We start from the raw sequence: 72,089 nt of genomic DNA on the forward strand, positions 1-72,089 counted from the left end.
TCAGGACTTCCCAAAGGTCTTTATAGCCAATGAGGTACTTCTGAAGTGTAGTCACTGTGTAATGTGGGGAAACACTGCAGCCAATTTGCGCACAGCAAGATCCCACAAACAGCAATGTGATAACGATTAGATAGTCTGTTTTAGTGATGTTGCTTGAGGGATAAAAATTGGCCAGGACGCCAGGGAGAATTCCCCTGCTGTTCTTTGAATTGTGCTGTGGGATCTTTTACATCCACCTGAGAAAGCACCTCGGTTTGAAACTGAACTGTACAGACCAGGAATGTCCCAGCATTAGCTAATCTAAGCTCAGGTGGCAGTAAGGGACCTTTAATTCACGTCAGTGCCTCTGGGCAAGGGAGGTGGGTGGGGTTGGGTGGGCGGGAGGGGGGCGGCAGAATATCAGCCAGGGCTCCTCCTCGTGATTGCTGACCACTGAACCATGCTAGAAATCGGGTGAGTATGGATGTCCGGTGAGGAGACGCTGGGGGCTCAGCTGTGATGCCCCACTGTGGTCGACCAGCCCACCAACTCTCTCCACCTCGGCTCGTGCATGAGGAATGGGCTCTCAGGTGTGGCACTGTACCATTGCTGGGTGTTGGCAGGACATTTGTACCAGCGGTGATTTGTAACTCATCACAAATCAATACAATTCTATGATCGAGCACTGCCACTGCCACTGCCAAGTGGGCACAGGCAATATGGACCAAGTGGGCACAGGCACGATGGGCCGAATGGCAGCCTTCTTTACTGGGATTTCTGTGATTCCAGGAATTGCCTGGGATATTTGTACAAGTAGAGGTTTTATTTGGAGGGACACTGAATACAATATCAAAGAGGCAGTGATGAGTTTGTACAAGTCAGTGGCTATTAGGATGATACCAGGACATAGTTATGATAAGAGACTTTGACAAACTAGCACTACATTCACAGGTGCAAAGAAGGATAAGGGAGGATCGAATAGAATTGCTTCAAGTGATAAGGTTATTTTAGAAGGTAAATAAGGAAAGATAATTTCCACTGGGTGGTGAATTGGTAACAAGGGGAGTAGACTCAGGATTAATACTAAAACCATAGATGGGGGAGTGAGAAGAATTGTTTTCATACAAAGTTTATGGAACATCGAATATGGATCATATCACCACAAGGGGCTATTGAAGTTGATTCAGTCACAATGGGAGTGAAATTGCTCTTTGGCAGCAGCCCGTTTTAAACCGTTTGAATTTATTTTCTATTGAAGTCATTGGGGTGTAAAACAGGCTGCCGATTCGCTATCGCCCCTTTTGCACTACTGCCCAAGACCAATTTTGCCCCCAACATTTAAAAGGGAGTTGGGTAAACATTTGGGGGGTTAAATCGGTTAACCCCCGAGAAAGGGCTCTGGGATCGCGGTGCGCGATTAGCCCCGCGCCCGGTCATTGAGACGCAGGCAGCACGTAACATTCGTTTTCAGCGATTGCTGCGTGCAGCCAGTGCTACCTGCGTTGTTGATTAGCTGCTCACCAGCAGGTGGCCCCAATATCAGCAGTGGCTTGCGCTACTTAAAGGCAGCCTGCAACTCTTAAAGGGGAGGTTAATGGAAGGACCTGCACATAGTGAGACACCGGGCACAAGTGCGCAGGAGCCAGGGCGGGGGGGAACGGATACCACAGGTGCCAGCTCGCCGGAGGGCGAGGTCTCACACTAGTTCTGCTGCCGAGGGGTCAGATGAGGACTTTGATGGGCCAGGCTACAGACGAAGGCTGATGGGTGTACACAACCAAATGCTTGATGCGCTGGAAAGCCTGCCAGAAAGCCTGCACACAATGTCAAGGAGCATGGAGGAGTCCAACTCCAACTTGGCATAGAGCTGTGTGCCGAGCTTGGAGCCCATTCTTTCCCACATGGAATGGGTGGTCACCTCTATCAGCACACCTGTGGAACCCACCATGATACAGCGTCTGATGACCGATGTCACAGCTTCCATTGCAGCACAAACATCTGCCATCCAAGGTTTGACTGCTACCTTGGAAGCTCAGACTGCTGCTATCGTGGCTCTGGGTTCCACTGTGGAACGGGGCTTCCAGGGCATCACAGCAGTCCAGCAATCTGTTCTCCAACAGATCACCAGGATTGCTGAGACACCGCCCCGGGAGAGTGGCAGTGGCACCATGGAAGATGAACCTGCTGTCCTCTCTCAGGATGACAGCATTCCTGCTCCCAACCCTGCCACTCCGCCAGTGCCCTTGCTATTGCCTGTCAGTCGGCCAGGCCAGACTGCTGCAGCCCAGGCCGAGATGGTGCAGTCTGAAGCCGGGCCTTCTAGGCCCAGCGCTGCTCCAGGTCATCCTCCAAGGCCATCTGCACTCTCCTCAATTGCAGGTCAGCAGCCTCCCACCACCTATGCTCCAGCCACTGGGGATGCACTTCGTAGGAGCACTAGGATAGGTAAAGGCACACGAACAACAGGCACTAAGGGAATGGACAAGGGTGAATAATCTCATTTTGTTTGAATTATGACATGTATTAATTTGTAAATTTGGATTTGAAATTGCATTTGGTGTTAGTTTAGATTTCTGCAATGGGCTGAAGGAGGAAGCAATATGTGATCATAAGAAGGATGATTTGATGGTCATGTGGGAGCGAAAAGGTAAGGAGTGTGGGACTGTTGGTGAATGGGAGGTGTCATTGAGGTTACTGGTATCGCTCATTAATCAGATGATCACACAGAGACCTGGTAGACAGGGCCTGTCTACCTTGTTGCCTCCCTGCCTCTTCCTCCACTTCCTGCTGCACTTCCTCCTCCTCCTCCACTTCCTACTCTGTCTCTTCCTCCTCCTCCTCCTCTTCCTCCTCCTCCTCCAGTTCCTACTCTGTCTCCTCCTCCTCCTCCCTCTTCTAGCAGCCTGTCCCGCTCTGTGTGACCTCTCTGCATGCTCCCAGCCATGTTCAAGTCCCAAAGGAAGCCTTAGCAGGCCACCCAAATCTAGCAGCAACTTTGGTCAGCACACTATTTTAACAGTGCTGCGCGACCAGCCAGACCACTCTCTATATAATATTGCAACTTTCTCCAAGTATAGGAAACTTCCACAAACGCCCACAATTGTACCAGCAGCCAGAATAACTAATCCAGCAACTGACCTGTAACTCCTGCATGCTCCCTTTAAATAGCGCTGGTGGGGGGGTTCTTCATGCCCTTTAATTCTGTTCAGCTGAGAGAGGTTAGGACAGTGCATTGGCTGGAGCGGGGCGTTCGGAAATGGCTGCTTCAAATCAGCGCTGCACACTGATTAACGTCATAATCTCCCTACAAGAGAGAGTCTAACCACCTCCCCCTCCAGAGGTGAGGTGAGAGTGACTGCCCTTGACATCAAGGCAGCATTTGACCGAGTGTGGCACCAAGGAGCCCTAGTAAAATTGAAGTCAATGGGAATCAGGGGGAAATCTCTCCAGTGGCTGGAGTCATACCTAGCACAAAGGAAGATGGTAGTGGTTGTTGGAGGCCAATCATCTCAGCCCCAGGACATTGCTGCAGGAGTTCCTCAGGGCAGTGTCCTAGGCCCAACCATCTTCAGCTACTTCATCAATGACCTTCCCTCCATCATAAGGTCAGAAATGGGGATGTTCGCTGATGATTGTACAGTGTTCAGTTTCATTTGCAACCCCTCAGATAATGAAACAGTGCCTGCATGCAGCAAGACCTGGACAACATCCAGGCTTGGGCTGATAAGCGGCAAGTAACATTCGCGCCAGACAAGTGCCAGGCAATGACCATCTCCAACAAGAGAGAGTCTAACCACCTCCCCTTGGCATTACCATCGCCAAATTCCCCACCATCAACATCCTTGGGGTCACCATTGACCAGAAACTTAACTGGACCAGCCATATAAATACTGTGGCTACAAGAGCAGGTCAGAGGCTGGGTATTCTGTGGCGAGTGACTCACCTCCTGACTCCCCAAAGCCTTTTCACCATATACAAGGCACAAGTCAGGAGTGTGATGGAATATTCTCCACTTGCCTGGATGAGTGCAGCTCCAACAACACTCAAGAAGCTCAACACCATCCAGGACAAAGCAGCTCACTTGATTGGCACCCCATCCACTACCCTAAATATTCACCACCGGCGCACTGTGGCTGCAGTGTGTACCATCCACAGGATGCACTGCAGCAACTCGCCAAGGCTTCTTTGACTGCACCTCCCACACCCGCGACCTCTATCACCTAGAAGGACAAGAGCAGCAGGCACATGGGAACAACACCACCTGCACGTTCGCCTCCAAGTCACACACCATCCCGACTTGGAAATATATCGCCGTTCCTTCATCGTCGCTGGGTCAAAATCCTGGAACTCCCTTCCTAACAGCACTGTGGGAGAACATTCACCACACGGACTGCAGCGGTTCAAGAAGGCAGCTCACCACCACCTTTTCGAGGGCAATTAGGGATGGGCAATAAATGCTGGCCTCACCAGCGACGCCCACATCCCATGAAGGTATTAAAAAAAAGTGCTGCCGGTGTTCGTTAGATGCGCGTGCGCAAACGCCTTTACCAAGATCGCGTCCTGCGCACATCACTCCAGAAGTGTACACACGCACCTCGGACACCATTTTCAGGCCTTGGGAGTCCGTGTAGTGCCTACACAATGGGTGCTACATGGTCCAATATAGCCCCCTTGAAGATTGAAAGGTATTAAAAGCTATATGGAAACGGGATGAGAAAAGATCGCTGCAATGTGGAGCTGGAACCAGCATAGATTCAATGGGCCGAATGGCCTCCTCCTAAGCTGAAATATCACGTAGAATTACATAGAATTTACAGCACAGAAACAGGCCATTTGACCTAACTGGTCTATGTTGGTGTTTATGCTCCACACGAGCCTCCTCTCACCCCTCTTCACGTGACCCAATCAGAATCTCCTTCTATTCCTTTCTCCCTCATGTGTTTATCTAGCCTCCCCTTAAATGTATCTACGCTATTCGCCTCAACTACTCCATGTGATGGTGAGTTCCACATTCTCACCACTCTCTGGGTAAAAGAGTTTCTCCTGAATTCCCTATTGGATTTATTAGTGACTAATATCTGCGAGTCTATGAAATTGACGGCTTGGACATATTTCCTCTCACCCCTTCACCCATGGAAGCCCAACAAAGGTCAAGGCATTCAGGGGTGAGAGGGCAGACACTTGCAAGAGAGAGGCACTGAATGATCGCTGAAGGAGATTGAATGTGTCAGAGAGTTGAGGCTCTGGTGTTATATCCCTACCTGGGTCTCACTTTCGTCGCCAGAGAGGTTCCACATCACCAGTGGGGCCTTGGGGACTTACCCTTAACATATATCTGACCGTCACACTCAGTGAATTGTGTTGGTTTTGTTAAATTGATTGTTTTTTCTCCCTCTGCATTGAATGGCAGAAGTGAAAAATGATTCGTCACATTATGCGATGGGTTAAAAATATTACTGGTGGAAACATTTTATGCTGGACACCGTATAAGAAGCATTGTAAGAACAGGGTCCATGAGTATAGATTTTTTTGTGGATGAAACTTGTGGGAGGAAAGTAATTCGATGTCAAGTTAGCTTCGTCTAAGTGTCCTGACAGGTTGTGGGAGATTTGCTCACAGTCTACTATTCAATGTCGTTACCTGTGGGGCTTTGAAAGGAGTAATAAACCACTCTCCCTGCACTCCCAGGCTTCAGCTGTTAGATAACCTAAATTAGAAGTCATTCAGGAGGCTGGCAGGGCTGGCAGGCTAGAATTGAAAGTGGAAGGGTCAGTCCGAATGTGTTGGTTATCTGCGGGAACTCAGCTCCTGTTGGAAGATCTCATCACACTGTTTACATTATATCAGTGATGAGCACGAGATATTATTTCATGTTTTCTAAGTACCTTATTGACTTCTGATTAGGTCCGGGAATGCCTCGATTTTAAAATTCTCATCCTTGTTTTCAAATCCCTCCATGGCCTCACCCCTCCCTATCTCTGTAACCTCCTCCAGCCCTACAACCCTCCGAGATCTCTGTGCTCCACTATTGTTGGTCGTGCCTTCAGCTGCCTCGGCTCAAAGCACCAGAATTCCCTCCCTAAATCTCCTACCTCCCTCTCCTAGAATCATAGAATCATAGAATCATAGAAGTTACAACATGGAAACAGGCCCTTCGGCCCAACATGTCCATGTCGCCCAGTTTATACCACTAAGCTAGTCCCAATTGCCTGCACTTGGCCCATATCCCTCGATACCCATCTTCCCCATGTAACTGTCCAAATGCTTTTTAAAAGACAAAATTGTACCCGCCTCTACTACTGCCTCTGGCAGCTCGTTCCAGACACTCACCACCCTTTGAGTGAAAAAATTGCCCCTCTGGATCCTTTTGTATCTCTCCCCTCTCACCTTAAATCTATGCCCCCTCGTTATAGACTCCCCTACCTCCTCCTTCAAGACGTCCCATAAAACCTACCTCTTTCACCAAGCTTTTGGTCACCTGTCCTAATATCTCCTTATGTGGCTCGGTGTCAATTTTTGTTTGATAGTCGCTCCTGTGAAGCGCCTTGGGAAATTTTACTACATTAATGCTATAAATGCAAGTTGTTGTTGTAAATATCCACTTTTTTTTTTAGTAATTGAAAAGTTAAACCAAGGTGTGTGTACAATTGCCGAAACTAGTGATTTACTGGTGAATCCTGCAACTTGTGAAAGTTCCGTCAAGTTTATATTTCAGATGGGAAATTTAACCACGTGGAAAACCCTGTTGAAATGTCCAGAATGAACTGTGAGCATTTAAAAGGCTCCCGCAAATCACGGGACTCACATGTTCATCTCCTCACAGGGTGGAGGATTATGAGGCTTTGGAAAGGGTGCAGTGCAGGGCCACTAGATTGATTCCCAGTTTAAAACACCTTCGTTACCCAGATTGGCTCAAATACCTGGGGCTCTACACTTTAGGGAAACGTAGACTCAGGGTGATTTGATCAAGGTTTATAAAATAATGAAGGGACTAGATTGTATTTATGCAGACCAATTGTTAGAACTGGATAGGTTAGGGAGGATCAGGGGTCACTCTTACAAGTTATGTAAGGGCAGGACTGCTGATGTCAGGAGGTGGTTCTTTCCCCAGAGAATAGTGGGTCTCTGGAACAGGCTGCCAGCGCATGCGATGGACGACAATTCACTGAATTCCTTCAAGCGAGAGCTGGACCTGTTTCTGGCCGGGCGGAGATCACCTGGTACAAGAGGTAGGTACTGTAATGTAAATCTGGGTCGATGTGATCTCCTGGACTAGTTTTGATCGCCCAGAGGGGTCGGAGAGGAATCTTCCAGATTTTTTTCAGCTAATTTGCCTGGGTTTTTAATCCAGTTTTACAATGCAGAAGGCCCACTACCACCTTCTCGAGGGGCAGCTAGAGAGCTTGTCAGTGACGTCCACATCCCAGGAATGAATATAAAAAAAAAGAAATCCAGATGAGAAGGTGTCTGAAAAGAAGCAGCCTTCAAAGGGTGCAAGAACGCTGTAGGTACGTTTATTCATTCTTGAGTAATTAAATAGATGAGCTCCAAATTACAGGGATATGTCACCATCACTGCCACTTTTACAGATCAAACAGTTGCAAAGTGTTATCATTATCTGTGACATCCTTTTATTTTAAGCTGGCTGTTTCTGATGAGTTTTTTTTTGGAATAGTTTGGCAGCACTGGTTTGCAAGGGCTGTCGGGTCTCATATTGTGGCAGATTACAATTGATTTGTATGCCGCGGGGATCAGTTGGAAAAGGCTTTACTGCCCAGGAGGTCCTTGGCTGTATTCCCTGTCTGTGTTGAGTTGGCTGCTGCTCGCTAGGGGTGGTGACAGGAGTCCCACAATTGGCGTCAGAGACCTTGGGTGGGTTTGGGAATGGGGGGAGAACTCCTCCCAATCGAGGTTCACCAACCTCAATTGCGATGCCTGCTGTGGTCAAATAGCCTGCCAACGCTCACTGTCTAGACACAAGCAATGGTCACTTGGATGAGGTACCAGAGGGTGACTATTAAAGAGTCAATACTATCAGGGGGAAGAGGAGGAAATTAAAAGAAACAAGTGACTAACTTGCCCAGTACAAGTTATAGAGTCGCAGGTTAATGACTCTTTCTCTGCTGATGGTAATCCAACTGCATCACAGTGTCAGGCTCCTCCAAGAAGGCTCCACTGATGATGTCACCAGGGGATGGTGCCCTCAATTTGCTTATTGTAGTGAAATCCTAACCGCCTTTATAAAGGACCCTAGTAATAACAGAGGAAATTGTTCCCAAAGGAGTCTCTGTATAATCAAAGATATTCTGAAATTGAGAGATAAAAAGTGAATATTACTGGTAATTGCAGTTCAGAAATGAGCTTTTAAAAATGAAGACACATCCAGCATCTTAACAAATCTCTCAAATGTCTACATGTACAATGAATTACTTCACTGTACAGTGACTGGAGTTATGTAGGCAAACACAGCAGCCATTTTGTGCACAGAAAGATGCAACAAACATCAACGACCAATTGATCTGTTTTTGGCGCTATGGGCTAAAGGGACCAATGTTGTCCCTCTCTTCAAGAGCCTTTCTCCCTTTCAAGGTAGCCTGGATTTTGTGACTGCATCTTTTGAATGGGCTCCCAGATTTTCAGACTTATCCTTTAACTCTATCCATCCCTTGGGAGACTTTACTCACCGATCAAAATGGCCAATTTGAGGTTCTACCATGGTAGAGATTAACAGGTTTCCCGATGGTGAGAATCATTATTCAAAAATGGGTTCACATGAGAAGGAGTGTGAAATATTTGATGGGATAAACCTAGTGAGAGAGGAAGTATTAAGGGGTTTAGCATCTTTGAAAGTCGATAAATCACCAGGCCTGGATGAAATGTATCCCAGGCTGTTAAAAGAAGCAAGGGAGGAAATAGCGGAGACTCTGACCATCATTTTCCAAACCTCCCTGGCTACAGGCGTGGTGCTGGAGGATTGAAGGACTGGAGGACTGCTGACGTTGTATCGTTGTTTAAAAAGGGAGCGAGGGATAGACCGAGTAATTATAAGCCAATCAGTCTAACCTCGGTGGTGGGCAAATTATTGGAATCGATTCCGAGGAACAGCACCAATCGTCATTTACAAAGGCACGGGTTAATCAAGGACAGTCAGCATGGATTTGTTAAGGGAAGGTCGTGACTGACTAACTTGATTGAATTTTTTGAGTAGGTAACAAGGAAGGTTGACGAGGGTAACGCATTTGATGTAGTGTGCATGGATTTTGCAAGGCTTTTGACAAGGTCCCAAATGGCAGACTGGTCAAAAAAGTAAAAGCCCATGGGATCGAAGGGAAAGTGGCAAGTTGGATCCAAAATTGGCTTGGTGGCGGGAAGCATAGAGTAATGGTTGATAGGTGTTTTTGTGACTGGAAGGCTGTTTCCAGTGGGGTCCTGCAAGGCTCAGTACCAGGTCCCTTGCTTTTTGTGGTTTATATTAATGATTTGACATCAAGGCAGCATTTGACCAAGTGTGGCACCAAGGAGCCATAGTAAAATTGAAGTCAATGGGAATCGGGGAAAATTCTCCAGTGGCTGGAGTCATACCTAGCACAAAGGAAGATGGCAGTGGTTGTTGGAGGCCAATCATCTCAGCCCCAGGACATTGCTGCAGGAGTTCCTCAGGGCAGTGTCCTAGGCCCAACCATCTTCAGCTGCTTCATCAATGACCTTCCCTCCATCATAAGGTCAGAAATGGGAATGTTCGCTGATGATTGCACACTGTTCAGTTGCATTCGCATCCCCTCAGATAATGAAGCTGTCCGAGCCCGCATGCAGCAAGACCTGGACAACATCCAGGCTTGGGCTAATAAGTGGCAACTAACATTTGCGCCAGACAAGTGCCAGGCAATGACCATCTCCAACAAGAGAGAGTCTAACCACCTCCCCTTGACATTCAACGGCATTACCATCGCCAAATCCCCCACCATCAACATTCTGGGGGTCACCATTGACCAGAAACCTAACTGGACCAGCCACATAAATACTGTGACTAAAAGAGTGGGTCAGAGGCTGGGTATTCTGCGGCGAGTGACTCACCTCCTGACTCCCCAAAGCATTTCCACGATCTACAAGGCACAAGTCAGGAGTCAGGAGTGTGATGGAATACTCTCCACTTGTGTGGATGAGTGAAGCTCCAACAACACTCAAGAAGCTCGACACCATCCAGGACAAAGCAGCCCGCTTGACTGGCACCCAATCCACCACCCTAAACATTCACTCCCTTCACCACCAGCGCACTGTGGCTGCAGTGTGTACCATCCACAGGATGCACTGCAGCAACTCACCAAGGCTTCTTCGACAGCACCTCCCAAACCCATGACCTCTACCACCTAGAAGGACAAGGGCAGCAGGCACATGGGAACAACACCACCTGCACGTTCCACTCTCATGGCATCAGGTCAAACATGGGCAAGGAAACCTCCTGCTGATTACCACCTACAGCTCTCCCTCAGCTGATGAATCAGTCCTCCTCCATGTTGAACACCACTTGGAGGAAGCACTGAGGGTAGCAAGGGCACAGAATGTACTCTGGGTGGGGGTCTTCAATGTCCATCACCAAGAGTGGCTCGGTAGCACCACCACTGACCGAGCTGGCCGAGTCCTAAAGGACATAGCTGCTAGACTGGGCCTGCGGCAGGTGGTGAGCGAACCAACACGAGGGAAAAACTTACTTGACCTCGTCCTCACCAATCTACCTGTCGCAAATGCATCTGTCCATAACAGTATTGGTAGGAGTGACCACCGCACAGTCCTCGTGGAGACGAAGTCCCATCTTCGCACTGAGGACACCATCCAACGTGTTGTGTGGCACTACCACCGTGCTAAATGGGATAGATTCAGAACAGATCTGGTGGACAACAAAACTGGGCATCCATGAGGCACTGTAGGCCATCAGCAGGAGCAGAATTGTATTCTAGCACAATCTGTAACCTCATGGCCTGGCATATTCCTCACTCTACCATTACCAACAAGCCAGGGGATCAACCCTGGTTCAATGAGGAGTGTAGAAGAGCATGCCAGGAGCAGCACCAGGCGTACCTAAAAATGAGGTGCCAACCTGGTGAAGCTACAACTCAGGACTACATGCATGCTAAACAGCGGAAGCAACATGCTATAGACAGAGCTAAGCGATTCCACAACCAATGGATCAGATCAAAGCTCTGCAGTCCTGCCACATCCAGTCATGAATGGTGGTGGACAATTAAACAACTAATGGGAGGAGGAGGCTCTGCAAACATCCCCATCCTCAATGATGGCGGAGTCCAGCACGTGAGTGCAAAAGACAAGGCTGAAGCGTTTGCAACTATCTTCAGCCAGAAGTGCCGAGTGGATGATCCATCTCGGCCTCCTCCCGATATCCCCACCATCACAGAAGCCAGTCTTCAGCCAATTCGATTCACTCCACGTGATATCAAGAAACAGCTGAGTGCACTGGATCCAGCAAAGGCTATGGGCCCCGATAACATCCCGGCTGTAGTGCTGAAGACTTTTGCTCCAGAACTAGCTGCGCCTCCAGCCAAGCTGTTTCAGTACAACTCGCCAAGGCTTCTTCGACAGCACCTCCCAAACCCACGACCTCTACCACCTAGACGGACAAGAGCAGCAAGTACATGGGAACAACACCACCTGCACGTTCCCCTCCAAGTCACACACCATCCCGACTTGGAAATATATCGCCGTTCCTTCATCATTGCTGGGTCAAAATCCTGGAACTCCCTTCCTAACAGCAATGTGGGAGAACCTTCACCACACGGACTGCAGCGGTTCAAGAAGTCGGCTCACCACCACCTTCTCAAGGGCAATTAGGGATGGGTAATAAATGCCGGCCTCGCCAACAACGCCCACATCCCATGAACAAATTTTTTAAAATGTCACACACCATCCCGACTTGGAAATATATCGCCGTTCCTTCATCGCCGCTGGTCAAAATCCTGGAACTCTCTACCTAACAGCACTGTGGGAGAACCTTCACCACACGGACTGCAGCAGTTTAAGAAGGCGGCTCACCACCACCAAGGGCTGTCCTCGCCAGCGACACCCACATCCCATTAATGAATTTTAAAAAAATTGTGACTGTGGGGGGCTTGATCAAAAAGTTTGCAGTTGAAACAAAAATTGGCCATATGGTTGATGGTGCTGAGGAAAGCTGTAGACTGCAGGAAGTTATCAATGGACTGGTCAGGTGGGCAGAAAAGTGGCAAATGGAATTCAATCCAGAGAAGTGTGAGGTAATGCATTTGGGAAGAGCAAACAAGGCAAGGGAGTACACAATAAATGGGAGGATACTGAGAGGTGCAGAGGAACAAAGGGACCTTGGAGTGCATGTCGACAGATCCCTGAAGATAGCAGGGCAGGTAGATAAGGTGGTTAAAAAGGCATACAGGGTACTTTCCTTTATTAGCTGAGGCACAGAATATAAAAGCAGGGAGGTTATGGTAGAACTGTATAAAGCATTGGTTGGGCCACAGCTAGAGTACTGTGTACAGTTCTGGTCACCACATTACAGGAAAGATGTGATTGCACTAGAGAGGGTACAGAGGAGATTTACAAGGATGTTGCCAGGGCTGGAGAATTTTAGCTATGAGTAAAGATTGGATAGGCTGGGGTTGTTTGCTTTGAAACAAAGAAGGCGGAGGGGAGATTTAATTGAGGTGTATAAAATTGGGACGGGACCAGATAGAGTGAATAGGGAGGACCTATTTCCCTTAGCAGAGAGGTCAGTGACCTGGGGGCATAGATTTAAAGTAATTGGTAGAAGGATAGACTGCAGCTGAGGAGAAATTTTTTCACCCGGAGGGTGGTGAGGATTTGGAACTCACTGCCTGAAAGGGTGGTAGAGGCAGAAACCCTAAACTCATTTAAAAAGTACTTGGATGAGCACTTGAAGTGCCGTAACCTACAGGGCTACAGACCAAATGCTGGAAAGTGCAATTAAGCTGGATAGCTCTTTTTCGGCCGGCATGGACACGATGGGCCGAATGGCCTCCTTCTGTGCCGTAACTTTCTATGATTCTATGACTTCCCTGATCTTTTTTCAAGAGTAAGCTCTTACAGAGAGAATTCTCCTCAAAAGAAGCCCTGAGGGAAAGATTCCATTTTTAAAAAAAAGTGTCTCATTATGAGATAAAAAAATAGACAGAAAATGCATAGCAAAGAAGGAAAGGCAGATTAATGTTTTAGGGAGAGATTCTTTGAACTGTTAGAGTTCTTGCTTTTTTCCCTTGTTCAGATGGTGATAGACTTGCCTCCTAGTTCCAGCATTTTCTCTTTATACTTCTGATTTCTATCAGATGTGGCATTCCTTTTAATCTCTACGAACAATTTTGTAATAATGAGAATCCACCTCTTTATGCTTCGGTGCCGCTCTGCATATAATGACGTATGACCTCTGGCACATTGCTCTAAGAAATACAGACAATTAGCGGATTACAGAATCTGGTAAATTAACACCAGTCTTTACAGGAACAATTTTTTTTTGAAAGTTGCAAGCACTCCAAAGTGAAGATGAATTATTGTTTCTTAATTGATTTCATTTCCCGTTCTTTGTATTTGCATCATCCATTCATTACCCCAGACAATGAAACTCCAGCAGCAATTTGTCAAACCCTGACCATTCGGGAGATTGGGGCTCGAGGACTGGAGTCAAATCCCGCTGACAAATTAAAACGAAGGTCATAGATTTAATATTTTCCTGGTTGTGGAAATTTCCATCAGCAGCAATAAGAGAAAAGCCATAGATTGGTAAACGTAGATGAACGTACAGGTCACTGAGTTGAAGTGAATTAAAGGTAGGTGGACTGAATGGTGGGATACCTCCAACATAAGCCTTATGATTCTGGAGCCTCAGTTCAAATTCAATCCAGACTACTTGGAATGAAAGTTTCCCCTTTCTGCTGGTTCTAAAGGTCCTCGTGTGAAATTAGATTGGGTCGCCTCGGTCCAGTTTCCAGTGGGCATGAGATCCCAGCACCAAACGGCTCTTAATTTGCCATCTCACCCTGAGGGTTGCCTGGGGTGGGGAATAGAGAAGAGAAAAAAATGGCGCTGGTGCAATAGTGTGTGCTTCTCTGAGGCTGGAGATACAGCAGAATGTTGGGACAGAGTAGACGGAGATTTACTCTGTATCCAACCACGTCATACTAACCTGGGAGAGCTCGATGCTGACACTGGATGCCCAATGTGGAAAGTCTTCCAATCCCCAGTACTAACATCACTCACGCAAAATCAAGTCAGCCCAGTGAGAATTTCATTAGCGTGTGGACTCACGCATTTCCCCGCTAGACTGGTACAAGAGCAAGCAACCGCCAACACCACACTGACTGGCCCAGCTCTGTTAGCTGGACGAAGGTGTATTCTGAAAGGATTTGCAAAATTTCACATGCCCCCCCCCCTCCACCCCGAAGATTTATTGGAGTTATTAAAGAAACCCTGGTGTGACTGTGTTTTAAAAAATCCAGGGTCTTTCTAAATGGCTGCGGTCAGACACATGGCCAAGGGCCGGCAGATTTGAAATTGGATTCTCTGACAGCTTGTCAGGCTCTGTGTTTCAGACAGGTTTCTTTGAACAATGCAGTTGCATTCAAGCCCTGAGGCAAGCCATCAACGTTGCCGGCCTACACAATCAAAATTCGAGCAGGAATAATCCCAGGACTGAAGGTAGCCCATTAAGGAACATTCGGAACAATGGAAAGCAGTTCTGGAACAGATCAGTACAGGTACCGGCCATTAATGTAAATGGGCCAAGATCGGGACCGCTTTTGTCTTACGTTTTCAGCCCAAATCGGACAATGGAGCAAACTGATGAGGCGTGAAATTAACTGGGGCGTCCCAGAACCTCTCCCTCTTTCTCTTCGCCTTGGCCCAGTGTCCTGCTTGCCTGCGAGCAACCAAGAAGGAAGGCCGTCCAGTCAACCACGTGTCGACGGCAGCAGCAGGACACAGGGGCCAGGCCTTTTCATCTGTTTCACGGTGAGCATTATCTTTATTTTCTGGCCGCCACAAGACAACCTAGCTAGGTGTTAGGGTGGGAGTTAAAGGGGATTGCTAAAATTGTGATTTTAGAATTTCCCCTCGATGTGTCCGTTTCTTCCACCCCGTTAAGTGTAAGACTGTATTGCATCCGTAGCGATTCCTTTTATCTTCTGTATAATACTGTTTGCCTTGTAGTTTTAGTTTTCTTATTAATAAACATTGGTTTTCCTTGCACCAATCCACTGGTCTGTCCGTCTGTCCTTATTACCACTCGATAAGTCCTGAGCTCAGAATCAGGAAGGGGAAAGCGATTCGAAACCGCACAGCGGGCAGGGCAGCTCAGGAAAACATAACTGGCTGACCTACGATAAGCCCCGGAAACAAAACCCCTTACAAATCATCCACACAGACATCTTCAAATGTGTCTGAAACATCTCTGGGACATGTACCAGATAGGGTGGGACATGTGCAGGCTCCATCTAGATCTCTGGGAGTTCAAGTGATCTGGAAATCCTTCTTAGGGACTTCATATCCCACCTTCAGCACACACCCAGAGTACTTCTCAATAAGGGAAGAGCAGACAAATATACAAAGGAGAAGTTAACAGCCTCTCTCTCAAATTTCCAAAATCAATGATGCAACACTGCTCCACGCAGGCAGGGCCCTTCATATCACCCCTATGTCCCAGCCCCTCCAAAGCCCACGGACCATCACCAAATTATCTTCACTCACTACCCCCACCCTAAATAGTGTCCTGCCCCCAAAGTGCACAGGTATGTTGATAGCTCCAATGTACCAATAAATCCACAACACTGTAATTCACTTCACCAACATATTTGTACGGATCTCTTCTGAACAGAAAGACATAAAATTGAAAGTTCCGAGCACTCCCGGTGGCTCAGAGAGTGGCCTGGCCAACATTCCTTTCTCAGCCAACCAAAGGCAACTGGCACGGATGCATTTAGGGGGAAGCTAGATAAACACATGAGGGAGAAAGGAATAGAAGGATATGCTGATAGAGTGAGATGAAGTAGGGAGGGAGGAGGCTCGTGTGGAGCATAAACACCGGCATGGACCTGTTGGGCCGAATGGCCTGTTTCTGTGCTGTACTTTCTATGTAATTCTATGAAAAAGTAGATTATTTGGTCACTCATTTATTTTCTGTTTGTGGGATCTTGCTGTGTACAAAATGGCTGCTTTGTTTGCCTACAAAATAACAGTGACTGCACTTCAAAAAGTAATTCATTAATTGTAAAGCTCTTTGGGACAACCCTGAGGATAGGATAAAGCACAGGTTCATTCGTCCTTAATCGAACCATATAGGCCTTGACATGCTTGACATGAAGAAAATAAAGAAGAATCAAGGGTGAGAAAGGCCATTTAGCCCAAGCGCATCCCTCTAGTTCTCTAACTCACCCAGCCTTGGGTTGCCAACTCTGGTTCTGCAATATTCCTGGAGGTTTCATCACATGACCTGCTGCCTGCAACCGTCCCACCCCCACTCTTCCGTCATTGGTTGCCCGACATGTCCATCCGCAGGGTGCACTGTCATCCCCACGGCCAATCGGAAAGTGAATAGAACTCTTCATCACCCAATTGGATGATTCTTGACTGTCAGTCAAACAGACTTTTTTTCCCCATATCTGATGTTTTTACAACCAATAACGAAAGTGTTCAAAGCGATTTTTAAAGACACAATTTTCTATTGCCCCTTAAGATTTTTTCTCCCGAGTTGCTCGCAGCAGTGTGGAGATTAATCTTTAATTCCTGGACACTCCAGGGCAATCCTGGAGGGTTGGCAACTCTAACCCAGCCCAGTATCCAACTCCACAAATGCCTTTGGCTCCTTGTCTTATTATTCCAATCATCTGTGACCCTTTCAATAAAGATTTTATCCTTAATACCTGTTTTAAATTCCCTTTTCACTGTTTTAAATTTATCTCCTCCTGTCCTACTGCTTTGACTTATTTTGAAGTAATATTCTGAGCCCATCTCATCTATTCTATTTGATAGTTTATATACCTCAATGATCTATCCCTTCCCCCTTGACCTTTTTCCTATCCAGAGTGTAAAAAGAAGAATAAAATAACTTGCATTTATATAGCGCCTTTCACGACCTCAGGACATCCCAAAGCACTTTACAGCCAATTAAGTACTTTTGAGGTGTAGTCAGTGTTGTAATGTACGAAACACAGCAGCCAATTTGTACACAGCAAGCTAACAATGAGCAGATAATTGGTTTTAGATGTTGAATGAGGGATAAATGTTGGCCTGGACACTGGGGAGAACTCCCCTCCTCTTCTTCGAAATAGCATCGTGGGATTTATTCTGGCCACCTAAGAGGTATAACACCTCATCCGAAAGATGCTGCCTCCAGCAGTGCAGCCCTCCCTCAGTAGTACACTGGAGTGTCAGCCTGGAATTTTGTGCTCAAGTCTCTGGAGTGGGACTATGAACACACACCCTTCTGACTCAGGGGCAAAACATACTACCACTGAGCCACAGTTAGGGAGTAAACTTCCAAAATCTTTTCTCTCAACAATTGCGGACAAGATTGGGTTGAGCTGTGATATGGCCCATGGTTGAATAACCTGCTGACATTACTGATGCACGCACAGGAATGATGGCTTCTGGAATGAGGTGCCTAATGTACCCCAGGAAAGATTAAATGGCTTCAGGAAATGAGAGAAAAACAGTTCTTAATTCTAAGGGCTTTAATTACAAGTAAATTGCTAGCCAAAGAAACAGTAATCAGCAGGTACTTAACGCAAATTTGGTTTGTCTTTTGCAATTAGTAAATAGCTATATATTTATGTAAATTCATGTTATTTTGAGATCATTCCCCGATGGTTAATCATGTGTGGGTTGAAGTTTCTTTGTTCACAAGTTGCTGCAAAAATTCAAATTGGCAATAAAAGTTACACAGACGTCTGTTATACTAAACATTCACGTGCGTGTCTTCTGTTTATGGCTGAATTGATGTTTATTTTAGGAGCAGGGACAGGTCAATTACCCCAATTCCTTTCCGAAAGATCTCAATCTCACCCCATTACCGTTTCCCTCCCCTCTCCCCAGACACTCCACCTAATTGCCTTGAATTCATTTATACTGTGTACAGTTCAATGATCTTCCCTGCTAACTCATTCTGCAACTCCTTTTTTGCTTCTAACTGCCTTAAGTTTTAAGAGAGAATCTCAGTAGTGGCATGATAGCTCAGTGCATGAATGCACCATAGGGTGTGCAGGTCAGGAAGGTTCTGGATTTGAACTGAGTTGGCTGATGTCAGCAGGGCAGCAGCGAGGGTATGACAATTTGCTTCAGCGTCCCTGAGCTAAGGCATGGAAGATGCTGCTCCTGGCCCCGATCCAGTGACCCTTCAACAAAGTGTGTATAAATGTTGTATGTGGAGACGATTAGAGCTGATAACAGTGCCCCCTCCCACCACCCCCATTCCCCATGTTACCTCCCTAAGGTAAATCTGAATTGACGAGGTACCACATAAGGCACTTATGGCAAAGAAAATGGCACATGAAATTATGGGGGACGTGGCCATTTGATTAGATAGATAAACCTGAATCAGAAGGTTGTTGTTTCAAGTCCCACTCCGGAGACTCAAACATATAATTTGGGCTGGCACTTCAGTGTAGTACTAAGGGAGTGCTGCACTGTCAGAGGTACCGTTTTTTCGGATGTGACGTTAAACCCAGGCCCCGTCTGCCCTCGCAGATGAATGTAAAAGATCCCATGGTACTATTTCAAAGACGAGCTGGTATGTCCTGGCCAATATTAATCCCTCAACCAACATCACTAAAAAAACAGATGAACTGGTCATTATCATATTGCTGTTTGTGGGAGCTTGCTGTACGCAAATTGGCTGCTGCGTTTCCTACATTACAACGGTGACTGCAATTCAAACATATGTCCTGAGATCATGAAAGATGCTGCATAAATGTAAGCCTTTCCTTTTTTTTAATATATATCCCTGAAGAAGACATGGTTTCTATGTGACCTGACATCAGAACGAACAGTCGAAGAGTTTCCCACCTGAAGCCTCAGTAGGGAATGAGCAGATGGATCCATCAGCCATTAAATTATCTGTAATGTGCTCTTACTCTCCATCAGAGACAGCCCACCAAGTATTGTACAGAAATGCTTGTGCAACTAGGAACATACAAATTAGTCCTGTCGAGATAAAATCAATCAGGTTTGGCAGGCACTTTAAATAAAATGCTGCTTCAGGCAATTTTCCTCAACAGTGGGTTCCTCATCTTCTGTCCAATTATTTTTTTGTGTGTGTTTTATTGCCTCTTATTTTAGTGTCAAACTTCAAAGAGCTCAGAAGTACGTTGGCCCCTTGCGGACATCCCTTTGTCACTCCCGCACATTCTAGGGAAATGCGTTCGCAGTGCGGTTCCAATGCCTTGTAATTGACTTACTGTGCTGGACGATATCAAAAGGCTTTTTATTCATGTTTTTTTGTCAGACAGAAGACAGTGAAAAAAGAGATGATGTCCAAGAAATTATTTGAGTGTTTGATGCCTGTCGGTAAATCCATCATGCATCCATGGAATGTTTCTCCAACCTAGATTTTTTTTTCCATTTGGAAATTCAGACGAAGGGCCAAGGCCCAGAGCGTAAGACTGAAGGGAGTTGAAAAGAACCCATGATAAATTAAGTAGCGGTTAGATGATAGCACAGCACCTCCCAAACCCGCGACCTCCACCACCTAGAAGGACAAGGGCAGCGGGTGCACGGGAACACCATCACCACCTAGAAGGACAAGGGCAGCAGGTGCACGGGAACACCATCACCACCAAGCTCCCCTCCAACTTGCACACCATCCCGACTTGGACATATATCGGCCGTTCCTTCATCGTCGCTGGGTCAAAATCCTGGAACTCCCGACCTTAACAGCACTGTGGGAGCACCTTCACCATACGGACTGCAGCGGTTCAAGAAGATGGCCCACCACCACCTTCTCAAGGGGCAACTAGGGGTGGGCAATAAATGCCGGCCTTGCCAGCGATACCCACATCCCGAGAATGAATGAAAAAAAACCATAAAAGACCGAGTTGAAAGCTTGAAGATTTGCATGAGAAAGAGAAAAGTGAGAGAGCTAAATGATACAGCGATGTTCAAGATTCTGGGAACGAACCAAAGGTAAGTTTGGATGAAGGTGTCTCTTTAGCCCATTTGATCTCATCTTTCTATTACAGCGTTTAGCTGATGATAGTCCTGGCCTGAAGCATTCTCCTTGCAAACCCTTCCAGCTGTTAATTACACTTTGTGTGAAAAAATGCACCCTGATATCTAGGCTAAAAATGCTCTTCACAATCCTGACGCTGTGCCTTCCTATCCTGATGTGGCTGAGAATATGTTTGATTTTTCTTACCCATAAAATATTTTGTGAAGTGTCAACCTAGATTTTGTGCTCAGGGCCTGTAGTGGGACTTCACCCATTGACCTTTAGACTCAGAGGTGAGAGTATTACCAATCGAGGCAAATTGGCACTTAAGTCGTTCATGAAAGAGCCATTATGTAGTTTTATTTACCAAGAAAAGATGACAGAGCTCAATCGACAGGAAAAACATAAGTGAAAAACAATGAGGGTTTATCCTATCGAAATTCCTACAGATAATTGGGACGAAAGTTGTTAATGGAGCTACCACTACATTCCAATTGGCCATTTTTCTCTACAGATGGATTCACCGTGACAAGTGTGTGAAAAGCTCAGGTAAACTTATCAGTCTGTCTCTCTCTCTCTGACAGTTGTCTGATTCTATGTGAAATTAATTCGTCCAGTTTCAACCTACTTCCAACTGACTGTGAGTCCAGGAGCCCAAAAGCGTCTACACGAAATTAGCACAAAATAAGTCAGCAGATTGGCTGTTGTAGGAAATGCAAATGTCACACTGCTGTGGCAAAGGATGTCCTCTTGAACTTGAGGTGAACACACACATTGCTGAGGCACAGGAGAAGCAGTACCTGGTGAAGCTATACCTTATCTGAATGTATTTGAAGCTCATTTTACCTCTCTGGTTCATTAAATTATATGGGGAAATTCTTGGCCGAATTCTAAACAAAATATTCATCATAATAACCTTGCTAACTCAATCACTTTTCCCCTCAGCCCTCCACAATGGCTGGTTTAGTACATATGTAATTGCTTAGGATGAACTGTAGGTAACTCTGTACTGGGAGTCAATTGATTCAGCCCAGCAATTCACCTTGCTACATTTATATAGCGCCTTTAACATAGTAAAACGTCCCAAGGTGCTTCACAGGAGCATTATCAAACAAAACTTGACACCGAGCTGCATAAGGTGATATTAGGACAGATGACCAAAGGCTTGGTCAAAGATGTAGGTTTTAAGCAACATCTTAAAGGAGGAGAGAGAGGTTTACGGAGGGAATTCCGGAGCTTAGGGCCTAGGCAGCTGAAGGCACGGCCGCCAATGATGGGGTGATTAAAATCAGGGATGCCCAAGAGGTCAGGACTGCATTGATTGATAAATGAAGTGGAAAGTTTCACTATATATCCTGTATTATTTTCTATTGATGGGGCGAATCTCACAAGTGTGGGGAACAATTGTGTTTCCTCATTCAGAAGGCCCGCTAAAAATGTTGTTGTCAAGATCAACTGAGCACAACATAGAACGGGTTTATACATTGACTTGGCTTCTTGGCTCTGTAATTAACAGGAAATGTGCCTGCAGAGTGTAGATCAGAACTGTAAGTATAAAAACCTTTTTGTACCTTGAGTGCACACCAGGCCAAGTATGTTTAATTCGGTGTCTGCTGTGGCTCAGTGGTAGCATTCTTGCCTCTGATTCAGAAGGTTGTGGGTTTAAGTCCCCCCTCCCAAGACCTGAGCACATAATCCAGGTTGACATTCCAGTGCGGTACTAAGGGAGTGCTGCACTGTCGGAGGTGCCATCTGTCAGATGAAATGTTAAACTGAGGCCCCGTCTGCCCCTCCAGGGGGATGTAAAAGGTCCCATGGCACTATTTTAAGACCAGCATTGGAATTCTATTCTGGCTAATATTTATCCCTCAAGCAACACCTAAAATATATGATCTGGATATTTATTTCATTGCTGTTTGTGGGATCTTGCTGTGCACAAGTTGGCTGCCACATTTCCTACATTACAACAATGACTACACTTCTAAAGTACTTCATTGACTGTAAAGGACTTTGGGACATCCTGAAGTCATGAAAGGTGCTATATAAATGCAAGCCTTGCTTTATATCTGCACATTTTATTATGCGGAAAACATTCTGCAGATCTGTTTTGATGGGAAAAAATAAGTAATTGCCAAGCTCTGTGACTTTAATGATCTTTCAATTTGTCTGCTGCTTTGATTTAGAGTTAGCTGGTCTTTAAGTAATGGAGCCATTGATTATTTTGTGATAGATCAATAAACATTGGCCTTGGGTAGCTGTTTTAGTGGAATTTTGCAGTCCATGAAGTTGATGTACAAATACTGATAAAATGGTTGAATGGTATGATTTACTGAGAGACCCTCAATTTGAGGAACAATATTTTCAGATTCACAAGGGCACAGGTTGATGGGCAATGAAAGGCAAATTTAGGACAGATATTGATATTTCTTTACGTATGGGGTAATCAACAGCCGAAAGTAATTTCCTGGAAGGTGGTTAAAATCAGGACACTTAATCATTTAGGAAATAGCCAGCACAGGCACGATGGGTCAAAAGGCCTCCTTCTGTGCTGTAAGATTCTATGCTCTCATGGGTGGACAGTAGGATCTGGAAGAGGGCCCTCTTTATCTGAATGTACCTTATGACTAGGACTTCTTCAGTCAGCAATTGTGGTCACCTTGAATGACTCAGTGAGTATCAATCTTGCCTCATATAGTTGTGAGTTCATAAGAACATAAGAAATAGGAGCAGGAGTAGGCCAATCGGCCCTTCGAGCCTGCTCCGCCATTTAATAAGATCATGGCTGATCTGATCCTAACTGATCTGATCTGATTCAAGTCACACTCCACAGACTTGAGTACAAAATCTTGGCTGACACTCCCAGTATGGTACCGAGGGAGTGCTGCACTGTCAGAGGTGCCGTCTTTCAGATGAGATGCTGAACCGAGGCCCTGTCTGCCCTCTCAGGTGGATGTAAAAGATCCTATGGCAATATTTTGAGGAAGAGCAGGGGAGTTCTCTCTGGTGTCCTGGCCAATATGTAACACTCCATCAACATCACAGAAAAAAACAATTTTTCTGGTCATTATCACATTGCTGTTTGTGGGATCTTGCTGTGTGCAAATTGGCTGCTGTGTTTCCTACATTACAACAGTGACCACACTTCAAAAAGTACTTCATTGGCTGTAAAGCGTTTTGGGACGTCCTGAGGTCATGAAAGGTGCTATAGAAATGCAAGTTCTTTCTATTTTTTTCTTTTAGTGTACTGCAATATCTCAGCCATGTCATCCAGGCATATTCCCAGAGGGTTGGGATAACAGTTAATATGTGACCACCCTGAAGGTCCCGACCCTTGGATCCTGGTTATGTGGGAGCAGGCCATGGAGCGGATGCCGGTAAGGGATGGTGAGTGGTCGGATAGAGGGAAAAGAGAAGTGACTGTAAAAAAAACATTTGGATTTATAAAGTGATCAAATCACACCGCAGATATCTGAATCCCTTTTCAATGTCTGTATGGCGAGAGACCATCTCTGTTTACAAGGCTGACAGAAGTGTGTGCAGTACACAGAGCTGCCTCAGGGCTTTCATGTCCTATTAAATAGAGGTGACAATATATGTTCACCCGCAAAAAGCCAACACCAGAATGTTATTAAATAGCCGTCATTGTATTTTTTTCTCTCTCTTAATTCCAAGGCGCACACACCTCTCATCTCTGATTCTTAACAGCTGCAGGAGAATGTTTTCTTTCTGTAGCTTGCTGGTGGAGATGATTTACATCTCATTATTGTGCACGGTGTAATTAGCATCACGTTTAATCTCTCAAGAACCCCTCACACTGCTGCCTCGGAGTCAATCACATCAAGGATAAACAGTCTTGCTGATCTCACCCAATACAGCAGCCCGTGCCAAAGCCTCGTTGGAGAATAACAAAAACAATGAATAACCATTAACTTTCTCGATGCAGCCAGTAAATACACAAACGTGAAAAGAAATCCACCACTTACCATGGGGGGGGCAGGATACTTGCAAGATATTTGCTTCATCCAAAAAGCTGACTTGTTTCCATCACCTGTACATAAATAAACACTTGTAACTCCTCGTTGCCTGAAACAGTGTAGATAATGGGTCTGCAATCATCGTCCACACTTGTCTGCCTCTCCAACTATCGAACAGCAGTGAAAGGCAAGCAGCCTGGGCAGGCCCTTTAATTATTCATTATTGAATGTAAGTGAAAAATGTCTGTAACATTACCTAGACTGTAAGGTACAAGCCGAGTTCCACTGCCAATCATCTCTCGCTCTTTCTCACTTACAGTCTTTCTCGCTGGCTCTCTATTTCATTCCCTCCTTTCCCTCGCTCTCTGACTTTTAGTGCCTCTTTTTGAGCCCGCATGAAGTACAAATTACAAATGTCCACATCATATATAAATCGAGTCTGTGTGCAATTATACCCTTAGGATGCAAAGGTAAATGTGTGAAGAGGAAAGTAATCCATAAAATATATTCAATTGATCTGTTTTTGGATTCCGCAGGTAGCTCAGATGGTAAACACACTGCACAATGTGGCACTGACTCATACTGAACAGGCCCAGGCCACTATACTATTGGCATCTTCAGCTGGGTTGAAGTTAGGAAGATGACAATAGTATAGTGTCACCTGTGGCTCAGTGGGTAGCCTTGTCACCTCTGAGTCATGAGGGTTGTAGGTTTGAGCCCTGCTCCCAAACCTAGTTCTAGGTTGACACTTCAATACAGTACTGAGAGAATTCAGCATTGCTGAAAGTGCTGCTTTTATTGTAAAGTAGTTCTCCAGCCAACCTGGTCAATCTTCTTTCCTCAACCATCAAAAGAAAATAGATTGGCCTCTCATTTGCTGTTTATGGGATCTTAAGGTGCCTTGTTTGTCTATATAACTTGCATATATATATATATATATATATATATGTATATACAGCGCCTTTAACATAGTAAACATCCTAAGCCATTTCACAGGAGTGTTATCAAACAAAATTTGACACTGAGCCATGTAAGAAGATATTAGGTCAGGTGATCAAAAGCTTGGGCAAGGAAGTAGGTTTTAAGGAGCATCTTAAAGGAGGAGAGAGAGGACGAGAGGTTTAGGGAGGGAATTCCAGAGCTCAGGGCCTAGGCAGCTGAAGGCACGGCCGCCAACGGTGGGGCAAAGGAAATCGGGGATGCACAAGAGGCCAGAATTGGGAGGAGCGCAGAGATCTGGGAGGGTTGTAGGGCTGGAGGAGGTGACAGAGATAGGGAGGGGGCGAGGCCATGGAGGGATTTGAGCGCAAGGATGAGAATTTTAAAACTGAGGCGTTGCCAGACCGGGAGCCAATGTAGGTCAGCGAGCGCAGGGGCGATGGGTGACTGGGGACTTGGTGCGACTTAGGTTCCTCAATTAAAAAATTGGACGAGGAACAAGATATTTTACCGTGAGGCTTTTCATGAAGCCCAAGCATTTTTCTTAGCCGCTGTTCAGCGGTCGTGGAAAAAAAAATCTTTTGCAGCCGAAGCTAATTTTATTTCCTAGGAGATGCAAATGAGCTGATTAAAACCATATGCTTTCTAACGGCATTGCAATCTGTTCAAAAATAAATAAATATGGTCCAAGGCTAAACAGAACAGTAAAGAGTGGCACTCCATGTCTTCATGTACGTCTTCTCAATATTGTTCAGGTTTTCTCATTAACACCCTGTTACGGAAGGAAATGTTTCGTTCCAATGTGACACCTGGTATTTCGGGATTGCAGATAGCGATTTGCTCATGAGACTGCTGTCGTGCAAAAGCCATTTGTTGACTGCGTCTAACGGAATGGCCTGGTTGATATGAGTTGTGAGAAGCGTTGAGATACAAATAGCAGCAACTCTGAGAAGGACCAGACTCTACAGCAGTGCTGTCCATGGCGCTCCTGCCTGGCCTCCTGCCTCGCACCCTCCGTAAACTTCAGCTCATCCAAAACTCTGCTTGCCCGTACCCTAACTCGCACCAAGGCCCATTCACTCATCATCCCTGTGCTGGCTGCCAGTCCAGCAATGCCTCGATTTTAAAATTCTCATCCTTGTTTCCCAATCCCTCCATAGCCTCGCCCCTTCCCTATCTCAATAACCTCCTCCAGCTCTCCGAGATCTCCACGTTCCTCCAATTCTGGCCTCTTGCGCATCCCCGATTTTCATCGCTCCACCATTGGCGGCCGCGCCTTCAGCTGCCTGGGCCCTAAGCTCTGGAATTCCCTCCCTAAACCTCTCTGCCTCTCCACCTCTCCCTCCTCCTTTTAAGACGCTCCTTAAAACTTACCTCTTTAACCAAGCTTTTGGTCACCTGTCCTAATATCTCCTTATGTGGCTTGGTGTCAAATTTTATTTGATAACGCTCCTGTGAAGCTCCTTGGGACGTTTTACTACGTTAAAGTCGCTATATAAATGCAAGTTGTTGGCTGAGGAGGATGGTGGAGTGGAGTACAGAGGCTACACATGACAGCACTGCAGTTTTTGTGCTGTATATTGGGTGTAGATCTTGACTTTGTACGAGCGTGTAAAACAGGCGATTGTGAGTTAGCAGCCCATTTTACATCCCTCCCAATTTTTATTTATATTGGCTTGAAGGCTGAGCCGCCAATGGTGGGGCGAAGGGAGTGGAGGATGCGTAGGAGGCTGGAATTGGAGGAACACAGAGTTCTCAATGATAAAGATTCCATATTTCCTCGTGGTTCTCGTTCCCCACCTGACTGACAACTCGCGTCATGCTGGTCTGTGCCTCTAGATGACTTATTTTTAATATGTTGTGCCATACTACACTGCAATGCAAGTCCATTGTCCCCACCCAGCCTGACTATGCTACCCCTACATAAAATAAGAAATCCATGTCATACATGAGAAAAAAAACATTAGGATTTCTGAAACAAACTCAGATCAGACAGTGAAACTACATTACAACAGTGACTAAACTCTAAAAGTACTTCATTGGCTGTAAAGCACTTTTTGACGCCCTGGTGTCGTGGAAGGTGCTATAGAAATGCAAGTTTTTTTCTTTATGTACTCCCTGTGTATTTCCCCCTACGTCCAATTGCTACGGCTTTAAATCTCCGATATCAACACAATAGAGTTACATGGAATTACATCGAATTTTACAGCACAGAAACCTGCCCAACAGGTCTATACCGGTGTTTATATTCCACACGAGCCTCCTCCCTCTCTCCCTCCCTACTTCATCTAGCCCTATCAGCATCTCCTTCTATTCCTTTCTCCCTCCTGTGTTTTATCTTGCTTCCCCTTAAATGCATCTATGCTATTCGCCTCAACGATTCCATGTGGTAGCGAGTTCCACATTCTCACCACTTGAGAGTGGTAAATTTCCTCTGTGCGTAATTTCAATAAAGCTGTTAGGCAATTTAAAATATACATGAGAAGGGTTTTATTACTTGAAAAGGTTGTGCAGGCGAACGTCTAAGATGATGTGCTATACGTTCAAGGCTGTATGTTCACTACTCCTGTAGCGGCAGTTTGAAGTGGTTTCACTCTGTACCAACACTAAAGTTTGTGTAAATCTGGAGTCAGGACTTGACTCCGGAGCAAAGTGGATCGAGACCTCCATAGAGGAGTGAGTGTCACTGTGCTCTACTGAGGCCAGGCCAGTCCTTTGTTCCCTTCCCTGCAGGACACTGGTGAAAGAGTTGGGTTATTGCTACAATCCAGCAGCTTTCATGGCCGTCTTCCTGCAGCCAGCTCACAAATTACCACATTTCTTGAATTCAATTTGCTATGGTGAGATTTAGGAACATAGGAATAGGAGGAGGCCATTCAGCCCCTCCAGCCTGTTCCACCATTTAATTAGATCATGGCTGATCTGTAGCTCAACTCCATCTACCCGCCATTTCAATTCATAATCTTTTGGTTGCTCGCCCATAACCGTAACCGCAGCCACCACACGATGGAACCTTTCTGTTACCACAAAAAATTATTGAAGTGAATAATACATTTAATTGTTTCTTCAATTACTTTGTGTTTCTGGAGAAGGGATTGATGGATATGGTGAGAGGGGATAGATGGGATTATGGTATAAAGTGGATAGATTTAATTGATCTAGGTGTCAGCCGTGGCTCAGTGGGTAGCACTCTGAGTCAGAAGGTTGTGGATTGAAGTCTCACTCCAGAGGCTTGAGCACAAAATCCAGGCTGACACTCCAGTGCAGTACTGAGGGAGTACTGCACTGTTAGAGGTGCCGTCTTTCAGATGAGATGTAAAACCGAGGTCCCGTCAGCTCTTCAGGTGGACGTTAAGGATCCCATGGCATTATTTCGCAGAGGAGTTCTTCCCCGGTGTCCTGGCCAATATTTATTTCTCAATCAACATCACTAAACAGATGATCTAGTCACTAACACATTGCTATTTGTGGGATCTTGCTGTGCACAAGATGGCTGCTGTGTTACATTACAACAATGACTGGACTTCAAAAGTACTTCATTGGCTGCAAAACACTTTGGAACACAGAGGTCGTGAAAGGAACTATATAAATGCAAGTTATTTTTCTTTAACAAAGCAATATATTTATTTAGCCTAATTGCCTTTTCCTGTTCCTAAAGATTTGAATCCTGTGTCACACCCCAGGGCTGCAGAATGGAACAGAGCACTTCAATGAAGCACAGTGCTTTCAGTTCCTTGAACCCACGTTAAAATTCAGTTCAGAGGAGCAGGTTGGTGGCCTCACTGTGACACGATTTAAGGATAAAGAAGGTGAATGCGAAAGGTTTCAATTTTCTGTCCCAGTAGTTGTAACTTCCCAATGCAAACATGTCTGAAATATGACACGACTTAATAAGTAAAGCTTTGCAAGAATGAGGATTAGGTGTGTAGAGAATATTCTTCAGATATGGAACAGTGATAGAGATTTATAGAAATCAAACGGAAGGGTGTTATATAATGTCTACAGGACGCTGGACATCTATCATTTCTCAGAAGCAACCTGGTATTTTGCATGTTCTGATGTCCATAACAAAAAAGTTATGTCAAACTTACATAGAACCTTGGATAGACCACATAGAGTACTGTGTACAGTTCTGGTCTCCATAATTACAAGAGGGCTATAGAAGCACTGGAGAAAGTGCAAAGAAGATTTACAAGTAATGGCACCAGAACCGAAAGGGTACAACTATCAGGAAAGACTGAGCGGTTTGGGGGCCTCTTTTCTCTAGAAAAGAGAAGATTGAGAGGTGACCTGATAGGGATTTATGAAGGGGTTTAATAGGGTAGATGTAGAGAAGATATTTCCATTTGTGGGGAGACCAAAACTAGGGGTCATAAATATAAGACAGGCATTAATAAATCCAATAGGGAATTCAAAGAGAAACTTCTTTACCCAGAGAGTGATGAGAATGTGGAATTGCTACCACATGGAGTAGTTGAGGCGAATAAAGCAGTGGTCCTCAGTTAGGTCCCGATTGTGGGGGGGGGTGATTGGGAGGCGGGGGGGCAATTGGGGTGGAGGAGGGCAGAGCTGGAACCAGTAACGGTCTTTGGGACTGCTGCAGAGCTGGGAGATGCACTCCTGCTCCTCCTGGTTCCATGTTCAACTGTGCATTTTTTTAAAAAACACTTACCATTTTTTGGTGTTGGCCACCAGTGGTCCCTTCTAAGAACTCTGAAACGAACCAGCGCTAAACTTCGGAAGGGAAGTCTGACCCTCTGAATCTGACTTCTGTTCTACATTTCCAAGGACCATGTATCAGCTTCTCCCAGCTAGACATTAGAACATAAGAAATAGGAGCAGGAGTAGGCCATACGACCCCTCGAGCCTGCTCCGCCATTCACTAAGATCATGGCTGATCTTCAACCTCAACTCCACTTTCCCGCCTGATCCCCATATCCTTTGATTCCCTCAGTGTCCAAAACTCTATCAATCTCAGTCTTGAATATACTCAATGACTGAGCATCCACAGCCCTCTGAGATAGAGAATTCCAAAGATTCACAACCTTCTGAGTGAAGAAATTCCTCCTCATCTCAGTACTAAATGTCCTACCCCTTATCCTGAGACTATGCCCCCTAATTCTAGACTCTGCAGCCAGGGGAAACGGCCTCTCAGCATCTACCCTGTCAAGCCCTCTCAGAATCTTATGTTTCAATGAGATCACCTTCATTCTTCTGAAGTCCAGAGAGTATAGGCCCTTTCTACTCAATCTCTCCTCATAGGACAACCCTCTCATCCCAGGATTTGTTCGAGTGAAGATTTGACCTCTGGTCCTCCCACAGCTCACTGTACCCAGAGATTGGCTGGTCAAGTTGCCAATGAAAGTAGTTTCTGCTTTCCTAGGTGTGGGATTCCTGGCAGCTATAAAGGTACAAGCATGCAATAAAGGACAGGAAAAGACCAGCTGGTCCATCAAACCAGCATGGTACAACTTAAATGCACTCTCACCCCTATCCCCTCCCCTGCTGTCAGCAACCTCCTGGGAGAAGTAAAAAGGCTTCGGCCAATTTAGAAAAAAAAACTCTGCAGCTCTCGAAGGCCACGACGCTAGCTCCAGGAGATCATGATGAATGGTGACGCTATAACCCCATTGACCTACCCACCTTCTATAGGTCGCAATATTTACCATTCATCCAGCTACCCTCTGCTGGGCTCATATGGGTGCAGCCAACCCAATATTACATTGAGTTTCTTCTTTGGAATGTGTTACCAAACTCCCCTGATCTTCCTCAAATAGTGCCTTGGGCTCCACCTGATAGAGCTGACGGGGTCTTGGCTTAATCTTCACACAAAGGGCAGTGGAAATATGGAACTCTCTTTTCCCCCAAAAAGCTGTTGAGGCAGGTGGGGGGGGGGTTCAATTGAAAATTTCAGAACTGAGATTGATAGGTTTTTGTTAGGCAAGGGTATTAAGGGATACGGAAAAGGGGTAAATGGAGTTAAGATACAGACCAGCCATGATCTAATTGAATGGTGGAAATGGCTCGAGCCGTCGAATAGCCTAATCCTGTTCCTATGTCTCAACTGAAAGACGGCATCTCCGACAGTGCAGCACTCCCTTAGTACTGCACTGAAGTGCCAGCCTAGGTTATGTGCTCATGTCTCGGGAGTGGGGCTAAAATGTCGTTTTGAGTAGGAAGGGAAGACCCTTCCTCAGAACTGAAAACTGGCGGATAAAGTGAACGTCTGAATGAGTTAGTGCCTTCAGGGGAGGTGTGGAGAAATATAAATACAATTCAATTAAATGACAGGAACATGACAAGAAACGGAGAAGAGGAATAAGCCTGCCATGTTCTGTTAATCTTAGAGCTAGTTCTCAATGAGCCTGTCTTGCTTGGCTTGTCTTAATATCAAGATGATATATGTTTTGGGGGGGGGTGGGGGGAGGAATAATCTCACCCAGTATTGCACTTGATCTAGACATCATTAATATTGTCACTGGAAGCAAAGTAGAAGCTGTTGCCTTATCATGTACCTTCATCCCTCACCTTGATGGTTGTAAAATGCAACACCATTAATTCACTCATCGAATCCCCTTGCATTGTCACAAACAACAGCACTGATGGGATTTATCTCCCGTTGGCGGCAGAAATTCTCACGGTTTGTAGACAGTCCCATTCTCCCCTCTCTAAAGGCACTGACTCACGCTGAGGTATGGCCGACAGTCCCTGGGGGGTGGGGGAAACACCACAGCCGAGGCAAATGCGGGTGTCCCCATATTTAATGCTGTTTCGCAGATGGACAGATGTATTTATGGTACGAGAGACTAAATTCAGCACAGTGCCTAAACTAAAAGTACACTCTACACTGAGTAATAATCAGTCTAACGTGGTTTGGGGGGGTGGGGGTGGTAAAAGGTCAGAGGTCAGAAAGTAACTGTGGCTCAGTGGGTAGCACTCTCGTCTTTGAGTCAGAAGGTTGTGGGTTCAAGCCCCACGCCCAAGCCTTGAGCGCACAGTCCAGGCTGACGCTGCAGTGCAGTAATGAGGGAGTGCTACACTGTCGGAGGTGCTGCCTTTCGGATGAAATGTTAAACCTAGGCCCCGTCTGCCCTATCGGATGGATTTAAAAGATCCCATGGCACCATTTCGAAGAATCCTGGCCAATTTTTATCGCTCAACCGACATCATTAAAACAAATTATCTGGTCATTATCTCATTGCTACTTGTGCGACCTTGCTGTGTGTAAATTGGCTGCCATGTTTCCCTACATTACAACAGTGACCACACTTCAAAAGTACTTTGTTGATTGTAAAGTACTTTGGGACGTCCTGAGGTCATGAAACGTGCTTATAGAAATGGAAGTCTCTCCTTTCTTTTACTGAAAGTGAGTGATGGTAAAGTGCAGGCCAAAGGATAATTTAAACAAAGTCATTTAAATGGAGAGACTGTAGCACGTACTCCATGAAGTCTCAGGTCAAGCAAAGTCAAGGAAACCTCCTGCTGATCACCACCTACTGCCCCCTCCCTCAACTGATGAAACTGTACTTCTCCATGTTGAACATTACTTGGAGGAAGCTCCTCTGGTTGTCCTCTGGTTGGAGGACTACATTGCCCACCACCAAGAGTGGCTCAGTATTACCACCACTGACTGAACTGGCCAAGTCCTTAAGGACACGAATGCCACTCCGGGCCTGCATCAGGTAATGAGGGAACCAACTCAAGGTAGAAAACTACTTGACCTCGTCCTCACCAACTTAACTGACACAGACGTATCTGGCCATGATAGTATTGATAGAAGTGACCCCGCACATTCCTTGGGAAGACAAAGTCTAATTTCCACAGCGAGGACATCCTCTACTGTGTAGTGTGGCACAGATCTAGCAGCCCAAAACTGGGCATCCATCAGGAAACCAAAGGCCATCGGAACTGTATGCCACCACAATCTGCAACCTCATGCCCTGGCATATCCTCATTCCTTGCTTAGCATCAAGCCAGGAGACCAACCCTGATACAGAGTGGAATGTAGAAGAAGAAACACAAGGCATACCTTAGAAACTAGCAAAACTATTACACAGGGCAATTTGCAAACTAAATACCAAAAACAGCAGGTTATAAACAGAGCTAAGTGGTCCCAGGATCAGTGCTGTATAGCCCTAACACATCCAGTTGGAAATGATGGTGGACAACTAACAGAAGGAGGATACTCAGTCCTTCCTCGTGATTTTTTTGTTACCCAAATAATTCCCATTAAAGTCAGAATGCTGGCTTTCTTTCTGTGTGGGAGGCCTTTCAAAAGCAAGTGCTGCTGTTGCACTTAGCACTTTCCTGTGACTTTTGGACAGATCACCTATAACAAATGACTAGCCTTATTCAACCACTAGTACTCTGGCAGAAAAGTCGCCGGCAATAATGAAAGACATTCAGGCAGGGACTAATCGGTAAATTGGTTGCCCAGGAGCTAAGTGCTCAGAAATTAACTTTGAGTCCTTATACTTAAGTGTAAAAAATGCTCTTGCCCGTTGAACCGTATCAATGTAAAATTATAACATTGCTAAATCAAGTATAACTTAATAATAACTCCTCGTCTTGTAATAAGTGACGTTGATATAAAGGTCTTGAACTAAGCTTTATGTGTAAATACCTTATTGCTCTAGTTTTGAAGCCACATTGTGCAGCACAACATGTTATGCAATTTGTCTATTCTGAAAGAAAGAACTTGCATTTATATGGCGCCTTTCATGTCATTGGCAACATTCTTATTCTTCAAAGCTTTTATCTGTCCGCGTCTGTTTGTTCTGGACACTGTACGGGTGGAAAGTCAAGTAGATCGATGGTCCTGATTAGGCTGGCTAATCCCACAATAACTACCCTTACCTGTCTGCCTCAGGATTTTGACTGCAGTGACACCAATAGGGTAGCTGGTGCTTGAACCAAACCTTCAAGTTTATATCAGGAACACCAGGAGCCATTATCACTGCAATGCTGGGTAGGGTAGTGTAGTGCTTATGTTACTGGACGAGTAGTCCCGAGGCCTGGACTAATAATGCTGAGAACATGAGTTCAAATCCCACCATGGCAGCTTGGGAATTTGAATTCAGTGTTACAGAAAGGATATTATTAAACTAGAAAGAGTGCAGAAAAGATTTACTAGGCTGCTACCGGGACTTGATGGTTTGACTTATAGGGAGAGGTTGGATAGACTGAGACTTTTTTCCCTGGAGAGTAGGAGGTTAAGGGGTGATCTTATAGAAGTCTATAAAATAATGAGGGGCATAGATAAGGTAGATAGTCAAAATCTTTTCCCAAAGGTAGGGGAGTCTATAACGAGGGGGCATAGATTTAAGGTGAGAGGGGAGAGATACAAAAGGGTCCAGAGGGGCAATTTTTTCACTCAAAGGGTGGTGAGTGTCTGGAACGAGCTGCCAGAGGCAGTAGTAGAGGCGGGTACAATTTTGTCTTTTAAAAAGCATTTGGACAGTTACATGGGTAAGATGGGTATAGAGGGATATGGGCCAAGTGCAGGCAATTGGGACTAGCTTAGTGGTATAAACTGGGCGACATGGACATGTTGGGCCGAAGGGCCTGTTTCCATGTTGTAAACTTCTATGATTCTATGAAAAAAAAACAATCTGGAAATAAAAAGCTGGGATCAGTAAAAGTGGCCATGAAGCTGTCGGATTGTCATAAAACCCAACTGGTTCACTAGTGTTCTTTAGGGAAGGAAATCTGCCGTCCTTACCTGGGTCTGGCCTACATGTGACTCCAGTCCCACACCAATGTGGTTGACTCTTAACTGCCCTCGGAAGTGGTCTAGCAAGACACTCAATTGTAACCAATGCCTTCACTAACTGAACTGCAGCCAACTTCTCAGGGCAACTAGGAATGCCGGCCTTGCCCGTAGCCCACGTCCGAGAATGAGTATAAAAAAAACTCGACAGATGAATCTGTATCAATCGAAATGTCAGGGGAAAAGAGCGCCAGAGGCAGAATTTTAGGCTGCGTTTTTCTAGTCTGCGAAGTTTTCACAGAGCAGCCTGCAAGTCTGCCCCTTGAAAGCAGAGTTTCAAGTGCAGAGCGTACGATTAAGTGTTGAGCCAGGTTGTTAGAGCTTGAGCCATTATTACTCACTAGCTTTTATTTTTGGGTTGAGGACCACGGTGTCTTTGTTAAAGGCTGCCACACTCTACAACACAAAGTGAAGGGATACAGGTCTGTGACTGCAATTTCCCACACAGCGAGCTCCTAATTTCAATCAGGCCACTGGACAGTCGCCAAGTCGAGGCCAGGCACCTCTCTCCATAGGAAGAGACAAAAAATAAAATTATAGGACCGTTAGTTCGAGGAAATAGTGAGATTTTGATATTAGCTTTTCGCCCACTGTATGGAAACTGTGAAGAGCCTCCCTCTGTATAGAATATGTTTGCCCATTTTTTTGCTGGTGTGCAACAAAGGAAGAGAAAATAGGACTGAATCTGATCTCGGTTAATAGCCGGGCAGCTCGTCAATGGAAGCCCATAGGGCAATGGAGCATCAAGTCTTCCGAGGGTCACGGGTAAGGGGGAAGCAGGCTGCAAATGAACCCGGGATTGTCTTATAAAGTACCAGTGGATTAACCAAGAAAGCTCTCAGCTAGCCCCTTGTTCTTGTTGGTGTTCTCTTTAGATGCCACTGAATAGACAAAGGGAAAGCAAAAGGAAGTGTAGACTTGAGCACATAATCCAGGCTAACACTTCCAGTGCAGTACTGAGCAAGCGCTGCACCGTCGGAGGTGCTGTCTTTCGGATGAGAGGTTAAACCGAGGCCCCGCCTGCCCTTTCAGGTGGACGTAAAAGATCCCAAGGCACTACTTTGAAGAAGAGCAGGGGAGTTCTCCCAGGTGCCCTGGCCGATTTTTATCCCTCAACCAACATCACTTAAGCAGATTATCTGATCATTATCTTTATCAAAAAGTACTTAATTGGCTGTTAAGCACTTTGGGATGTCCTGAGGTTGTGAAAGGCACTATATAAATGAAAGTTATTTCCTTCTTTATATCATTCCTCATCTAAGCTACAGAAATATTCTGGCAAGTACAAGGATACAAATAAATCGGGTTGCATTTAAAAAGTAGTTTGTTGAGATTACGTGGCAGCTATTGGGGTGGGAGTCTCTTGACCTGATGCTTAAGGGATGGGTCAGGCGAGATGGACCCGCTGCCCTTTTCTGCCTGACATCTTGGCATTTATTTATTGGCATTAGGCTCATTGGAGCCTGTCTGATTGAATAGTTGACACTGACCACTTCTGCTCCTCAGCCTGCTCAAATCTTTTCCCCTTTTCCCAACTACTGCCCTTTTTCTAGATGAGGGTTTCAAAACCACGAGTGCACTTCTAACATAAGCAATTAACTTGTATCACTGAGGTGACAGCTATTGCACTCAATCATCGCACTTTCCATACCTATATTAATTAATTGCAGTGTCCAGGATTGCCTATGATCAGAGCTGTTGATGTTTGAACATCACTTCACGTTTGAGCTTTCTAAGACAATTCACTGCAGTTGTTGAGTTGCTGAAGCCCCGATAACACCTTTTGATATTTTATAGTTTGATATTCACCACGCAGGATAAAGCAGCTCACTTGATTGGTGCCCCTCCTAGTGTACTCATTATCAACCCCCTTCACCAGCAGCACACAATGGCTGTAGTATGTACTAGAAGGCTGAGAGGTGAAATAATAGAGGCCCTATAAAATTTTGAAAGGGTTCGATACGGTAGACGTAGAGAAAATATTTCCGCATGTGGGGGAGTCCAAAACGAGGGGCCGTAAATATAAGATAGTCACTACTAAATCCGGGCGGGAATTCAGGAGAAACTACTTTACCCAGAGAATGGTTAGAACGTGGAACTCGCTATCACAAGGGGTAGTTGAGGCAAATAGCATTTAAGGGGAAGCTAGATAAGCACATGAGGGAGAAAGGAGTAGAAGGTTATGCTGATAGGATTAGATGGAGTAGAGAGGGAGGAGGCTCGTGTGGAGCATTAACACCAGCATAGACTTGTTGGGCTGCATGGCCTGTTCCTGTGCTGTAAATCATAATGTAATATCTACAGGATGCACTATAATAATTCACCAAGCTTACTTCAGTAGTACCTCCCAGCTCCTCCATCCCTACTGCCGAGAAGGACAAGAGCAGAAAAGTGATTCGAGCAGCATCAACTCCAAGTTCCCCTCCAAGTCACTCACCATCGTGACTTGGATATATATATGTCGCCCTTGTTTTATCGTCGCGGGCTCAGTATCTTGCACTTCCCGATCTCTCTCTCTCTCGTTGTGGGAGCACCATCACCACAAGGACTGCAGTGTTTCAAGGAGAAGGCCCGCCATCATCTTCTCAAGGCAACTGGGGATGGGCCATAAATGCTGACCTTGCCAGCGTCACCCACATCCTGAAAACAAATAATCTTTTTAATAAACATAACCTGTTGTTGAGTCAATGATATCATCCAGACCCCATCTTTGGATTTGTTGGGGGTAATCCTTTGACTTCAATGGAAATAAAAATCGGGAGAGATGCCCAACATGTTGATCCGAAATCGCCCATTTTACACTCACCCAAAGTCAAATTAACCCCCTACTGTATTTGTTTTACACTCGGTAAGAAGGAAATGCATTTATTTGAAACAGCTTAAAATACAAACACACACAATAAATTGCTTTTGGACGTACCAGTACCCGGATCACTGGGATAGGCAGGCGGGACTTTGCTTTATATCTCATTTGAAGCATGGCATCACGACGCTTCCTCACTGCTTGTTTTATTAATTAACAAATCAATCCACCAACACTGCCAGTCCTGCCTCCTTCCCAATCTGCCTCTGTCTCATCTTGAATGACCTTCGATGTCCCGTGAACCGTTAATAGATTGTAATCCTTTCAACAGAAGGCAACAGTGTCTTCAGTTGTATTAACTGCTGCATGTTCAATCGCAATAAGTGACTCCTAATAGAAAGTGCGTTGAGTGAGCACTGGGATCAGTCCCCAAGATTACTGACATTCAGCGTCACTGACGTGGCCCATGTGATCTCCTGGGCTGGTTTCGGTCGCCTGAGGTGGCCAGAGAGGAATTTTCCAGATTGTTTTTGGCCCTGGGTTTTTCTGGGTTTTTTTGCCTCTCCCCGGAGATTACATGGCTGAGGGGGTGGAGGAAGAAGTATCTGGTCATGATGCTCCAGGCATCTTGAGTGTGGGGCAAGTTTGATGGGCCGGTTGGTCTTTTCCTGTCCGTCATTTTCACATGTCCATGTGTATCATTTTGGCTCCAACTTCAAGACTGGCAACTTGGACAAGACATGTAGAGTGCCCAGTGCCCATCGAACTCTGTCCCAGTCAGTGCCATTAAGGGAAAATACCAAAGGCTGAAATAACGCAATGGGGGTAATTTTGACTTTGTATAATGGTGTAAAATGGATGATAGCGAGTCGGCAGCCCATTTTACATCTCATGAAGTCAATCAAAATAAAAATCGGGAGAGATGTAAATTGGGCTGCCGATTTGCTATCACCCATTTTACACCATCACACAAAGTCAAGATCTACCCCCAGTGAGTGAAAAACAACGATGAACCCTGCGCTGTGGTGGTGACAAACGTCATTGCAAGGAATAAGATGCTTAAACCCAACTTACTAAGCCTTAACTTTGAACTGGACTGATTATTTTAGTGTTTTAAAGGGCCTTGACTTTCAAAGCTTGTACGCCTAGGGCCTAAGCTCTGGAATTCCTTCTCTAAACCTTCTCTACCTCTCTCTCCTCCTTTAAGACGCTCCTTAAAACCTACCTCTTTGACCAAGCTTTTAGTCACCTATCCTAATATCTCCTTATGTGGCTCGGTGTCAAATTTTGTTTAATACTCGCTCCTATGAAGTGCCTTGGGATGTTTTACTACCATGAAGGTGCTATATAAATGCAAGTTGTTGTTGCATATCTGTTAATTCTTAAGATGTTTTCAGAAAGGTGCTTGATTAGTTTGTATTGCTGGGGAGTGGCACCAGGTCCCTTATCCCAGCAGCAGCAACGCAGACCCGTGGAGAATTGAGTAAAGGCTGGTTGGGATTGCTTGTGATGCTCCCCAAGGTTAAAAAGCCCACTGACACTCATTGTGTTCACATGAAGACTGACCATCAAGTTATCCCACCATCCTTGTGGCAGACCAAAGCGCCACAATTGGTAACAACGGTGGGATTTAACAAGGTGAAGGGGAACAAGAAACAAAGGAACTTTTCTGAGGGAAAAAATAACTGTTGAGATGCATTGAAGATTTACATGGTTTAATTCAATTAAATGTTGACCTTACTCATTTTCCCAATTTACAGCCTGGCTAGTTGATGACTGTAGCTTATAACTCATTAATACAGCTACTCGGTTGTTAACACTGGATCAGCACAAAGGTCCAGTGGGTAAAAAGAAAGATTTGCATTTATATAGCGCCTTACATGACCACTGGATGTCCCAAAGTACTTTACAGTCAATGAAGTACTTTTGAAGTGTAGTTATCGTTGTAATGTAGGAAACGTGACAGCCAATTTGCACTCAGCAAGATCCCACAAACAGCAATGAGATAATGACCAGATAATTTGTTTTAGTGATGTTGTTTAAGGGATAAATATTGGCCCTGGATACCAGGGCGAACTCTGCTCTTCTTCAAAATAATGCCTTGGGATCTTCTCTTCCACATTTCCTACATTAAAAGTGATTACACTTCAAAGGTACTTCATTGGCTGTAAAGCACACTGGGATGTCCTGAAATCATGAAAGGCACTATACAAATGCAAGTTCTTTCTTTCATTTATTTCCGTGATGACTGGCAAAGTTTTTATAGGTTAATTATTGGGAAATCACTTAATTGGCTGATTGGGTGCTGAATGCTCAGCTTAGTTACAGGAAGAATAGTGGACTCTACAGTTGTAAGGAGTCTTACAACACCAGGTTATAGTCCAACAGCTTTATTTGAAATCACAAGCTTTCGGAGGCTTCCTCCTTCGTCAGGTGACGAAGGAGGAAGCCTCCGAAAGCTTGTGATTTCAAATAAAGCTGTTGGACTATAACCTGGTGTTGTAAGACTCCTTACATTTGTCCACCCCAGTCCATCACCGGCATCTCCACATCAGGACTCTACAGTAGTAGGTACTGTTCTGACGTTCGAGCTGAGGCATGACATTAGGGCCAAGTAAAGAGAGATTTACTCCCCGTCTATCTCTGAATAAGATGCCCAAAATAAGAAAGTGTCCCTTTGCTTCACACCAACATCCATCCTCTCAATGAGCTTAAAAAAGTTTTCTCCAGTTTATTTTTTTTCTGCTATGCGTTTCGTTTTCATAATCTGTTGGCTCTGGATTTTTTTTTCCAATCTAACGCGCATCCGTAACAATGAAAATATCGCAGATGGATTTCTGATTAAGGACTGAATATGTAATCATCCTACTGCAGGAGTACAGATGGGGTGTGAATTCGACACTTATTGTTTCTGCTTTCAAAAGGGAACTCGGGGAGAGCTCTATGCGGCTACAAGTCCTGCAAGTAATATCACACCTGCCAATCGAGCGTAAAGAAGGTGGAAATTAAGTCCGTGCAGCACAAAGGATTGGCCCAGTAGGAGGTGGAGATGTACGTGCCTCACAGGGCCATTGTTGCCTGCAAGAACTTTGATGAATTGCCCACACAGCATGGCGAGAGACATGGCGCAAAATATTATTTTGGGCAGCAGTGTCACTTTAGCAGCTTCCCGATCCCGGTTTTTGCTTGAAGTCAGCGTGACATTCATAGTTGAGTTGATTGGCTTGCAAAAACAAGTTACTCGTGGGGATATTATTCACGTGTGCTACACATACTGCATGTTAATTGTTAAAGGAACGTCGCACTTTTTATTTTATCACCAGGCACTAGTTGAGGCAAATAGCATAGACGCATTTAAGGGGAAGCCAGATAAGCACATGAGGGAGCAAGGAATAGAAGGGACTCCTGATGGGGTTCGATGAAGTAGGGAGGGAGGAGGCTCGTGTGGAGCATAAATGTCGGCATGGACCTTTTTTTAAAATTTGTTCTTGGGATGTGGGTGTCGCTGGCGAGGCCGGCATTTATTGCCCATCCCTAATTGCCCTTGAGAAGGTGGTGGTGAGCCGCCTTCTTGAACCGCTGCAGTCAGTGTTGGGCCGAATGACCTGTTTCTGTGCTGTAGTTTCGATGTAACTCGATATTTCAGTGACTTGATAGATCCACGTGCTATCCTTGTAAATTCAAGATACTAAGCTTGAATTATAGAACCTGGACTGTGACATGAGGACCAATCCCATCGAGGCATATGATATTTTAAGTGCCATTAATAAGATGAATACAGAATATTTATAGAGAATACGATCAGTTTTGAATATATTTACATTTTGTTGCATCTTTTCTTTATTTAGAGTCCCATATTTTGGTGAAATTGACTCTGTCTCAGCCAAGTACATTTCTGAGACGACACACAGTAGAGGTGGCTCAGAAGTGCTCAAGGTGTGTGACTCTTATTTTAACCTCTTTTCGGGGCTTGGAGGGTTAAATTATGAGGACAGGTTGCATAAACTTGGCTTGTATTCCCTTGAGTTTAGGAAATTGAGGGTTGACCTGATCGAGGTGTTTAAAATGTTAAAGCGATTTTAGATAGGGTAGTTACAGAGAAACTATTCCCTCTGGTGGGGGAGTCCAGAACAAGGGGACATGATCCTAAATTTAAAATGAGACCATTTAGGAGCGAAATGAGGAAGCATTTTTTCACAGACGGAAGAAGAAATTAGGAACTCAACCCCCCTCCCACCGGCCCCCAAAAGGCTGTGGATGCTGGGGGTCAATTGAAATTTTTAAGACTGAGATCGATAATATTTTTGTTAGGTAAGGGTATCGAGGGATTATGGAGCAAAGGCGGAGTTGATCTAAATGGAATGATCTAATTGAATGGCAGAACAGGCTCGAGGGGCTGAATGGCCTACTCCTCTTTTCACCTGAGGAAGGAGGAAGCCTCCGAAAGCTTGTAAAATTAAAATAAAATTGCTGGACTATAACTTGGTGTTGTGAAATTGTTTACAATTGTCAACCCCAGTCCATCACCGGCATCTCCACATAATGTCAATATGTTGCTATGGAAAGGAGCTGCTTTCATGCCCTGTTGGTACGGTCAAGATTGAGACCTTCACTGTGCAGCGAGGTATAAGGGTAAATCTATGACATTTCACCCTGTGGCATAGTGACCCTATGATAAAATCAAAGGAGAAAGAGCTGAGGCATGGCAAGCTAAGGCATAGAATCATGCTCTGTGCTCTGGTATGTTCTTTTGCTGCTAATCGAGATTCATTGAAACTCTTAATACCTGATATCTCCATATTACAAAACACAAAGTAAGTGGGGAGGGGGGAAAAATGGAATTATGTTTTAAAAGTCAGAATTCGATGACCGTTTTACATTTCAGAAATTTCCAGACAGCCCATTTCAAAACTGGACTGTCAGATTCAAAACCAGATCGATGGCAACCCAACCGTAGTATAGCAAGGTGGCAGTGGTGCTGGGCACCACAGTGCTGTATCCCACCGGTGGGAATTACTTCAAAAGAGCTGTCACTGAAATTACAGTCTCCCACTGACTGCAACAAAAACTCATTTGCAAAAACAGAATCAATTGTCTCCCAGTGGCTAACATTGTAATAAAATTCAGAGTCCTTTACTCTGTGTTATTGAAAAGAAAGAACTTTCATTCGTATAGGGCCTTTCATAACCTCAGGATGTCCCGAAGCGCGGCAGCCAATTTGCGCACAGCAAGCTCCCACAAGCAACAACGTAAGCTAGAAGTCTTGCAGTTGTAAGTAACACTGTTTACATCCATAATAATAATGGCTGTTCTTCTTTTATCATTAGATTAGCAAGTATCCTATCCTGATAAGAACAAAATTGGTATCAGGACCGTGATGGCCTTCAGTATACCCATGGCTTGTGAAGTGGGGAGTTGGGGGGAGCAAATCAACCAGGGTTCCTGCTCCTCGTCAGTATCCAGTGACTCCCACTGGCAAGGTGTGCGTATGTGTGGGTGATGGTTGAAGACAGAAGCCCCTCTCACAGTCAGATACTCTGCCGATAGTTAGGCAGAGTATCCTGTTCCAAAAACAAAATGCAGAATCAGATTGTCCTGTTATCACATCTTGGTATATACTCAATCTCCCGGGTGCAGCACATTGAGGAAAATTGGGTGAGAAAGATCACACGGCTGTAAAGGAGACTGCCCGATTTCCTGGCCATTAATTTAAAGCAGGCAATCCAATACACCCAGGTGCAATAAAAAACAATCTGCCCCTCAGTATTTTGGCATCAAGTCACTGCCAATTTTAAATTGCAGTTCATTCAGGTTCTCCTGATAGGATTGTACTTAATTCTCAATTCCCTTTTAGACACTGTAATGGCATTTCTCCATCATTGCCAAGAACAGAACCAGATCTGAATTTTCCATTTGCTTTAGTGTACTAACACCATTAAGAAATACTTAAGCTCACTTTTGAGTATCTTTTCTCGGCTCTTTACCAGACCCAGCAACTGTAAGGGCATAGCCAAATAAACTCTACCACTGGTTGTGCAGGCTTTTACCTTGGTAAGCTGCAATCAGTGGAATATTATGGATAGACTGGGATTGGGAGTATTTGAGAGAGTTCAGACATTGTCCAGTGATAAAGATAGACTTGTGTTTATAGAGCACCTTTCACCTCAGGATGTCCCAAAACGCTTTACAGCCAATGAAGTATTTTTGAAGTGTAGTCAGTGTTGCCTCTTACATCCAGACTTGACTATTCCAATGCTCTCCTGGCCGGCCTCCTTCTACCCTCCATAAACTTGAGCTCATCCAAAACTCTGCTGCCCCTTTCCTAACTTTTACCATGTCCCGTTCACCCATCACCCCTGTGCTCGCTGACCTACATTGGCTCCAGGTCCGGGAACGCTTCGATTTTAAAATTCTCATCGTTGTTTTCAAATCCCTCCATGGCCTCGCCCCTCTATATATTTATGACCTCGTCCAGCCCTACAACCCTCTGAGATCTCTACGCTCCTCCAATTCTTGCCTCTTGAGTATCCCTGATTTTCATCGCTCCGCCATTGGCGGCCGTGCCTTCAGCTGCCTAGGTCCTAAGCTCTGGAATTCCCTCCCTAAACCTCTCTACCTCTCCCCTCCTCCTTTAAGATGCACCTTAAAACCTACTGCTTTGACCAAGCTTTTGGTCACCTGTCCTAATATCTCCTTATGTGACCCGGTGTCAAATTTTGTTTGATAATCGCTCCTGTGAAGCTCCTTGGGATGTTTTACTACATTAAAGGTGCTATATTAAATGCAAGTTGTTGTAGGAAAGGTGAGAGTGCTACCAACTGAGCAACAGCTGGAACCTTACAACAGTTATGACTCCTCTACAAATGACACATAGCTCCTGTGTTTGATATGAGTGGCAGTGTGTGCTTTTCAATAGTGTGTTGACTCACCTCCTTCCTCACCTTCTCTTCTGGCTGCACTGATGAGCCATTCTATTACAAAGCGATGTTGAGTTTTTCACAAGTAAAATGGAAAGAATTCCTAAAGAAGGTTGATCACCATCAGGAGCCGTTTTATAGAAGGACTTTGGGGCCATTTAAAAAAAAATAAGTTACACAGAATGTTGATTTAACATTCTGGGTATTCTGTGGCGAGTGGCTCACCTCCTGGCTCCTCAAAGCCTTTCCACCACCTAAAAGGCACTAGTGAGGAGTGTGATGGAATACTCTCCACTTGCCTGAATCGGGTGCAGCTGCAGCAACACTCAAGAAGCTCGACACCATCCAGGTCAGAGCAGTCTGCTTGATCGGCACCCCATCCACCACCCTAAACATTCACTCCCTTCACCACCGGTGGACCGTGGCTGCAGTGTGTACCATCCACAGGATGCACTGCAGCTACTCGCCAAGGCTTCTTCGACAGCACCTCCCAAACCCGTGACTTCCACCGCCTAGAAGGAAAAGGGCAGCAGGTGAATGGGAACACCATCACCTCCATGTTCCCCTCCAAGTCACACAACATCCCGACTTGGAAATATATCGGCCGTTCCTTCATCGTCGCTGGGTCAAAATCCTGGAACTCCCTTCCTAACAGCACTGTGGGAGAACCGTCACCACACGGACTGCAGCGGTTCAAGAAGGCGGCTCGCCACCACCTTCTCAAGGGCAACTAGGGGATGGGAGATAAATGCCAGCCTCGCCAGCGACCCCCACATCCCCAGAATGAATTTTTTTGAAGCTCTTCTTGCTTTGGTTTCCTGTTTTTATTATTGATTCTGTTTTAGACTCAAACCGGGGAAGCTGTGGCTGGGAGGAGATGTGGAGCAATACCGACGGCCACACCTGAAGCGAAAGGTCTCCTTTTTGTTACTTGATGAAAGTATTTTGTCTTCGAGAGAAACAAGTGTCGGAATCGTGGAAGGAGACAGATACAAAAAACAAAGCTGTGGCGCTAAAACACCAGGCAGATTTCCAAATTGGTGGACTAGTGAGGTCGGCCGTGTAGTTTAAGGCATGCTGCCCACTGGTCAGGTGAACGCAATGTCATCTGGTCCTTTGACAACGCCAACCAGCACAACATTCACCCCCGCCCTTGATGGATTCAATCTACTTAAGTAGCTCCACAGGCCCCGACGCAGATCCAGCCCTTGAGGGTGGGGAGCGAGACTCCCTTGTGTGTGAGCATCTGCTTTCTGACAATCAGCCAACTTGACATTGTCCCCGTCTCAATGTGATGTACATTCGATTAAACGTCTGATTTTTTTTTTTCTCTCCTCGAGTTTCTCCCGCTGTTTTTTCACAGCTGGTAGTTTCCTGCTATCCGGAGCAGCATTTCCTCTGCTGTTCCTTTTTAGAGGCTCTTTTTTTCATAGAACTGCACAGAGACGACTACACATAAACAGACGGTTTGTGTTGGTGTTTAACCACCACACGAGCAGTGGTCCTAATCCCATGTGCCCGCCCCGTTCTTATATCCAGTAGCGCATTCCACAAAATCACAACCCTCTGTGTTTAAAAAAGACTTTTACCTTGCAGAACAACAACAACTTGTATTTATATAGCGCCTTTAATGTAGTAAAACGTCCCAAGGCGCTTCACAGGAGCGATTATCAAACAAAATTTGACACCAAGCCGCATAAGGAGATATTAGAACAGGCGACCAAAAGCTTGGTCAAAGAGGTAGGTTTTAAAGGAGGAGAGAGAGGTAGAGAGACGGAGAGGTTTGGGGAGGGAATTCCAGAGCTTAGGACCTAGGTAGCTGACGGCACGGCCACCAATGGCGGAATGATGAAAATCGGGGATGGGCAAGAGGCAAGAATTGGAGGAGCGCAGAGATCTCGGAGGGTTGTAGGGCAGGAGGAGGTTACAGAGATAGGGATCAGACATTAACCCACCGGTGGGTCCACACGCTGATCACCTCTTCCCAAAGTTCTTCCTCAGGTGAACCGTAACTTTTCCATAAATATAAACAGCAGTGAAATTAACTACATAAAATATCAATAATGTTAAGTCTCTAAATAAATGGTCATTAAGCAAAAGTTACTTTCATCTACCGACATTCCGTTCCCTTTTCAATAAAAACTAATCAGTTTAAAAAATTGTTTTAAAGTGTGGAGCTACTGCTGTGATGTGCTCCTGTGCTCTACGTGATCATTATCATTATCTGGAGTTCTACTGGTGACTATAACCTGTCGTGATTTCCCTTCCAGCATGGCAGCGAGGAGGGAGGGAGGGAGAGATCGCGGTGGCGGGGGGGGGAGTAGAAAGAGATCGTGGTGGGGAGAGGTTGTGGAAGGAAAAGGTCGCAGGGGGTTAGATAGAGATCGCGGGCGGGAGAGAGAACGCGGGGGATAGATAGAGATCGCGGGCGGGAGAGAGAACGCGGGGGATAGATAGAGATCGTGGGCGGGAGAGAGAACGCGGGGGATAGATAGAGATCGCGGGCGGGAGAGAGAACGCGGGGGATAGATAGAGATCGCGGGCGGGAGAGAGAACGCGGGGGATAGATAGAGATCGCGGGCGGGAGAGAGAGCGCGGGGGATAGATAGAGATCGCGGGCGGGAGAGAGAACGCGGGGGATAGATAGAGATCGCGGGCGGGAGAGAGAACGCGGGGGATAGATAGAGATCGCGGGCGGGAGAGAGAGCGCGGGGGATAGATAGAGATCGCGGGCGGGAGAGAGAACGCGGGGGATAGATAGAGATCGCGGGCGGGAGAGAGAGCGCGGGGGATAGATAGAGATCGCGGGCGGGAGAGAGAGCGCGGGGGATAGATAGAGATCGCGGGCGGGAGAGAGAACGCGGGGGATAGATAGAGATCGCGGGCGGGAGAGAGATCGCGGGGGAGGCAATAAATCATGTCGGAAGATGTGCTTGAGGGGCCGGGGGAAGCACTCCTGCTGGACCAGGCAGTTCTCGCCTCCCTTTAGCTGCCAGGTTTCCTGAGCCCTGGCCTCTCCAGAGCGGGTTACTGGCCCACCCCCTAAACCTGCTGCGGTTTTACATTTTTAACAGTTTAAGCGCTCCCCGCCCCATTCCCCTCCCCGATCTTTTCCCACCTGTCGTTGTGAGGGGGGGGGGCGTTAAAAGTCCCCCCAAAATCTTTGCAAACTTTCTTAGGATCTTTAAGTTCGAGGAATCTAAAACTGAGGACTTATTTGCAGCTTCCCATCGCTCTGGTGAGATGAATCCACCTAACCAGCACCTTGTGTTAGTGACTGCATGGTAAATATTGCAAGGCTCCACTCCGGTAAAATTGGGGGATATCCTGCAACAGTTAGGTCGACTCTGCACCTGCTTTTCCCATCCGCACCCTGGTGATGGCACTCTCACCTCTTAGTCAGGAGGTTGTAGGGTCAAGCCCCACTCCAGAGACTTAAGCACAAAATCCAGGCTGACACTTCCAGTGCAGTACTGAGGGAGTGCTGCACTGTTGGAGGTGCCATCTTTTGGATGAAACATTAAACCGAGGCCCCATATGCCCTCTCATTTGAAGGTAAAAGATCCCCTGGCACTATTTTGAAGAAGAGCAGGGAAATTCTCCCCGGTGTCCTGGGTCAATATTTATCCTTCAATAAAACAGATGATCCGGTCATTAACACACTGCTGTTTGTGGGAGCTTGCTGTGCACAAATTGGTTGCCGCATTTCCTACATTACAACAGCGACTACATTTCAAAGGTATTGGCTGTGAAGCACTTTGGGACGGCCTAAGGTCGTGAAAGGCGCTATATAAATGCAAGTTCTTTCTTTCCTATGAAACGCGACCCCAAGCCTGAACCCTCACCGTACAAAATTTCCCCTCGTACCTCTGACAGTTTTAACCCAGTTTCCTTTCACCGCTGCAAAGAGTTGAGTCACCCTCTGTGTAGCTGCTAAAGTTATTCAGGCTGCAAATGCCAAGCACTCAATAATATAAGTTGCACGTTTAATCATTTTTTACATTTTAATTCTGCGGTAGACTGTGCTGGATCTCCAATGTGTCTTTGTCAGTCACTACTGAATTAATCTCGGCGAGTTGGCCGATTCCCTGCATGACCTGATGCGTTCGCTTATTACTATGTGGTCTCCGAGGACAAGTCAACACAAAGTCGTTGCCATTGGAAGCTACTGCAAATCCTGAGGAACTGATGACTCAGGATGTCCCTCTGTATTAAGAGCCTCCTTTTCCCGGTCATTCCAATCCCTAAAATGCTTTAATGAGCACCCTGGTGCCAGTAATAACCATGGTGAATAATATTTTCAATTTTTACTATTAAAAAGTCACATTGGCAATGCCTCTTTTTAAAAAAAAATCAAAGTTTTATGATTGAATATTTTCAATTTATTTTTGAATAGTGACATACATATTTCAGGCAGGAGGGAACGAAAGTCCATCCAGCCCAACCAATTATCACTTCTTTCCTGTGGGATAGTTCTATGAATTTAATAACTGCAAACTTGTGCCAGAAACTTGATGTAGAAATATTTTTTTCTACCAACTGGTGAACGTTGATGATGTTACCGAGGCAACTGGCTGGGGAGAGCGATTTAGGCGCTGATATTTACAGGGAGGGTGCGGGTGAGGCCAAAATCATCTGAAAAACCCGACAAGGCGGGGGCCGCGGAGGCCCGGCCGGCCTTAATGGCAGGGGCTCATTTGCATCTTGTAGGTCTGGATCCTGCCCGGCAGCTGGCCAAATGGACAGCCTGGCCAGCGGGCAAGAGGGCTGTGGGGGGAATGAAAGCCCGTGATCGGGAAGGCTGGAAGTCAGGAAGGCGGTGGGGGAGATTGGGAGGGCTGGTGGAGGCCGACTGCTCCCTTGAGGGTTCTGGGGGGGGGGGGTGGGGGGGGAGCACACCTGCTCCTCCTGGCCCACAAGGAACATAGGAACAGGAGTAGGCCATTCAGCCCCTCGTGCCTGCTCCGCCATTTGATAAGATCATGGCTGATCTGTGATCTAACTCCATATACCTGCCTTTGGCCCATATCCCTTAATACCTTTGGTTGCCAAAAAGGAGTGCTGAAAGAACCACTTACCTCGTGGGTCTGGCAGCTCCCACCTCCCTTTCACTGCTGCTGAGTTTCCCAACCCCTGGGAAACTCATGCAGCATCGGTCAATTGCACTGTAGGAGCCCGATTTAAATATGTTAATAAGTGTCCCGCCTCTCCACAGCAAGACACTCGGATGCCCCGATAACCACCGCAGTAAAAATGGTGGCTGGAATATACACGGCGTGTTGGGGTCGGGTTAGCCCCCTCACGGTGGGCAGGAGAGGGTCGTGGGGGGGGGTGGGGGTGGGTTAATATCGAGGCCTTAGAGTCTGCTGGTGAAAGGAAGCTGGCGTAAAATTGTTAGAGGTACAAGGGGAAGTTTTGTACGCTGTGGGTCCAGGCTTGGGGTCCCGTTTCGTAAGAGTGTGGATGGGAGAATCAGGCGCAGCGTCAGCCTGACTGATGAGGGATGCCCCCCAATTTTCTGGATGCAGAGCCTTGCAGTATTTACTGTACAGTCACTAACACAGGGTGCTGGCTAGGGGGAGTTTGACGGAGGTCAGTATGCCTCGCCAGATGTGGTGCGCATTGGGTGCAACGGGTATCAGGAATTTGAAACCTGACATGACTTGAATTTGGGTTGATAGTGGCAGGAGGGTTACACTTCTCCAAGTGAGATTATCAATTTAATTCCGTGCCAAATTATTCTGTGCTACGGACTACTCTCCACTGGGAACCTGTTTGAAATTTCCCCATTGTAATAACTATTCTTACTGCCAGCAGAGAGTGAATGCTTTTATTTCTTCAATCATCTGTTGATTTGAACCCAGGTGTCACGCTTTTGAGATTTTTTTGATATTTAATCCAGGAGTAAGAGGAGGCGAGGGAGTTTACAAGGGCAGAAGAGCGTCCTGTTGCAGATGTCAACTTTGGCTGAGTGGGTAGCATGCTCGCCCTCTGAGCCTGTAAGGTTGTGGGTTCATAGTTGCACTCCAGAGACTTAAGCACGTAATCCAGTCTGACTTTTCAGTGCAGTACTGAGGGAGTAAATGGAAGGAAAATCAGCTGGGTTGTGTTGGTGGTAGCAGGGGGCCAGTGTTTGCAATCCTTGTCTGCCAGATTTTCCCTCCTGCTCTCTGCCCAGGTGCTGCTTAAGGCCCAGGTGTTCAGTCTTTCAAAATCCAGAAGCCCTGTCCCACCGATGCAGTCAGTGAATTATAAGAAAAGAAAGAATTTGCATTTAAACAGCACCCTTCAGGACGTCCCAAAGCTCTTTACAGCCAATGAAGTACTTTTTGAAGTGTAGACACTGTGGTAATGTAGGAAACGTGGCAGCCAATTTGCACACAGTAAGCTCCCACAAAGAGCAATGTGATAATGACCAGATAATTTGTTTCAGCGATGTTGGTTGAGGGATAAATATTGGCCAAGACACCGGGGAGAGCTCCCCTTCTCTTCTGCTCCACGTGTTCTGGACTCAGCTATGAAAGGGTTAAAAAGAGAATTTATTGACCTGTCCTAACTTGGAGATTTAATAGAAGTGTTGAAAATTATGAGTGGTTTTGATAGAGTAGACAGGGAGAAACTTGCTTCCACTGGCAGGAGGGTCGATAATCAAAGGACACAGATTTAAAATAATTGGCAAAAGAAAGGGGAAAGATGAGGAGATTTTATTTTTACACAGCGACTTGTTATGATCTGGGACGTACTGCTTGAAAGTGCGGTGGAAGCAGATTCAATAGTAGATCTCAAACGGGAATTGGATAAATACTTGAAAAAGGAAAAAACTACAGGGCTGTGAGGAAATAGCAGAGGAGTGGAACTAGTTGGATAGCTCTTTCAAAGAGCCAACACACTCACGATGGGCTGAATGGCCTCCTTCTGTGCTGGTAAGATTCCATGATTCTACCGATTTCCTGCTCTGCTTAATTTTGTACAATTTCCCTCCCTCTTGAGCTGGGTCATGGCTGTCACTGCAGAGACACAAAATGAGCATTGTGGCTGTTGAATGTCTATCATACAGGTACCTCCCACTGAATCTAATAAAACCCTATAGAGAGAACTCACCCAGTGGGAAAATAAAAGCAACATTTCTATTTGTTGCGTTAAAAAAGTGATGAGATTAACATCACTATTTCTAAAAGGAGAAGGAAATCGTCCTAAGTGTCTCTATTTTTCTCAATCATTTCGCACCTACCATTAAACAGAAAGATTCACACCTCAGAAGTGAGGATCTGTGCCTTTTTTTCCGGTCCAATGCAATTTCATGCACAACTGCTGAAAGGTCACCTCAATTGAAGGATATTTACGTTAAAGTTGTGCTTTTATTTTTACAGTGTAACTCGAAACGGATTCCCATTAAAGCGAGGGCTGCAATATATTTGCAGACTATGCAAGTGAATTTGTGCTGGTATTTTGTTCAGTTCACTCAGCTGCCTTAGAATTCATTTGCGATTTGAGTCGCACTGTTCATCATTTTTATTTCAGTGACTTTTTTCCTGCTGTTTATTAAAATGATCTTCAGTAATTAATTTAATTTGCAGGATATTGCAGTAACATCTTAATCTCACCATCTAGATGTAAGAACGTCAAATTCCAATGAAGAACACTTGTTCGAACTGCTGTTTATACAGGAAAGGGCAATGCTGTCAATGGTCACTAGTCTCAGTGGTGAGTGCTGTCAATGGTCACTAGTCTCAGTGGTGAGTGCTGTCGATGGTCAATAGTCTCGGTGGTGAGTGCTGTCAATGGTCACTAGTCTCAATGGTGAGTGCTATCAATGGTCACTAGTCTCAGTGGTGAGTGCTGTCAATGGTCACTAGTCTCAGTGGTGAGTGCTGTCAATGGTCACTCGTCTCAATGGTGAGTGCTATCAATGGTCACTAGTCTCAGTGGTGAGTGCTGTCAGCAGTCACCAGTCTCAGTGGTGAGTGCTGTCAATGATCACTAGTCTCAGTAGTGAGTGCTGTCAATGATCACTAGTCTCAATGGTGAGTGCTATCAATGGTCACTAGTCTCAGTGGTGAGTGCTGTCAATGATCACTAGTCTCAGTGGTGAGTGCTGTCAATGATCACTAGTCTCAGTAGTGAGTGCTGTCAATAGTCACTAGTCTCAGTGGTGAGTGCTGTCAATGGTCACTAGTCTCAATGATGAGTGCTGTCAATGGTCACCAGTCTCAGTGGTGAGTGCTGTCAATGATCACTATTCTCAGTAGTGAGTGCTGTCAATGGTCACTAGTCTCAGTGGTGAGTGCTGTCAATGGTCACTAGTCTCAGTAGTGAGTGCTGTCAATGATCACTAGTCTCAATGGTGAGTGCTGTCAATGGTCACTAGTCTCAGTGGTGAGTGCTGTCAATGGTCACTAGTCTCAGTGGTGAGTGCTGTCAATGGTCACTAGTCTCAATGGTGAGTGCTGTCAATGATCACTAGTCTCAGTGGTGAGTGCTGTCAATGGTCACTATTCTCAATGGTGAGTGCTGTCAATGGTCACCAGTCTCAATGGTGAGTGCTGTCAATGGTCACCAGTCTCAGTGGTGAGTGCTGTCAATGATCACTAGTCTCAATGGTGAGTCACACTGACCAGCTGCTTTCAGGGTATAATCAGTAATCAGTCCCAAACCCGATGGGCTCTATTTTAGCACCCGCTACCGGGTGCGTTCCTGGCGGGGGGGATCCGAAAATCGGAGAATCCCGGCGCGATACCGGAGCCCGCCCCGAACCCGCGCACTTCCGGGTTCCCCGCTGACGCGTCGGTGTGCGCGCGCAGCCCCCGCTGGTGGGAATCCCGCAGGCAGTTAAAGCCAACGGGGTGCCACTTGACAGTATTTATGTAGGTATTTCAGGTCATTAACTGACCTGATTAAGGGATTATGTGGGATTTTAGAACAAAGTGGGACTGTTTCCCACACTGGGGGAAACACTCCCAGGTCAAATGGACGTGTTGCAGCTGTCAGCCTGTGGCAGCTGCACAGGTCCATTTGACAGGTGGTGGGGGAGACCCTCACCCATTGCAGGAGGCCACTCTGTCACTTGGGACAAAGTTTGGCCTCCACCACCCTCCTCCTGACAGTCAAAGTCACCAACCTGCACACTTACCCCGGGGTCTGGAGACATGTACCTAACTTGCGGACCCCCTCAGATGTACATCTTGCGGATGGGGGCCGCCGTAGCTGCAGTCATGACCTCCTCGGAGGGCGAACAGCATCACCAGCCTCACCAGCCTCGCAATCCACGCCGTCCACCTCGGACACGTGGAGCCCCACAACAGAGTGCTGTGACACATCCACCTGCACAGCAGGGGGGAGGGCTACCGCAGAGAGAGATGCGTCGCAGGGGGCACTACCCTCGCCACAGGGTCCACAGACCGAGGCTCAGCCTCCTGGACCTCTCTGAGCAGCAGTGCACACGGAGGCTCAGAGTCACTCGACATGTAGTCGTGGACATCTGCAGCCTCTTTCATGCCGAGCTGCTCCCGGCTGGCCCGAGCACCATCTTCTTACCTGTCGCTGTCAAAATCACCACTGCCCTCAACAACTTCTCCTCCGCATCCTTCCAGGGTGCAACCGGGGACATCGCCGATGTCTCCCAGTCATCTGCGCAGAAGAGCCCTGCAAATACACCTACACCCACTCTGCAGTGACACAATGGGTGGCATCAGTTGTGGGTCCTCATAGTGATCCTCAGGAGCGGGCATTATTGCACAAACCAGACAGGATTCGCGAAGACATGGCAGTAGTGGTGCCAATATAATATGTAATGTGAGTTGGTCAGAAATTCAATATAAGTAACACCCGTGACAAACCCTCAAACACCCTTGTGCATCCCCTTCATGCTCACGACACGTTTGCCTTAAGCTGCCTACTGCACATATGTGATGCATGCCCTGTGGCTGGTGGCAGGTTGAGTGAGGCTGGCCGTGAAAGAGATGCACGAGAGGGTGAGTATGAGATAGAGCCATGAGATTGTATGAGGATTGGGTTGAGTGGTAGTGGCGGGATGAGTACTGGCGAGGTGAGTAGGTGCAGGTAAGATGAGGATGAGGTTTGAGTGGGTATGAGGGGTGATGTGACAGAGTTGTGTTGGCAGTGCCGAAGGAGATGTGGGGTGGGGGCAGTGATGTGGCAGACGGAGTGTAGGGGAAAGACTACGTGTACTCACTTTGGCTGACCTACTGAGGTCATTGGAGTGCCTCCTGCACTGTATGCAGGTGGGCGATATGTTGATGGCGCTGGTGACCTCCTCTGCCACCTCGAGCCAGGCCTTCCTGGTGGCAGAGGCAGGCCGGTTCCTCCCGCACGCCAGGAGGAGGATCTCTGTCCTCCCCCTCCTCCTCACCCCATGTATTGATACCTGGAGTGAGGCATCATTAAACTGGGAGCAGCCTTCCCCCTGGGCTGCTCCATGCTGTAATTTTTGCTATTTGTTGCAGCATCTGTCAGTGGAGGACTGCCCCTTTAAATAGAGCGCCTCCAGCTGACAGATCTTACTGCGCATGCGCAGCCCGCCCGATGCGCAGATCAGCAGTGGGGAACCCGGAGGAGCAGGTAAGTGGATCCAATTAGTGGATTGGATGCTACAATCGCGCGGGAAACTGACTAATTTCACCGGGCGTGTTACCCACGCGCCCGATAGCCCCCCCACCGAGAACCCGCAGCCCTGCTAACATCGAGCCCCATGATTCAATTAAGTCCATTTCCCTTTCAGCACCTGGCTAGAGGGACCCCTTTGGTGTGATACGTTTACCATTGCCTCTTCCTATATGCGGCACCGCACAATTATGCACATTAAAATCTATCTTCCATATCTCAGCTCATCTGGTTAAAGATAATCAGTCTCCCTTCTACTCATTACCCACATAGCTTTATGTTATCAGTAAATTTAATAATACTATTATGGACCCCTGTTCCATATCATTCACAAATGATAATGAATACTATCAATTGTAAGTACTTTCAATGGTTGAGTATCATCAACTGTGTGCATTACCAATAATGAGCGCTATTAGTGGTGAACAATAGTAAGCACAAGTACTTTTAACCACAGGAAAAAGCCATTAAGCCGACAAGTCTGTCGCTTTGTAAATCAACTCCAGCTACAGCTCTCGATCCTCTTACTCCACAAACGTACCTCATTGTCTTTTGAACCCATTTATAATGTCTATTTTAATAGCTTTCCTTCGTAACTTATTTCACAGCTACTTTGCGTTTTGAGTTCCACTTGATTTCCTTTCTTATTCCTAAATTCCTCGTTTTTAGCTTGCGCCTCGTGATATTTGAATCCTCACAACAGCGAATAATAATCTTGAATCAGTTTTAGCAATTCCCTTCATGATCTTTGAAACTTCAATTAGATCACCTCCTACAAGCACTGTGATTGGTGTGTACTATCTTTGGCACGTGTGTTGAGTTGTAAGTAACATCCCTGGTGAGTTGTATCGTTGGTGACCACTATTGTTGATACACTGGTGATCAAATTCTGCACCTCTGAGCATTTTTGCATGAAAACTGCAAATGACTGGCCTTGATTATCAAAATAGGATCCTTTGTATATGTATTTGATTTTTACCTTTTTATCTTGTTTCGAAGTCCAGTACACACAGGATGATAGCAGGCAACTTGTAACATGTTGGGGTATGTTGGCATAGTGGTTATGTTACTGGACTAGTAATCCGAAGGCCTAGACTAATAATCCCGGGTCATGAGTTCAAATCCTGCCACGGCAGCTGGGGAATTTAAATTCAATTAATTAAATAAAATCTGGAATTAAAATACTAGTATCAGTAATGGTGGCCATCAAACTACCAGATTGTCGTAAAAAAAAACATCTGGTTCACTAATGCCCTTTAGGGAAGGATACCTGCCGTCCTTACCCGGTCTGGCATATATGTGACTCAACAATGTGGTTGATTCTTAATTGCCCTCTGAAATGGCCTAGCAAGCCACTCAGTTGTAAAATCTCACTTAATAAAACCAGACATGACAAAGGCAAACCAAGCCCAGTCAACCCTGTCAAAGCCCTCCTCACGAACATCTGAGGACTTGTGCCAAAATTGGGAGAGCTTTCCCACAGACTAGTCAAGCAACAGCCTGACATAGCTCATACTCACACTCACAGAAACATACCTTTCAGACAATGTCCCATCGCCATCCCTGGGTATGTCCTGTCCCACCGGCAGGACAGACTGACCAGAGGTGGCGGTACAGTGATATATGGTTAGGAGGGAGTGGCCCTGGGAGTCCTCAACATTGACTCTGGGCCCCATGAAATCTCATGGCATCAGGTCAAACATGGTCAAGGAAACCTCCTGTTGATTAACTGGACCAGCCATATAAATACTGTGGCTACAAGACCAGGTCAGAGGCTGGGTTTTACAACTGCGGGTGACTCACCTCCTGACTCCCCAAAGTCTTTCCACCATCTACAAGGCACATGTCAGGAGTGTGATGGAATACTCTCCACTTGCCTGGATGATTGCAGCTCCAACAACACTCAAGAAGCTTGACACCATCCAGGACAAAGCAGCCCGCTTGATTGGCACCCTAAACATTCACTCCCTTCACCACTGGTGCACAGTGGCTGCAGTGTGTACCATCCACAGGATGCACTGCAGCAACTCGCCAAGGCTTCTTCGACAGCACCTCCCAAACCCGCGGCCTCTACCACCTAGAAGGACAAGGGCAGCAGGCACATGGGAACAACACCACCTGCATGTTCCTCTCCAAGTCACACACCATCCCGACTTGGAAATATATCGCTGTTCCTTCATCGTCGCTGGGTCAAAATCCTGGAACTCCCTTCCTAACAGCACTGTGGGAGAACCTTCACCACACGGACTGCAGCGGTTCAAGAAGGCGGCTCACCACCACCTTCTCAAGGGCAATTAGGGATGGGCAAATAAATGCCAGCCTCGCCAGCGACGCCCACATCCCATGAACGAATAAAAAGAAGATAAATACATTCAGTTTAGAAAAGATGGAGATGGGGTTGTGGAGTTTTGGAGCAATTTAGGTGTTGGGCTTTGACAACATTAGGGCAGGTTTGGTAGCACTGTGGGACTGGAAGGTGGAGTTTCATTTGTTGGGTGATATTTGGGGTAATTGTGAGATTGTTACATCTCTCTCTGTTTTATGTTTTCTTTCAAGCCAAAGCTAAGAATATGATATTTAATGAATGTTATACACCATAATCTGTTTTTTTTTCCCTTTAAAGATGCTGAATGACCTGCTGTGTATTATTTTTAGTTCCTATTAGTGTGTCAGCCTTCTGAGTTAGAAGGTTGTGGGTTCAAGCCCCACTTGAGCAAACGATCTAAGCTGATACTCCCAGTGCAATACTGATGGAGTGCTGCACTGTCGGAGTTGCTGTCTTTCGTCTGAGATGCTAAACTGAGGACCTATCTGCCCCCTCAGGTGGATATAAAAGATCCCACAGCACTATTTCAAAGAAGAGCAAGGGAATTCTCCCTGGTGTCCTAGCCAATGTTTATCTCTCAACCAACATCATAAAAAACAGATTATCTGGTTGCTTATATTTGCTGTGTGCAAAAAGGCTGCCGCGTGACCCAAGGAAATACTGAACCCACGTCATATATTCTTTAAGTCTTAAAATTAAAAGTTTCAACCCATTTAACCATCATCCACGCACATCAGGCACAGCGGGGGAAAAAAATTGGATACGGCCTGTTTTTGGGCGGGGGTAGCGCGACCTGCTATTACCCCACGCCCAATGGCCCCGCGCAGGCAGGACGAGACTTTCATGAAGCCGATGGACTTACCTGCAAGCAGCGTTCCGAATCAGCGGTACACAAGGATTCAATGCAATTTGCACATTCCACCAGCAGGGGGAGCCCCAATCTCTTAAAGGTAGGCTGTCTGTTAGAAATCTCTTAAAGGTAGCCGGTACCTGTTATTTGCTGTCTGCACGGAGTCTGAACAGAGATCCTATACCAAGATGGCGTCCAGCGCACATCACGCTGGAAACATGCGTGCGCAACCAAGACGCCGTCTTGGCACTTCGGGACGCTGCATAGCGCCGAAACAACGGGCGCTACACGGCCCAATTTAGCGCCCACAATGTTTAAGAACTTGCAGTCTGGGAAACTTTTCTAATTTTAATGTGATTTACACTTATGACATAAAAATCTACTTAAAGAAACTGAAAATACAGAGCAGGTCTCAGTGAGGATAAATTTATTTTAAAAAACGCTCAAAAAAAATTGCAATGAAAATCTAGAAAAAAATTACTTTCTTTCCTGCAAATCTGGTCGCAATGTTGAGAGGCCCAAACAAGTGCAATTGAAGGATACTCGTGTTTATGAGTTGGCCAGTTTTGCGGGTGAAGATTCGTTCGGATGGAGGGTTTGATGGACGGACGTAAACGATCGAGGAGACTTGGGCGTATTATTATCACATGGATAACTCACTTATGCCCAAAATTCCGCCATCTTTTAAGCCACGTAATCGGTTCGCGCCCAGATTTACGGGTGTCTCTGGGCTCAAATGCGGAGGAAACTCCAGGGCCAAGTTCTGTAGGACAAAGTTGAAACTGATGAAAAATGCACCACTCTTGTAATCGCATGGAAAGTGCTTATTAAGAGCGTAATATTTAATCACTGAAAGTGACTGGGGGACCTTTAAGAAAAATCCTTTGCTTCAGTTTAAATGGGAGCAGCATAGCATCTGTTAACGTCATGAAGGAGAGCTTTGCAAAAATGGCATTTTGGCATTTAACATTAAACGAGAGGTCACAGTCGAGAAAATAAACACAAATGACTTCTTGCAACTATTGGGATTTCTGCTACACATTAATTACCATCGCAGTCTGCCCTGGTTATTAACACAGGAAGGTCCCACAAACAGCAATGTGATAATGACCATAAAATCTGTTTGTTTTTTAGTGATGTTGTTTGAGGGATAAATATTGGCCAGGACACCGGGGAGAACTTCCCTGCTCTTCTTCGAAATATTGCAGTGGGATCTTTTACGTCCATCTGAGAGGGCAGACGGGTCCTCAGTTTAACTCCTAGCCCTGTATTCCCAGCCTGTGATTTATCACCTGGGAGGTCTGGGAAACACTGAAGTGGAGAAAAACCTCTTCCTCTGCCTCACATTCCCTGAACCTGTCCCGGAATTTCCTTGGGACTGCTCATGCTTCCTCACCGTAACTTTGCTGGAAGTGCGACGGAAACCCTATTAACTTAACGCACGGCGTTTCCTCCGCACTTCGGGCGCAGCGGAACGGGCGCAGCTCCAAGGAAATTCCCGGTCGTTGTATTAATGCAAGAATAACCATTAGAAAACACGTATCGGGACAGATTTTCCTCACTAACTCCTGGGCATAATTCATCGCCTGAGGATCCTGTAATGGAGCCCACCAGACTCTCGACTACGCGCTCCTCCCCACTAGGTCCCTGAGTCAAAGAGGAAACCCTGCCCCATTCTGTTATTTTACTCCAATATTTTATTCACCTGGTAGTGGTTAGTTTACCAGGTGAAGGGCAGAATGGATGTAATTCTGCAATTTTACTAAAATTCTGGCACCGACGGCCATTAATTCTCAGGTTTAATGTATCTCATCGCTCATGTTTACAGTTCAAAATTCCTCTTTTAATCTTCAAAGGAAGCTCATTAAGTTACATTTAACCACAAAGAAAGCTTTCGCTCGTACAGCTTAAACCTTTTTTTGAAGGAGGGGGGTAATCCATTTAGTCACTGAACCTCACTGAAGAGAATCAGAGTTCTATCAGTGGACTCCACAGATTCCGAGGCGCATTTATTTTTTTTTCCCATTTCCCTCTAAATTGCATGCAGATATCCACCTTTTAAATTATTCAGAGGAGCTCGTTCACATAGCACAAAGAAACACATAATAGATATCAGATGAAAGTGTTAGGTATTTTAGTTTCAGTGTGTGCGCTCATGTGTATGTCTGTGGGTGCGTATTTGTGTACATGCGCACACATGTGTGTGTCGCTGTGCATGTGTGTGTGTATGTGCATGTGTGCGCGTGTGTATACGTGTGTGCGTGTGTTCACCTGCTGCGGGTGGTATTATTATACTGTTTGTTCACCAAACCATTAGTAACACGATGTATGTCAGTTCCAGCTTCCAGGCCTCAGCTGACAACTCTAGGTCACTCTGTAGTGAAAGTGAGCTGGAATAATATGCAGGGTACGCACCTACAGGGCGAGGGGTTATTAGAAAGGTCAATGAACAGCTATCAATCAAATCTCCCTCAAGTTCTGATCTAAAAATACACAGCTATTCTTTGAGGACAAATCCTCAAAGCTTGCAGAGAAAAATGTTGAGAAATGTATTTTATTCTTCTCCTGACAGCTGTTTCTAACGGCATGGAATTTAGAGACACACAGGGTCACTTTGATTTTGGGCGATAGTATAAAACGGGCAGTGTCAGCTCGGCCACCCATTATACATCTCCTGATTTTCATTTCTATTTTCAGTTCCTTATCATTGACTTGCCAACATTTTCCAATCGGGTTCCTTCAACTGGCACCGGAAACAGGCGGGCCTTGGGCATCGATGGGAGGGGCCGAGGTGCTGCTCTGGATCCCACAAGGAAAGCCTAGGCCTCCCACGCCCTGGACTCCCCCCAACCCCATCCACTAAACCCGAGCATGAGACCCCTGCCCCACACTCCCAGAACCTGACCCCACCACCTACCGCGTGTGAGCGGGCGACCTGAATTTTCCACCGCCTCCCGACTTCCCACCCGAGATTTTAACTCCTGGGCCTGATTCCTGCAGCAGCAGGTGGACTTTCCAACGCACCTCATCACCCACCGACCTAAAGCCCACCCGGAGTTAAAATCGGAGGTTGAATTTTATAAGTGATAGTTACCAGAACCACCTACTTTTTTTTTAATCGCAAACAGTGTGCGAACAAATGATATGCCGACATGCTCATATATAACAAGCAAACTAGATTTCGGCTCGACTGTTGTGCTACTGTCAGCGTTCTATCTGAGAGTGAATACCTGAGACAGCTTAATGATCCAGAGACAGAGAAGTTCAGGATTCCAACACTTCACTGCTCATGTTCAACAAAACAGAAATGAAGCCATTAGGGAAAAAGAAAAGCCAATATTAAAAACCCAAAGAAGCATAGTGTTGAGTTTCAAATAGTGCCAAGTGGATGCAGATCTGCACTAGTTGCTACAGTCATTCAACATATGCGGTTTGTGACAACGAATCATGAGAACATTATGACACAACCTTTTAAATGATCCTGAGATCCCACCTGCACGTTTGCCAGGCAGAAAACTTCCTCTGGCTGTGAAATAACTTGTCAAGAAGCACATTAATGAGTTGGTTAATAGGAAATGTTCTTGCACTAGACAGTGTCCCAATTGACTGGGTCGTAGGAACATAGGAACAGGAGTGGGCCATTCAGCCCCTTGAGTCTGCTCCGCCATTCAATTAGAACATGGCCGATCTGTAACTCAACTCCATTTTCCTGCCTTTGCTCCTTAACCCTTGATACCCTTACCCAATAGGCATCGATCTCGTGCTTGAAAGCTCTAATTGTCCCAGCATCCACAAACGTTTGGGGGAAAGAATTCCAGATTTCCATTACCCTTTGTGTGAAAAAGTGATTCTTGATTACTCTCCTAATGGCCTGGTTCTAATTTTAAGATTATGTCCCCTCGTTCTTGATTCCCCCACCAGAGGAAATAGTTTCTCCGTATCTACCCTATTGAAATCTTTTAACATTTTAAAGCAGCTCGATCGGATCACTCGTTAATCTTCTATACTCAAGGCAAGTTTATGCAACCTTTCCTCATAATTGAATCCTCCAAGCCCCCTTTTCCATGATAGTGGCAGTAAAAGAAATACATAGAAGTTACAACAGGCCATTCGGTCCAACCAGTCTGTGTTGGCGTTTACCCTCCACACAAGCAAAGATTTTGAATCATATTTACTGACCCCGTTCCCCTATCCCTTCATCCAACTATCAAATCTAATCTTGAAAGTTGACATAGTTTCTGCATCAACCACCAACCCTGGGAGTGAATCCCACAGCCTCACACCTCTCTGTGTGAAGAAGTTTCTCCTGCCCTCTGTTCTAAATCTCTTACATTTAATCTTGTATCTATGGCCTCTGGTTCTAGACCCCTCAACCACTGGAAATCTTCTGATTCTATCTAACGTGTCCCATCCTTTCGTAACTTTTAAAGAAAATTATAAAGTTCACTTATGTTTTGACTCAAAGTCACTTAATAGAACCCTCAAACATAATCACTACCCATAGATGGTGATCTGCCTGACTTATTGAAAGGAAGATTATTTGTGGTTGTGGATGCAAGAGAGGGATTTTTGGCATGTTGGATTAGATGAAGAATTGAGTCAGCTGACTACTGTTTCAACCCATTTGGAAAATGCAGGGGGTTGTGAATGAATGACTGGAGTATTGTGTCCAGTTCTGGGCACCGCACTTTGGGAAAGATGAGAAGGCCTCAGAGAGGGTGCAGAAGAGATTTACTAGAATGATTCCATGGGTGAGGGACTTTAGGATAGACTGGAGAAGCTGGGGTTGTTCTCCTTGGAACAGAGACGGTTGAGAGGAGATTTGATAGAAGTATTCAAAATCATGAAGGGTCTAGACAGAGTAGATAGAGAGAAACTGTTCCCATTGGCGGAAGGGTCAAGAACCAGAGGACATAGATTTAAGGTGATTGGCAAAAGAACCAAAGGTGAAATGAGAAAAAAACTTTTTTACACAGCGAGTTGTTAGGATCTGGAATGCACTGCCCGAGGGGGTGGTGGAGGCAGATTCAATCATGGCCTTCAAAAGGGAACTGGATAAGTACTTGAAAGGGAAAAATTTGCAAGGCTATGGGAATAGGGTGGGGGAGTGGGACTATCTGGATTGCTCTTGCATAGAAACCACATGGACTTGATGAGCTGAATGGCTTCCTTCGGAGCTGTAACTTTTCTATGATTCTATGAATGCCTTTTGAAGTCTCTCCAGCTCCTAAGGAATTTCAGAGAAGTCTTCATGAATATCTGGAAGGACTTGCTTTCTTGGCGGATGATATTTTAGTTTGTGGTACAGAAGAGAACAGGATCATGATAAGAAACTAGAAGCCTTGTCGAAGTGATGCCAACAAAAGGCATCAAACTGGACAAGGATGAAAAAGAAATTCAAAAAGCAAGCGGTGAAATATTGAGGTGGAAATTGGACCTCGTTTTGCCCATTTTATGGTGGTTAAAATGGGCGTAATGAGGGCCAATTTTGGGAACCAACGACCTAGACTTAGGTTAGGTGTCAGGAAATATTTCTATTCGCAGAGAGCCATCAACCTCTGGAGTTGGTTGCCAGTACGAGCGGTGAGTGTGGATTCACTGCAAGTCTTCAAAAAGGACCTGGACAATTTCCTGCAACTAGAAGACATCACGAGTTATAGAAGGTAGGTGGGACCGGCAGTGATTGGCACTGTCAGTTACTGCAGTCTCACGGGTCTTGATTGCCTTTGGAGTTTAGAGATGAATTTCCTAGACCTTTTTCCTTAATTGGCCAAAGGTTTATTTCCCTTTGTTTTTTTTTGCCTCCCACGCGAGATTACGTGAATTGTGGAGGGGGTATGGGTTAATGGTGAATGTCGGCTGTGCCATGTCTGGATGGGACAGGCTGGGTGGACCAGTTGGCCTTTTCTTCTTATGTAGGTGAGATACTGGCCATCTCACCAGCTCAAAGACTATTTGTCAAATGAACCAAGGCACTTCCCCATAAATTAAATTAAACTGATTTCTGAAACTGAGGCAAGGGAACAATGTAAAAGAGAAGCTATAACTTAGAAAGCCCAAACAATCCTAGTTCAATAATAAAGATGTCAAAGAGCTTAATGAACTTAGAGAAGGAGAGGTTGTTAGGGTTGAACCAAGTATGTCACAGCCTTGGAGAGACCGCAGAGGAGATTTACTAAAATGGTACCAGGAGTGCAAGACTTCAGTTACCCAGAAAGACTAGAGAAGCTGGGATTGTTCTACTTAGAGCAGAGGAGGTTAAGGGGAGATTTGATCGAGGTGTTCAAAATCATGAAGGGCTTTGATAGAGTAAATAAGGAGAAACTGTTTCCAGTGGCAGAAGGGTCGGTAACCAGAGGACACAGATTTAAGATAATTGGTAAAAGAACCAGAGGCAACATGAGGAAAACTTTTTTATGCAGTGAGTTGCCTGAAAGGGAGGTGGAAGCAGATTTAATCGTAACTTTCAAAGAGGAATTGGATAAATACTTGAAGGGGACAAATTTACAGGGCTGTGGGGAAAGAGCAGGGGAGTGCGACTAATTGGATAGCTCTTTCAAAGAACCGGCACAGGCACGATGGGCCGAATTATCTCCTTCTGTGCTGTATCATTCTATGATTCAAGTGCAAAGGCAAGTGGATAGCAAATCTGACAATGTGTAAAACGAAGCTGGGGAAGTATTTAGGAGGAGTGATTGGAGACACTTGCAGAAAGCAGGGCCATCATTATTCTGTATACACTTTACTCCTGATAATTCAAAGTTACTTTATGTGCTAAAAAAAAGTGGAATTATCCAATAATTTGAAACCAAGCAACGCACCAAAGTAAAAACTTAGTGTTAAAATAATTTGAATTATCGGATAATTTGAATGAAGTGACTTTGAATTAAAAGGAGTGGAATGTGTAATCATACACAGGTAGCCATAATTCTGTAAATAATCACTCCTGGTTAGCCATTATTCTCTATGTAGTTTTCCTGGGTATCCATTATACATATTTAATCACTCCTGGGTCTCCATTACTTTATGCATTTTCGCTCCGGAATATCCAATCACTCCTGTGTAACTATTATTCTGTAAATAATCATCCCTGAGTATCAATTATGTTAAATAATCACTGACCGTTATCCATTATTCTCTATCTACCAACTCCTGTGTAGTTATTTCTCCATAACTAATCAATCTGGGGTATCTATTATCCTGTATGTAAATATTCCTGGGTATACATTATTCTATATTTGACCTCTCGTGGGTATCTATTATCCTTTATGTAAATATTCCGGGATAAGAACATAAGAACATAAGAAATTGGAGCAGGAGTAGGCCAATCGGCCCCTCGAGCCTGCTCCGCCATTCAATAAGATCATGGCTGATCTGATCCCAACCACAAATCTAAAGAACACAAGAAGTCGGAGCAGGACCCGGCCACATAGCCCCTGGGCCCTCTCCGCCACCCACAGGGCATTGACCGATCCGAACTCAGCTTCATGTCCAATTTCCTGCCCGCTCCCCATAACCCCTAATTATAAGAACATAGTAATTTTGAATACTCGTAACCACAGTGATGGTTTTCTGTGCGTGTCAGAAATCTGGCTGACCAAAAATAAATTGGTGTAGTTTGGTGAAAATATGAATAGTTTCTTTTTGTTGATGTAAGATCACAGCAAGAAATACAAATCAGGCTTTCCGTGTAATACAGCTTGTCTTATAAAAATACCTTTAAAAAAATAACCTTATAAAAGAGATGATAAACCAAGCTCTTGTATGGAGCTCATAGGAAAAATGCTCTGAACAGCATATTATTTTATTGAAAGAAAATATTCAAGTGTGTTCGGAACATTTCAAACCGACAGCACCAACATACACAGTCAGAATTGGTAAGGGTAGATAAAGGACTGTGTTATATGAAAGGGATCTTGAGTGATCATTGAGTTCTGTAGCTGTCGTTAGTTTAGCATGTCATAATATTTGAGTTTTGAGTGTAATATGGACTCAGCAAGGTCAGAAACTATCAGTGGAGCTTATTAGAAACAAGCCTGATGCATGCTTTAATTGGCAAGAGCTGTCACGGTTTGGTTGAGTGTGAAGTGTGCATTCCTTCTCTGAAATGATGAAAAGTTGCATTGTTAATAAAACCAGAAGATCTTCAAAGTGTGCCAGAACTTTAAATGACTGATTACTCCCAAACAGTTCACAATAAGTGGCCGGGAGCAGTCTTTAATATTCATCACCCGCACACCTCTGGCAAGGCTCTATAGACTACAAGCAAAGTTTAATGAATTTGATGATAAAAAAAAAACTTTGTCTCTCATTCTGGTAGGGCCTTGAGGTACGCTGCAGTTCTCTCTGTTCATTCGAACGTCATGCTCAATCCTCAGGTAAATATGAACAAGAAGTCCTTCAATGCGAACATCGACTCATCCACACGATATTATTGTCATGGTTTCAGCAATTCCCTTCCCCATCCCCAAGCCAAAAAAAAATAAACCTCTTCACATTGAAGGATGACTTGGACTCAGATTGCCAATCATGGCCACAGATGAGAGAAAGAAATCCCATTTTCACACGATTGTTAGTTCCCACTAAAGTCTGGACTGGGAGCCTTACATTATGGATTGCGTGTGTGACAAAAGAGGCGTGCTGTTAGAGGGAGGGGTAGATGTCTGTGTTCTTATAATTCACACCTCAAACCAATAGGGTTCGCAACATTGACTGTCAGAGGTTCACAGATTTATTAAGCAAACATTAATTAAACATACGCTTAACAGCAGTAATTACGACAAAACCTTACGAGTTTTAGCCGGAGAGTTCAAACATGCTACAGTTCAGTGCTCAGTATGCAGCTTGATCAGACCTTCATCGAATTCTAAAGTATCTGTTCCAACACCCACTTTTTATATATTTTTCTCACCCCTTCTACCTGACAATTCGCATGTTTCATAGTGACATCAAAAGGTCATTCTCATTAAGCAGATGGTTGCGACCTTAGAATTGCTGTGTGCTTCGAACCATTATAAGATATTACAATTTAAGAATCATACATCTCTACTTAACAAAGGCTAAAGGCTAACATTACAACAATATGAAGATTCTGGCCGGGCAGGAACAGGATGGTATTGCGATGAAAATCGTAGCACGGCACTTACCTCCCTGTTGCCAATGCCACTCCGTCTGCCACTATTTTATTTGGAGCTTTGGAACGGGCGACCCAGGTGCCCATCGGAAGTAGGAAGACACCTCATTAGCCCATGCAAACGCGTCAATAGGACCCCAATGCAAATTTGATGTAAGAAAGAACTTGCATTTATATAGCGCCTTTCACGACCTCAGGATGTCCCAAAGCGCTTTACAGCCAATGAAATACTTTTGAAGTGTAGTCACTGTTGTAATGTAGGAAACACGGCAGTAATTTGCGTACAGCAAGATCCCACAAACAGCAATGACCAGATAATCTGTTTTTAATGATGTTGGTTGAAGGATAAATATCAGCCAAGGCACCAGGGAAAACTCCCCTGCTCTTCTTCAAAATCATAGGAGGGTTACAGCACGGAAGGAGGCCATTCGACCCATCCAGTCCATGCCGGCTTTATGCAAGAACAATCCAGCTAGTCCCACTCCCCCGCCCTATCCCCGTAGTCCTGCAAATGTTTTCCTTTCAAATACTTATCCAATTCCCTTTCAAAGATTGAATCTGCCCAACACCACCACCACCACCTCCCCACCTCGGGCAGTGCATTCCAGATCCTAACCACTCGCTGTGTAAAAAAGTTTTTCCTCTCGTCACTTTTGGTTCTTTTGCCAATCACCTTAAACCTATGTCCTCAGGTTCTTGACCCTTCCGACAGTGGGATCATTCTCATTCACGTCCACCTGTGAGGGCAGACGGGGCTTCGGTTTAACATCTCATCCAAAAGACAGCATCTCCGACAGTGCAGCAGTGGGAGTGTCAGCCTAGGTTATGTGCTTAAGTCTCTGGTGTGGGACTCGAACCCACGACCTTCAGATACAGAGAGTGATACCACCGAGCCACAGCTAACACCATGTATTATGGTGTGCTGTTAATAATAACATGATTTTTGTTCATCATGTGTTAGAGAAAGCATGACACTGTTTGAAACCTCTACTAATTTAAATAATAAAATATATTTAATTAATAAGCAGCCATCGGTTTCTTTTCATTCCTATGGTTTTTGTTTATTGAGAAACCTAGGTGACAGGCCAAGGTCCATGGTGCAGGACTTCACCACGGTTATAGAGAGTAGGAGAGGTGTTGAGATAAATTCACAAGTATTGACTTCAAGCTTGGGTTTTCAAAGTATGAGGATTGTAGGGTGAATCTCCCGAGGGAGGAGGAAGACTGAGGGAGATAAGAAGTCCCACTGGTTTGTGGTCCTGGAAAAGAATGAGATGGAGTAGAAGATGGTGCGAGGAGTCTTCATGCTAACGTAGTGAGAAGGAAGAGCACGTCGGATGCTATATGTTGAGCTGAGGAGGAACAAGAGTTCAAAGAATGACCTTGAGTAGCATGATGAGAAAGGTTACAATGCACTGCCTGAAAGGGCGGTGGAAGCAGATTCGATAGTAACTTTCAAAAGGGAATTGGATAAATACTTGAAAAGGAAAAAATTTCAGGGCTATGGATGAAAAAGCAGGGGAGTAGGGCTAATTGGATAGCACTTTCAAAGAGCTGGGATAGGCACGATGGGCAAGAATGGCCTCCTGTAAGATTCTGATTCTATAAGAGAGAGAGGTTTGAGGCTGGAGATGAGAGTGGGATCACCTCTTGGTGTGCACATATGCAGTATTGTGAAGATTAAGGGGTCATGTAATTGAGGTGTTTAAGATGATTGAAGGAATTGATAGGGTAGATAGAGAGAAACTATTTCCTCTGGTGGGGGCATAACCTTAAATTTAGAGCTAGGCCATTCAGGGGTGATGTCAGGAAGCACTTCTTCAAACAAAGGCGAGTGAAAATCTGGAACTCTCTCTCCCAAAAAGCTGTTGAGGCTGGGGGTCAATTGAAAATTTCAAAACTGAGATTGATAGATTTTTGTTAGGCAAGGGTATTAAGGGTTACGGAACCAAGGTGGGTAAAATGGAGTTAAGATATAGATCAGCCATGATCTAATTGAATGGCGGAACAGGCTCGAGGGGTTGAATGGCCTACTCCTCTTCCTATATTCCAATGGTCCTTTCAATAGTCGAGGCGAAATCGTGTCATGTGGGTGCGCATCACGCCCGCTCACGCACATTAGAGATGCGAAACCCGGAAGTGAAATTATTATGAGTCATCCATGTCGAAATCGGACATTCAGACACGGCCCATGATCTTCTGCGTTTCACGCCCGCTATTGGCCCTCCCGCTCAGATCGCGCCTCTGCGTTACTATCAACCCCTATGTGTCCGTGCAATCGTGTAAGCAAACTCTTTTGAACGAATATTAGCTGCTGAGCAGGATGAAGAGAATAGCACACCGGTGGATCCACAGAAACATTATGCAGCAACTGAAGAGGAAAGGAGATGCAAAGAATTGTTTCAGGGCTGTGCTGGTGCGATCTGCGAGTCAGTGACCCCTTACCTGCATGGCGATTACAGCGCCTTTCTTGCCAAGAACTTTTCGCGCTAATAACTGACTCAAAACAACCTCAGAAAAAAGAAAAACCTTCTTAATTCAACTGCAACTGGCTCTCGGAGGTGTAAATAACACACATTGCAGCTGACTGCACTATGCGGGAAGCTCCTGCTGTGTGGTTTAATCTATCAGTCCTGTCCACAACACAATCTGCACAGAGAATTGGGAAGCTATAATATGGAAAGAATTAGGGCGGTGCAGTCAGTTGGAAAACCTGTCCTTCCAGCCCATTGCAACCTTAAGAGATTCCAACCCAGACCGATGAGATGAAGCTTTCTTATTTCCGGCAACTAAAAGGATCTTAAGTAAGTTGAGTTTTGGAGCAGTTTCAGCTGAGATCCCGGCCAGTGTGAGTCAACAGGTCAAAGCTGCTTGTAATGTAGTAAAAATTGGCACTGGATGATGATGAAGGGAAGATAGAAGGTTCAGGGGGTGATTTGATTGAGGTTTTTAGGATTTTGAAGGGAACTGATAGGGTAGATTGAGAGAAACATTTTCCACTTGTGGAGGAGTCGAGGACAATAGGACATAACCTTAAAATCAGAACGAGGCCATTCAGGAGAGACGTTAGGAAACACTTCTTCACGCAAAGGGAGGTAGAAGTGTGGAACTCTCTCCCACAAAAAGCAGTAGATGCTAGCTCAATTAATAATTTTAAATTTGAGATTGATAGATTTTGGCTAGCCAAGGGTATTATGGAATATGGAGCCAAGGTGAGTGGATGGAGTTAGGATACAGATCAGCCATGATCTCATTGAATGACGGATCATGCTTGAGGGGCTGAATGGCCTACTCCTATTCCTATGTTCCTATATGATTCAATTTTCTTGAAATAAGGCCAGGAATCAGACAACATGGAGGTTGGAGCCAACACTGCTCTTCTACCATGCCAAGTATCTGACCCTGTTGCAGAAAACTTGCTGCCTGGAGCTCTACCTCGTACGGCCTCTCTAGTTCCCGTTCCGTTCTGTCAGACACGAATGGCTGCGACAACCATGTTTTGTGCAGAGAAGTCCTGTGTACTTTTCACTGCTGTATTGATAGGCGTCAGCTTTCTTACTGGTAGGGCTCTGGCGTCTCAGTCAGAAGGTCATGGGTTCAAGCCTCGCTTAAGAGACTTGAGCACATTACCTAGGCTGATGCTCCAGTTCAGTACTGAGAGAGTGCTGCACTGGCAGAGGTGCCGTCTTTCGGATGAGACGTTAAACTAAGGTCCCGTCTGCCCTCTCAGATGGACATAGAAGATCCCATGGCACTATTTCGAAGAAGAGCAGGGGAATTCTCTCTGGTGTCCCGGTTAACATTTATCCCTCAACCAACATGATTAAAACAATGGCCATTATCGCATTGCTGTTTGTGGGATCTTGCTGTGTGCAAAATGGCTGCTGTGTTTCCTACATTACATTCCTACGTGCCTATACTTCAATTGTACTTCATTAGCTTTAAAGTGCTTTGGCACATCCTGAGGTCTTGAAAAGCGCTATATAAATGCAAGCTTTTTTAATCATTTTTGACATTGTTGGTATAATTATCCACAGAGGAAAATACAGCCCTTTATTCATATTTGTCCTTGGGATTTGGACAACACTGGCAGGGCAATATTTATTGCCCATCCTTAGTTGCCCTGAGGGCATTAAGAGTCCACCACGATAGTGTGGGACTAGAGTCACATGTAGACCCAAACTACGTGATGGTAGCAGGTCCATTCCTTGAAGGATATTAGTGAACCAGTAGGGTTTTTACAACAACTACTTGCATTTATATAGCACCTTTTAACATCAGAAAACATTTTCCCTGGAGAGTAGGAGGTTTAGGGGTGATCTTATAGAAGTCTATAAAATAATGAGGGGCATAGATAAGGTCGATAGTCAAAATCTTTTCCCAAAGGTAGGGGAGTCTATAACGAGGGGGCATAGATTTAAGGTGAGAGGGGAGAGATACAAAAGGGTCCAGAGGGGCAATTTTTTCACTCAAAGGGTGGTGAGTGTCTGGAACGAGCTGCCAGAGGCAGTAGTAGAGGCGGGTACAATTTTGTCTTTTAAAAAGCATTTGGACAGTTACATGGGTAAGATGGGTATAGAGGGAT

Source organism: Heptranchias perlo, chromosome 16, assembly GCF_035084215.1.
Source record: "Heptranchias perlo isolate sHepPer1 chromosome 16, sHepPer1.hap1, whole genome shotgun sequence".
NCBI lineage: Eukaryota > Metazoa > Chordata > Chondrichthyes > Hexanchiformes > Hexanchidae > Heptranchias > Heptranchias perlo.